This window comes from Polyodon spathula, chromosome 3 (assembly GCF_017654505.1).
Source record: "Polyodon spathula isolate WHYD16114869_AA chromosome 3, ASM1765450v1, whole genome shotgun sequence".
Lineage (NCBI taxonomy): Eukaryota > Metazoa > Chordata > Actinopteri > Acipenseriformes > Polyodontidae > Polyodon > Polyodon spathula.
Genome location: NC_054536.1, coordinates 14,051,789 through 14,123,877, shown reverse-complemented (window position 1 = coordinate 14,123,877; position 72,089 = coordinate 14,051,789). Strand labels below are relative to the sequence as shown.

Here is a 72,089-nt window from a genome sequence, read left to right as displayed (position 1 = left end):
GCGTCCGGAAGGGGGGAGCCAGTGCGTCCAGCATTCAGAAGGGGGGAGTCGGTGCATCCACAGCCCAAGAGGAGGGAGTTGGTAAGTCCATAGCCCAAGAAAGGGAAGTCGGTGTGTCCACAGCCCAAAAGCGGGAAGTCTGAACGTCCACAACCTACGTATCCATCAGCAGAGGGAAAATACCTGCTGGTTCCGCCTCCACCACTGTGGGAGGACTGTTTACCACTCCTACCTCCACCAGCAAAGGGAGAATGCCTGCTGGTTCTGCCTCCACCACAGTGGGAGGGCTGCTTGCCGCTCCTACCTCCACCAGCAGAGGGAGAGTACCTGCTGGTTTTGCCTCCACCACCAGGGAATGATTACTTGCCGCTCCCGCCGCAACCAGCAGAGATAGAGTGCCTGCTCGTCCCACCACCACCCGAGGGAAAGGAGGAGGAGCTGCCTCTCCATTCACGACAGGAAGGATAATAACAAAATGCTGGTGGTCCACAGCCACCCTTGCATCGGTTGCTGAGTGGAGGCTGGGGAAAAACTGCCTGGTCGCAACGGCTACAAAGAGGGCCACCCCCAACAGAACCATTAGTCCTGGCTCCATCATTGGGAGCTCCCGTTGCTGCCTTCTTGGCCAGGGGCTCCCCTCCCATTGTCGGCTCCGCTGGGTCTGCTGCTGCCGTCGCCTGGGGTCACCAGCTCTGCCTCACCCAGGGACGCCAGCACGTCACCACCCAAAGGATGCCTGCCCTGCATGGCCCAAGCATGCCTGCCTTGCACCGCCCAGGGATGCCATGCCTGCTCCGCTCAGGGATGCCAAGTCTGGATCACCTGGGGCTGCCTGCTGCTCTGCATCGCCGGGGGCTGCTTGCTGTACCGCTTCACCTGGGAGAGCTGTCTCTTTTGCTTCTCCTAGGGTTGCTGCCAGTCCCGCTTCGCCTGGGGTCTCTGTTGGTCCCACTTCGACTGGGGTCGCTGCCAATCTCACTTCGCCTGGGTTTACTGCCAGTCCTGCATTGCAGTGGGAGACACTGTGGCTGCAGCCCCACAAAGGGGAGCTGCCAGCCATGAAGAGGGGGGGGGGGGGGGGGGGGTGAAGGACCTCCCACCATGGCCACCCCTATGGACACCTTGCTTCCCCTCTTCTGGGAAAAAAAAAATAATGACGTTGAAGAATTCCTGATTCAGTCAAAACTATGGTTACATTCTAGCCCTCCAAGGGCTGTGGAGGGAAAGGTCACTTGAGTCTGAAGACTTTAATGAAGTGACAAGACAAATGATTGATGACAGCTTGTCTTCAAGCAGAACTTTTTAATGATCAAACACTACTGGTACTTTCATTTTATTCATAATAACCAATTATCTGTGGGGACAGCATGGTATCTTACAAATGTAATTATTTGACAGTAGACTAATTATTGTTCACATTACCTACAGGCAATAGATTTCAATAAGCTCTTTCAACAACTTAGAATTTGTTGAAATACATTACTTAACTGTTAATCTTTGAAGAGAGCAGTTTTCCTATTAAAAAAGCTTTACAAATGTTACTAAATTTTATTGATGTAACATAGGTTCCATTCTCAAAACCACATTTAACAAGTTCATACATTTTTAGGTTTACAGTATACTAATTATTAGACTGTTTTAAAAAAACTGTATTTGAGGGATTTGAGTAAGATATGTGTTTTACCATTCCCTTGTTATCCCATTTCTGAGAGACCCACCTCTTTCTGGGTTACCTGAGTGAATCCTCTGTGTAATTTTCTATTTAGGTCCTAAAAAAAAATAAAAAATCCAGCCACCAAAGTGCTTCTTGAACTTTTTTTCAATAGACTGAAGGAGAACCACACTTGGGTTAGTTTTTTATTCTACTAACTATATAAGTTCTTAGAATCATGTGTATTATAAACATTTACTTTTCAAAGGCAAAAAAAAAAAAAAACGATAATGTCAATTCTACACATATGCTAGTCAAAGCAACAATCAAAGCACTTGTTGGAACATGAGGAGAAGAGTCCATTGACTCATGGTTGGACAATGTCGATGCTGTATTGTGGGTTGGCATATCTAGGGATGTCGGCACTGCCACATTTATTACTACATTCACTTCTTCACCATCCACACTTAGTGTACCCCTGTCATCTTGTGGGCCGATCAGATTTGTGGTTGTGCTGGAAAATAATACACAGTACTACTATGACTACCACCACTGCTCTACTACAATGACTACTACTAAATAATAATAATAATAATAATAATAATAATAATAATAATAATAATAATAATAATAATAATAATAATAATAATAATATTTTTCCTTCAATGAATTTTATAAATAGTATTTAAGATACACTTACTTCCTTGTCTCCAATGTAGGCAGCAAAAACTGTTGTTTTATGTAGGCATCCTTGATGTTTTTCCACCTTTTCTTGCACACATCCTCTGCAAAAAAAGAATCAGTGAAGATGAGCTTTATTGCTCTTTTTTAACAAATTGCACACACACACACACACACACACACACACACACACACACACACACACACACACACACACACACACACAGATATATGTGTGTGTCTGTGTGTGTGTGTATATAAATACAGAAATAAAGAATGAAAGAAAAAGAAACAATGTGTATACAAACATGTTACTGTTCTTTGATTTCAGGTATCTGTCAACAGTTAATTTATTTCCGACAATAGCCTTCTGTTATAGAGTGGGAAAGTCAACAGTGAAAAAGATTGTTGAGGAGATTGTAAGGTCATATACAATAAATTGTCTGTGAAGGTGATGCCTGTACCCACACAGGAGAAATCGAAGGCTATTGCTAACAACTTCATTAATTTGTGGCAGTTCCCTAATTGTGTTGGTGTCAGAGATGGCAAACATGTCATAATTCAAGCACGGCTAAGGTTTGTATTTCAATTACAAAGGCACATTCTCGATTGTACTACTTGCAGTAGCCAATGCCAGATACTGCTTTACAGTAGCTGACATCAGAGGATATGGAAAGAACAGTGATGGTGGGATATTCTGTGCCTCTGCTCTTGGAAATGCACTTGAAATGAAGAGACTAAATATGCCACCAGATACACCACTGCCAGGGTCTGAAAATACTATGCCTCATGTCCTAGCTGGTGATGAGGTGTTTCCTCTTAAACACTACCTAACGAGGCCATATCCAAGTAGACAAACACAGAACTGACTGGAGAAAAGGATCTTTAATTACAGGCTGTCCCACGCAAGACAGGTAGTTGAAAACACATGTGGTATACTAGCGGTAAGGTGGTGTGTATACCAGAGGAGGTTGCAGCTAAAATCAGAAAATGTCACAAAAGTTATGCGGGCATCCTGTGTATTGCATAATTTTGTCCAGCAGGCTATTGAGCCTTGTGTAGAGCCAACAGATGAGGAAAGGAACTCAAATGAGAGTGTCAACATGAGGTGACCCAGCAGCACAGGTACAAATGCTTCCCGTCTTGCATGTGCCATCAGAGAAATTCAAGAAGTACTTTTTGACGCCTGCTGCTGGGTCAGTTCCCTGTTCCCTGTTCCCTTGACCTTGTGGAATTTTCTATTGTTTGCAGGTATGTGCTTCAATAGCAATAAAACATGTGCTGTTTTAATTGTATTTCTGAAATGAGGCTTAAATTAATAAATCATATAATGCAAGCGATAAGTACCTGACACCCCTACAGCCTGTGCAACTATAGCCCAGATGTTGTTTCACGCTGTGTCCTGGTAGTACCTGTTCTTTGGATCAAACAACTCTGTGTGATGCTTAACCCTCCTATTATGTTCAGAATTTAGATACATCTGTTTTGGGTCATATTGACTGAGAAAATTAGGGTCTGCCTTATTATAAACAATTCATCTTAATATAAGATAAATAAATAAATAAAAATTATCTTAAGGGAATCCAAAAGTTTCACCTCAGTTACAATAAAGATATATAAAAAAGTAATCAGCAACTGAAACATTACATGTATATCCCTTGTTTTTATAGACATCAGTTATATCAAGTAGACATTGTTATAGTGCTTGCCATGACATTGACTATGTAAGTATTTAACCAATCAATTGTGGAAAGCCTTCAATACACAGTGTATTTATGTTTCTAATTTAGTAGTCCCTGCTTTCACTGTGCATGTGATGATGTCACAAAGATGCCTGCAGTGAGTGACATCAGACCAGAACCAGGAACCAGGAAATAATCAACAGAGGTGGAGTATGGTGTAGCTAAGCGATTGGTCTCGCTCAGCATTTAATAATGAACAGACAGACCAAAAATAAAAGGTTGTAAGACAAACAAAACACAGGACACGGCACTTGAGGCCAAAATAAATAGACAAATAAAACGGTAAATAAACAGCGGACGAACAGACAAACAAAACATGATGAGTCCGAACAAACACAGAAGTATCAAATAGCAATTATGTGCTTGAATTTAAGTTACTTTTCTGTTTTACTTTCTCCTCTCAAAACCTGTTCTCCACTCTCCAAACACACAACCCAGAGTGAGTGAAAACATGCTGCTTTTATGCAGCTGTACCAAGATCGATTGCTAATCAATCATTCAATTGGAGTCACGGTACAACTGCATGTGAACTAATAAAGTGCAATTCCCTGTGCTTGCTTATTATTACATTTTACCTGCATGTGAAGTGCTGTGCAATCCTTGTGCCTAAATACAAATATACATTTTAAACAAACTTGTGTTCCACAGACCCATTTATATCCAATGTACCAATGACTATACACAAACATTAACACACAACAAGCAACATACAGCACAAAAAACACACAGATCTTAAATACCCTGACCCCCTTTGTTCACCAAAAATATTATTAATTATGAGTGTAACAGGGAAGCAAAACCAGTCAAATGGTGTGCACAGCTACAGCGGGGGCAACTACGATCAGGCTAAGCCACCACCATGCTGTGAAGTAATTCGGCTGTGCCAGCTCTATAAAGAAAGAGCAACTAATGTTTTTATTGATAAGATAAAATATGCTTTTCACATTTACAAAAATAAAATATATCAAATTGATCCTTTTTTCAGGGCTTTGTAAAAACAGAAGCATATTAGTTATCAGTTACACAAATTAGACACAGTAGTTAACATGACAGCATCACAGGTTATAAAGCACTGAAGGGCACCTAAGCAGAATAAAACAATCCAGAGTTAATTGCATTGGTGAATTGGAGATGTGGTTGAGGACTCAGTCAACAAAATGTATTCAAATCAAAATAACTTGGTGCTCCAACTAAACAAAACAAAACCTAACGAGTCCTACAGAGCATCGGCACGTATTTCTTGGACTAAACAATCAAAAAAGGGAAATTGAATTTCATTTTACAAGCTAAATGATCAGATTGGAGCCATTCTAGATCTCCCCCTATCCCTCTCACTACAGGCAGAATGTAACAGCAGCGGCAACACATGAGCTACAATTGCTACAAGTGGATATACACCACTGCTAGTATACGCTACAGTTCATAAACTTCACACACAAAGTAGCAGTTTCTCAAAAACCCCTCCTAGGGCTCTCACTTCCCAGACCGGCATCCATTCTCACATGAACTGATCATTATTCTGAATGTCCCAGCCCTTCCCTCATTTTTCTTAATGAAGATTTATAAAGTATTCAGTTACGGAAAATTTGACTATTTTATCTCTTACACACGTGCTTTTAAAAAAAAAAAAAAAAAAAAAAAAACATATTAATATAAAATAATCAAAGTGTAATAAAAAAGACATGTCTATAAATTATAAATGCAAAATAATGCTTATCCCTGTTAAATCAGGACTGTCATCTCAAGGATACAAAACAGTTACATAGCCATTTAGCAAGTTTAGTCAGGCCTCACTTCAATTTCATGTCCTACAAATACACAAGTGACATTTACAAAGCCTCTTTTCTTTCCTGCTGGCTTTATTAATATATCAAATATTTATAAACTACAATTCTAGTGCTTCTAGGAAATGTGCATACAATAAAGCAGCGTGATTCAGTGACAAAAAGATTACTGTGGAAATTTTCATGATAGGAACATGCCTTAATGTTCAAACTGTTTTTTGTTTTTTTTTAATCTCTCCACATCCCATGCAGTGGAGTTGTTTCTCTATTTCTCAGACTACATAATTGTGTTAGCCATTCATAATGGCCCTGTGGCAAAGTGGCTGCTGATTGTGAACAGGTGTATAGCAGGTGCAGTGCTGATGCAGTAATCCAAAGAACAAACAGACAACAAAGTACAGGTGAAATGGATTGTTTTATTAGTTTTTTTAATTTTTTAAATTATTTTTTCTGATGACCAGTCAGTAAATAATAAAGCTTTGCAATACATAACAGTGTGTATGGTGCAGTGAAAAACGGGGTTGCAGTCCTGTAAATAATGAGCATGGTACGTTTAACACACACAATTAGACACATACGTTCACAAAGTCCAAAGTGAGTGCTCTCAGTGCTTGTGGTGCAGTACAATTAGTGCTAGCAATGTTAATCGTGACTGTAGTGCTGTGTTGATCCGGTTTTGTGCTGGCCCTTGGCGACAGCTCCGGATCCGTGTTAGCTGTCTAGTGATTCACAAATTTCAGACAGTTACTAACAGACAAAACAAACACTCACAAATACTTTTCTCTTCTGGGAACTCTCTCGGTCCTTCCAGTTCCTCTCAATTTGAACCAAGCGAAGGAAAAGATTAGTGTTTCTCCGGACCCTTTTATGCTATCCTGCATGACCCCTAGGTAAACGATTGCAGCTGCGTCTATTGCTTGCAGCTGCTACCTCATTTACCTTCCAGGTCAATACATTCCTGCAACAGAGCCTCGCTTTCTTCCAGGCTGACCGACTTCCCGACCTTTCGCTATGTTAAGGCAGATTTAGATGGAGCCAGAGATGGGCTGCTTTTGGGAGAGATGAAAAATACAGAGATCTGAGACCGCTGCAGAACCCGAGAGGATGAAGAATGTGTGCTCCAAGGCATCTGCAAAACCTATTGATTGATTGGGAGCAGGTCGCCAGATGAGGAAACCATAATCTAAGAACACTAATAAGTCGCAGGAATGGATGCCTGATGCAGGGAAGCTGGACGTTATTGTGATGGTAGATACTGAGCATCTCAAAAACAGCTCTGTAAGGTTGCTTCATGACCAGGTCCAGAAAGAGGGGAAGAGTTGAAATTGGAGAATGTCAGTTGCTACAAAAGGTTGAGGATGAGGGGGCCTCCTGAGAATCCCTCAGAGTGACAACAAACTGCAGGAATGTATAGAAAAGCTGGAGCGTGCGAGCTTCACAATGATAGCAAACCAGCTTAGAGACTGTATAAAATTTGTGGTGCTATACTGCCATCTAACGGTTATGATTGGAATTAACCATTGGCTTGAGTGAAGCCAGGCAGAATATATTTGGTTATTGTGATTAAAATCCTTGTCAGTGTAGAACAACAATTGCATATTCTTTTAGATTTTAATATCTTTGTTACATGTTTTAGGACAGTAAGTCATGTATATAAATAAGTTACCACAGTATTTAGATGTCATAATTCAAAGAGTTGAACGATATTCTCTTGCAGATTGTGAAAGCACAGCAGCAGCAAGCCAGAAGACTGCAGTACTTACCACTCCCCGCAGTCACTCAATGAGGGCGTTGCCATGGTATCCATGGACTGAGAGGAGCTGGTGGAAAAATTGCAGAACAGCAGTGTCGTTGAAAACCCCCTAAATATTTAGGGCGTAGAAACACCCTAAATATATTTATGTACACAAAATGCACAATGACATACTGTTCCAGTCTTGTGGGTTATATTATATCATTAAAGTTTAGTTTACAAAACAAGATCTGTATGCTATAGGCTCTGTATTCATAGAGCAGATCCTAACTTTAATGGAGCACACCATTTAATTATCACATTCCTGTTTAGTCTGTCCTGTTATCAGTCGCATTAATGCCGCTGGAAATCCATCTCATTCTAGAGGTTCCTGGTGCTGAAGCTAGTACCAAGGTTTTTCTATATTATTGAAGGAAATATATTCTCAACTTCAAGCAGTCAATCGTACATTCTAATGTAAAAGTTTAAGCTAGTGTCTTATCAGCAGCAGGCAAACATATTGTCTACTTAAAAGTTTTATATTTAAAGATAACATACCAGTTCTGGCAATATAATTCTAAACAATTAAATTTATTATTCCTTGCTCCAAAACAAACATACTTTCAACATCAGCAAACTCCCCAAACCGTCAACTGATATCATTTTGCATTTGTATTCACAGAGAGATTAAAATGATTGATGTCCATTTGGCTTGGTTTAGTCAGCTTAGACATTTTTGTTTGTTTGTATTTTTTAGTGATCAAAAATTATACTACCATAGCCAGATTTCTGGATCCATGAACTGAGTGGGATTACTAATTATTTTGAAATGTACTCCAAAAAAATATTTGTACATGATTTTTATTACCTGAAAGTAGCTGTTATTTAGTTAATGCTAATATTGGACTCGGCTTTCACCATGATAAAATGGCCAAAGTGTGGCCTCCCTAGTGCCTCGGCATGTGAACCATCTGGAATGGGCTGGGTGGGACACTTCGCAGGGGTCATCAGATGGGCCCCTGCTGTCTTCTGTGTTTTGTCGACTATCTCACTACACCTAGGGAAGGCTTGACACTGGTGTTGGTGTTGACATTCCTTAGCCATCCACTCCTTTTTATTGATGTTAACTTCATCCATCACCTCTCTTTTGAGGTCCCCAATTGACCGCTTTCTTCCCCAACCAGAGCCAGTTCCTACTTCTCTCTGCCTCCCCAGATACAGCCTTTAGTATACACTGAAATTCCAGTCCACTGAATCCAATGGCATATTTGACTAAAAATAATGGGACCCGCTCATTGTGGTTTGTCTAATCTAGTTCTGTGCATATTTTTATGGCCAAGGATAAACCTTGAATTTGGGTCTTTATCACCTTTCACCAAACTCATCTTGGCTCCATATATGATAATATAGTGTGATCATGCAAACTTTTGAAATTTCCAATCACTGTTACTGTGACGGGGCTGCGTTCGGTGTGTTAAATAATACCGGGACTCAGAAATAAATATCTCAGCCTAAACGGACATGGACTGTGAAAAAAACAAAAACAAACACAATGACTATAAAATAAATGAATACCATTGTTGAAGCATGGACTGCATTATCTCACTCTGCAATGCTGCACTGTACGTTGTTGTTAAAAAAAAAAAAAAAAGTTTGTTTAATCTTAAAAAAATGTGGGCTAGTGTGATTTAATTTCTTAGCAAGCTGAGACATTTTTCCATTTGTTATGTGATCAATATTAGTGTATCAAAGATTTAAATAAATGTATACTTGCACAGACTATTCTGCCTTTAGTTGCATTAGAGATTTTTGCATGTTATAAAAATTAAATTAAATGTTTTTTTAGTAAAACTAAAATAAGGAAAAGAGTAAAGTACTTACCATTCGTCCGAGTGTTGGATATCAACAGTACCATTTTGTGTGTGGAGACTAATATAACCTCAGGTTATCGCCAAAATGAGGCAATGCGAGCACTGAGTGAATACTTACCATATTTTTGAAAATAGCAGGACCCGTGGGTGCATCCAACTATAGGAGGGGAAGTATAAATTAAATACACTAACCAAATTCTAATTCTAGATATGATTTGGTGCCATCATTTTCATAGTCCTGGAAGTTTAAGGTTTAGACTACTTTTTGATATTAATAATACACTATATATATAGTAATAACTTATGAATGGGTTTAAGGAACCTTGATTGAGACCCAGGGGAGGAGTTATTAATGGGTGGCTCTATAAAAAGAGTCTGAGAATAGGAAGGGGGAGGTGGTCACAGTTACAGTTTATCATGCTGAAGGTAACAATGGCAGTTTCAACCTGATCAAAGGGGGGGGGGGGGGGGTGTATGTTTATTTTCTTTATTTAAATTTTTTCTTTGTTTAAAGAAAACTGTATTTTTGTTGGTTGGTTGATTTTGTCTGTGATACACTGGACTGCTGCCCAAAATACATTATTGAAAAAAAATGAAAATTGAAATCCAACTCCTTGTCCTGTCTGCCTATCTGCCTACTGCACTACACCACAAAGAGCATTTAGTATAGTAACTGGAGCAAGTAAATAAGAGTGCGATGATAAATTATGATTCTGTCTTAATTAAGATGTGTTCAGCAGGAAATGATGAGATGCTGAACACAAAGCAAAAGACAAACTTAACTCAAGAAACAAACAGTATATGATCTATGATGTAAGGATGGACGTGATGAGTGCTCTAAGTTGTGTAGACTTGGAGCAGTTTCTGTTTAGTGTTAGTATCAGTTAGTAACAACTGCCAGGCTGTACTGAGAGAAGCACCCTTTATATATTTCTAAACATCAGACAACTTTATTAGCATTTTATTATAATGCTAGTAAAGTAAAAGCTACCATAGTGCAATGTTACATCATCTTATTCATAGCTCAATTAAATGTATAGTCAGGTTTTTTTTTTTTTTTTTTTTTTTTATTTACTGTTAACTGATTACTGTATTGGGAGGTAATTGTTAATGATATGAAAAATGAATAATGATAATAAAAAGAGTTTTGTAACAGCATGCATGCATGCAAAATCTTTATTTCCCCCATTCAGTGCACTGAATGCTCATTTTTGAAGGGCATCTTGTTCATTTTTTGTCCTGTCACAGCAATTCTTCCCTTCGTTATTTACTATTGCTCTCTTGCTGGGTGTGTGTGGACTCACAATTTCTGTGACGCATCAGGTTTGTTCCAGTGATTATCTTTGCTGAATGAGTATTCCCAGGTTTAGCCTTGCAGTCAATGGAGTGGAATACCATCTGCACAGTAATCATGCTTATCTACCTGTTAATAAGCAGTGTTGAAGTGTCATGCAAACAGGAAATTATTTAAACTGAAAATGGATTCACTACACTTAGAATAACCATACCATATTGCATTGCATTGGGAAATGGATTAATATCAATCTACATGCAAGCATGGTTTGGCTCAGGTGTTGTAATACGTGCAGAATACGTTCAATGAGCAGGGAATTAATTTCAAAACACTGACAGGGTTTACATGGAAAAATAAAAATAAGTCACACCTTTTTCTCATGCTATTTTGGTAGTCATGAACAGACATAAAGGTTAAACCGGAACACGCAACCGACAATATATCGTCTAAATTTATTTGACACAAAGGCGCTTCTAAAATCCAACACAAATATATATATTATATATATATATATATATATATAATATATATATAATATATATCTTATATATATATATATATAATGTCAGTCTCAGTCTTAAACCCCACGTGTAGACACGTGCAAACACGCTTTAGTTTACTACCTCCTACCGTAGGACTGGCATCATAGTCATTATTTGTGGGTCAAGGGACGACAAGAACCTGTTCTTGGCTCCACATCCTCCATATATATATATATATATATATATATATATATATATATATATATATCATAAATCGGTCAATTATATAAGTCAGAAATCGGTCAATTAATTGATAAAAAGTCTTTCAGCAAATTATTTTGCTCATATGGCGAAATGGAAAACAGCTTTTTCTGGTCTTTGAATAAAGCGATAATAAAATTGCGAAGTGTGCATTGAGCAAATACACAGTTCCCAAACAGATTTTGAAGATGAAAGGCTTAATTTATTGCAAGTGCAACAAGTTAAACAAAGTGCTTCTGTGTGCGTAAGTTTAATTCTAAATTCTACAACAGCAAGCCTTGCAAAAACAACAAGGCAGTGATTTGTATGTATCACAATCTAAATTTTATAATTTCTTTATATGCACCTTATCTGATTGAACTACCATAAAAACTGTTGTATAAGTTGATTTTTTATGCATTTTTTGTGGGGCCCTTAAAAGGGGGAGCGATAAAACAACCAGTGACTGGAGACAAACTTAAAATGGTGAAAGACAAACAAGCTGATAGAGGAGGAAAGTGTTTATGGCCAGATGTAGAAAAGATTTTGTTTGAATGGAGTACTTTGAATGACATTAACCCTTTGCAGTCCATTTATTCAGCACTTGTCAGGCACGTCAGGTCCAGTTTATTGTCACACGTGCCGTTTATTTTACTTGCGCTGTTTAATTTTTTTTTTTTCAGAGTAAAACAGGTTTAAAAGGCATTGAATCGCGAAAGGACACTCAGTACTGTATCTCCAGCCAAGCCCAACCCCTTGTTCACTGTATTTTTCACATACCTATTTATAGACATGCATACAGATAAATTCTGATCGCTCGTTTTATCACCAAACTCCTCAATAATGCGATCCAAGTCATTATTTTATTACTATAACATCTCAAAAAGCTCTGCAAATGTCTGTGATATTCTTTGAGTGAAGGATGCAGAAGCAGTTACCTCCAATGTTTATGTCCGTGTTATCTATGTGTTGCATGGGGTTATCAGATACGCCCTTTTTTTCAGTTTCATTCGGCCCCTATCGATCTCACTTGGCCATTCAAAGATCTTCTCTGCTTTTTCTGGAGAAAAAATGACTAGAGACCTGTGCTTTACGTCCTTTTGTTGTTGTCGGACAGGGTCCATCATCGGACTAGAATGGAAAATTGTAATGACTGACCTGGTCCGACATAGGACCGCAAAGGGTTAATACATACTGTAACTTGTTCTTCATGTCAGTGCACTGCAGTGGTACACTTGTAAAGTATGTGTATGGTTATGATTAACAAAACAAAATGAAAGTATTTGTACAGCTGGAAATTGAATGCAATTGTACTGCACCTTATGCAACACTAAAATGTTTTGTTTACTGCTTATTAGATGGTGCACTGTTTATTTTATTTTATTTATTTATTTGTTTTTTTTAATTGATGCAGGCAGCAGTGTTTAATACTTTTCTTTTAAATCTGAATGAATACACACATTTGTAAAAGCCAATGCAACAGGAACTATGTCTAAGTATATTTAAAAAAAAAAAAAAAAAAAAAAAAAAAAAGTTCAGTAAAGCAAAGAAGATATGTTCTTGAACTTGTTCAGGTATTTGATAGGCAAAAACCCCAAAGCATTATGAAATTTGAAGCTAAGACATAGGACAAATTGGTCCTTGCCCTGTTCACAGTTAGCACATTTACTTTTTTAATTAGAAAGAAAGTATCCATTAGTGTTATGGAAGACTTGCACTGTAACCAAAATAACATTTCAGCAGTGTACTCAGTCATACAATTTAATTTGCAAGACTTACGAAGGAAAAAGAAACATGAGAAAAAAACATTACTGTGCATTGTGTTGAAAAAAAAACAAACACTTGAGAATTTTACCTGGTGAAGTTGACATTGGATATAATTGAAGCTGGCAGCATTTTCCAGGAAAAGTGACCTCTGAAACAACTTGACAGGCATATACAAGAATGAAAAATTAGCAGTCAAAAGACCTAAGAGTGTTTTTTGAGTGTTCTAGAAAAACAATTCCAAATAAAGACATTTTTGAGAAAAATTGCATATTTTGTTATTCAATGTATTATCTTATTCAGTGTATTTTTAACTTGAAATTAATCAGTATCAAAAAATTTGTGCATATATAACTGAGATAGAAAGACTTTTTTTGTTGTTTTTACGAGGTAGAATTAATTATTTCTTAATGTGACAGTATAGACCTGTGGAAATAATCAAGTGCTGATTTTAAAATGACTATTTGTTCTGTGTTCATTTACATGTAATAGCCAAATAACTGTTTAGCAGATATTAACATGATTAATATGAATCACTAACAAGACTAGCAGTCTAAAAGCGTACACCAATGAAGGCATTTTATACCGGTACCATATATGTTTTCTTTTTTTTTTTTTGTTTTGGTTTTTTTACAATTATAACCAAAATAAATGAAAACATTAACACTAAGGGCATCAATCACTAAACGGTGGTATTTTCACTTTTTTTTACTGTGTTTGTGTTAACATGCTAAAATATCCAATTAGCATATACCACCAGCAGTTAACACAATACACTTTGCTTTGTGTTAAGAGTTTACCACATGGCAAATTGCAGTCTGCTTTCAGGCTGGGGGATAGTATAAAACAGCCAGCAGTCCACTTTGTTCTTTACCTGTCCATGGCCCATCAGGATACTGCAGCCCTGCAATCGGGTGTTAAAAAAGTACTGGCACTGGCTTAAAATCAATAATGGTAGCAACATTATATTAATTTAATTAAATACCAACCAAGTCAAAAATGCATACATCAGTGCACATATCTTACTATAGCATTTTAAGTTTAAAAACAATTAAATCAGTCACTTGGATTATAATAATACTCTCACCATTGTTTGCACTTGGTATTTATTTTTTCCTTCCCATAAGAAATCCAGTTATTTATAATCCAGTGATATGATATGAAGAACTGCTAAACCTTTTAGCATTCACTTGCATATTAAAAGTGACCCATAATTTATAGTGTATGTAATGGATTAAGTACCATCCCATTAAATGAACTGTATTGTTTAAAGTGAAATAGCTTGTACACCTATGCGAGGAAAAGAAAATGTAAAACTTACCTGTTGGATGGTTTAAAGGTGTAGATCGGATTTGGTAAAAGAAAAAAAAAAACATTAATAACAAAACTGCTCTTTGATGCGCATTGGCGTAAATGCTATTTCAATGGAGAGGTGCACATCTCCAGTAAAATGTGTTTCCTAATTACCCAGGGCCGGTTGCAATAACCACACAGGCTAGACTTCCCTCCCAAGTCGGGACTTGAAATCCACCTCCAAGTCAGACTTCAAGTCTGACTAGAAAAAAGTCAGTCATTTCGAATCACTTACAATTCTAAACTGAACAACGATGTCTAGCCTTACATTTAAACTACATATGCACAGAGCCCTCTGAAGAAAAAGAATATTTACAGACTGAACCAATTTTTTTTATATATGTATAATGATCTTGAATTATATTCCTGCTTAAGTTTTCCCCTAGAAAGTTTTTTTTTTTTTTTTTTTTTTGTAATCATTATTTAATTAAAGTCCACCTCCTTGGTACCTCTCAAAATCAGACATTACCACCTGCCATTTGTCTGGCTCTGCGTTCTTATGCTTGTGGCAGTTTTCTAGCAGCAGTTGGGGATTTGACGGGGGTACATAATCTATGGTTTCAGGATCCATCCATGCAGTGTCATTGGCCCTAGCAAGGAAGATAACTCATTTTGTCACCTTCCCAAGAAGGCCAGCTGAACAGCAAGCTGCATATAGAGGCTAGTTTGAAATCGCACGTTTCCCCAATGTACTCGGAGCAGTGGATGGGACACTAATCCCAGTCCAAGCTCTGACTGTTCACGAGTACGCCTTTCAGAACAGAAAGGGGTTTCATTCATTAAATGTGCAGGCACATACTGTTTTAAAATACATTTTATCATATTTTGATAACTGTGAACAGTTTGTTCTTATTTTGACTGTTTCCATAGTAATCCTGCATTTAATTATATCAAGCTTTAAAAAAAAAAATTAATAGATATTACCACGAAAGATATATATATTTTTTTTACATGTGATATGCAATTCAAAATTGATAATTAATGATTGTGCAGTTGAAGTGGCGATGCCAGGATTTTCCAAAATAGTCATCTCTGCGGTTGTGATAAAGTCGGTTGTGGTAAATTTCAGTGACCATTATTACTCTTCCATATGCCTAGGCTTTAATTCTGCATATAGAATGTAAAGGCCAACACATGAAACTGTGGCTTTAACCCTTCTCTGCTGCGCCTCAGTTGCAGCGCGGTCGTTACTATACGCCAGGGATGATTTTCCTTTGGTGCACTTGGTGTGGAATTTACTTTTAAGTCAGGCTTAAGTTGGAAGTAGTAAAGACAAGCAGTTGCGACAGCGTAATTTACACCTGCTTTATGCACTCGCGCGCCTGGATCGTGGGCCTTTACTGGGAGACAGTGGATACCCCCTTAGGTCTTTCCTCATGACTGGGGTTGCAGTATATTGAAGGGGAAAGTATACTGATGCACTAAAGAAACACATCACTCAGGTATAATGGATTTAATCAAATATTTTAAACATAGATATCAAATAAAATCACAGAAAATGTGAACAAAAATACAGATCAAAGAATCATAAGTTTTCAGTATGAAACGTGACACACTGTTAAAATGAAAACATTACAAAGTTAGTATTGGTATGACCTCCTTGAACATTAACACGATCCTGGTAGCGTTGACGCATAGACCTGATCAGCCTCTGGATAGACTGCTGTTGGATGTTCCGCTGCAGCCAGCTGGCGAAGGTTGGCTGGTCAGTTGTCTCCTGTGGATGGCACTGGCGATTTGGTCCCACAGATGTTCTATTGGACCACAAAATGGCCACAGCAAGACCTCGATACTGTTTTCTTGAAGTCTTGCAATTGTAATCCTAGCACTGTGTGGTATTGCATTGTCCTGCTGGAAAATTGACCAAATTGGTTTAAAAGAATAGAAAAACTGTTGCTTTAAGGACTTTGTCAATGTATCACTGAGAAGTAAGGTTGCCCTCCATCTGCACAAATGGCATTCTTCCCCACATCATTACACTTCTAACAACCCACCAGTTGTCTTGAACAATGAACAGTCACCACAACGTCTCCACACACGTTGTCTTCCAACAGGTCTGTCAAGGGCAAAACGGCATTCATCAGTGAATAAAACACTCCACCATTCTCTCTGCCGCCACCTCAGATGTTCTCTGGCCTACAGAAGATGGCGATTTAATCTCTCAGCTGTCAACATGTTACCCCTGACCAGCCTCCGAGCTTGCAAATCATTTTCATGCAGTCGGCGAGCTACAGTCATTTTGCTGATGCTCAGGTTATTTCTTCTTGAATTTCTTGTGCTGTAGCCACTGCAGTCTGAAAATGATTACGCAGATGGATCAGTCGAATGTGACGGTCCTGGGCCAGTCCCTCACAGAGCCAGTTTCCTGGTTTCTCTGAACAAATCTGCTGATTGTTGAAGCAGAACATTTCATTCTCAGGACAACTTCTCTCAAATACAGGCTGCCTTCAATCATGCCATTAGCAACCAGGTGGGACATGCCTTGGTGTTAATTAAAATCATGTCTTTTCGAATGGCTATTTATACAGATTCTTAATCAACTAATTTTGGCAATTTTAACTCAACTCAAATACCAAACACTGAGCACTGACATTTTTATGAAATCACATGACTTGAGCTCAGTATTTTGTTATCCCAAGGAACAATGCTACTCAAACAATCAACAAACCTATCTGCTCACTATTTAAAATGCAAATAACATTATGTATGTGCCCAGTTTCGCCAGATTTCATTGTGCGTCAGTATATATCAGCATTTATACTAACTTTCCAAGTACTGTGAAAAACAACAGTTAAAATCTACAGTGAAATAAAGCTGCAGCAATTGTATTACAAGATTAAAAAGTACTCCCTTTGATTTAGTGTTAACTGCAGACACCTACTGCATTCTAGTTAGTATTTTTCATTTCTTTCTACAAGAGTTTGATGATCCATTGCAGATCTTTCTAACTGCTGACCTGTCCATTTTTAAAAATGTTGTATTACTCGATCCGGCTCTAATCATACTGGAACATTCGATATTAGCATTGGGAAAATGGAGGCTGTTTTTTTTTTTTTTTTTATTTCACACTGCTTCTAAGCAAAACAAGATTAATACTATACAATTAAGGTTGTTATTGGTCCAAGTGTGTCACTATTTTGTGAACACCTTCAAGTAATTATGTGTGTGTGTGTGTGTGTGTGTGTGTGTGTGAGAGCTCTCAACACCATAGTAAGTATCAACCTTTTGTAAAACATATTATATATATATATATATATATATATATATATATATATATATATATATATTAATGTGTTATTACTTTGTAAAAAAAACATTGTTTTTTTTAATCTGGCATTCTACAACAAGAATGTTTTTCATGCTTCATATATTTTGTTCAAGATTCTATAGCCGTAATACTTTATTAAAACAATTCAAAGTTATATGTTTTTTTTTTTTTTTTTTTATTATTATTATTATTTAATTCATGTTGAACGAGAAGCACATTTTACACTTTTTTTTTTTTTTTTTTTTTTTTACAGCCTTAAATGCTGAATGAAGACCCAACCGCAAAGGGAGATATTACAGAAAAAAAGAAAAAAAGAAAACAAGCATTTTAGAAAAAGTTAAAAATCTTTTTTTTGTTGTTTAAAAAATTGGATCAAACCAATGATGATGACTTACATTATCATTTTATTCAGAAATAATATTGGGAAGAGGAATCAACTTGTTTTTGACATAAATGGCCATAAATTGGAATGTTTCACTTTGCATAATGCTAATGACTGCATCAAGACTGTTCTTCAATCATTGCAAATATGACATGAGGAAAGAATCTCTCATCTCAAAATGACTGTGGACATGTCTTTGCAGTTTTATTATCATGGAAAGCAGATCAGATTGGGGTGATTGCTTTAGATATTAAACCTCAGAGAGTCAATCTATCACAATCTGTCTTAACAAAGACCTCCTTTTTGCACACTCCCACTACATTCTAGCAACCCTGAATATCCATCCTCCCCACTGCATCTCACCTTCTCATTCTCAGTTCAGCAGCTTTATCACCAGCATTTCTCTGGGTGAGTTTTTTTTTTATTATTATTATTTATTTTATTTATTAATCCGTAGGAGCCAATCAAAAAGAGAGCCCCCTCTGCTTCAGCTCTCTGCCTTCCAGAGCTAAAAGTGATGCAGAGAGAGCCAGCTGGAGTTAGATACAATTGTAACCAGTCTTGGAATTTAAGTGCAGCTGGATGAGCACCACTGAACAAGACACTGTCACAAGCGAATATGAATTTAAAAGTGCAATAAAAATTCACTGAAGGTAAGATACTTTAAATATGATGAAGGGTTAAATACTTTTATTATGTGCTTTAACAGCTACTAATATATATATATATATATATATATATATATATATATATATATATATATATAGATAGATATATAGATAGATAGATATATATAGATATAGATATATATAGATATAGATAGATAGATAGATTGATGTGTAAATGTAGTTTAGTTAGGTATGCAGAATGTGTGGAAACCAATAACTGCTTAAGTATGAATGCACAATCTGCTCACTGTTGGGTTTTTTTTTTCAATGCAGTAAAATCTGAACAGAAATAAATATTTTTCATATGAGTAGATACCTTTTTTTTTCTTTCTCACTGTAGTTCTTATGTGGTTAATAATACACAGCAATGAACTTCACAATGAAATCCACATTTTATGTTGAGTTAGTGCAGCAAATCCAAATTGGGTTTTAAGAACAAGAAGCCCGTAAGATCACAGAAGGTAGCAGCATGTTTCAGTGCTGGCTCAAACTAATTGAGCAGTTTGTTGAAAATGCAGTGTCCCGACGTACTGCAAGCACAGAGACATACGTGACACAGGTACCTTTGTGTCAAACTGTTGTTTTGGGGTTTTTTGTGGGGCTATTTCTAAATGAGGGAATTAACCCTAAAAGACTGCTTGTGTTGCCTGTGCTTTCTCCTCTTTATACTACAACATATAGGTCATCCCACATAAAGCTTATTAGTTCTTCATGCCAAAAATCACTAGTTCCAGCTATTAATGTGTGAGGAATTGGTCTTCAAACTGAGTTATATTTTACAGTATGTTAATAGTTGATTTGCAGATTCAGTTATATTAAGAAGGGGGAAAAAGTTTCAGACATCAATGAATTGGAAACTAAACTGCAAACTATTAGTTTATAGGGTTACATTTCTATTGCGACTTTAATGGCAAACCATACCAAAGGAGACATATTTCATGTAACAAAAATGTACTGTATTTTGAAATCAATGCATGTATTTTATTGTATATTGTAATTAGTATACTGAGCTTGTTTCCCTAGATCCTGAGACTCCAGGTGGTTTAAAATGACCAAGTCAAAATATGTATTGCTTGTAGATACATAGATTTATAGGAATACATAGATGACCAGGATTTCTAACAAAATCAGAAGCATGCTCCTAAAACATCTGAAAATGAACCTTGTTAATATCTTTGTGTTAATATTGTATGTGTCAAATTATCAACTGAAGTTAAAAAAAAAAAAAAAAAAAAAAATTGTATTTAAAAAAAGAATCGAATAATTGTATCAATTATTGAATTAAACAGGGTGCATGATTTTAGATCACCTCTAAAAGACATTGACCCTCATAATAGTGCTTCTCTGTAACATCAGCTAAGCATTGCAATAGACTGTATAATTAGTTGCAGTGTGGGACTGATTATCAAACAGATGTGTGCTGAGCTCATAGGAACTGATTGTCCTCATACAACAATCTTTGAAAATCAATCTTTTTTATATATATATATTTTGCAGTACTTTATACAAAACTCACATGTTATTAATTGGGTATTGTTTACAGATCATCCTGTCTGCTGAACATTATTAAAGGAAACAGGGTCAATGAGAGCAAATATTTAGAAAATTAAACAGATGTAAATGTTACAGAAATTGAGAGATATTTACTCCTTGGTTCAGACATCAAATATTAAGTATCTGGTCAATATCAAAGTGAAGATTACACAAATCTTTTATATTTAAGTCTACCTGTAACTACAATGATGCTGAAAAAGACCAATGCCAACATTGCAGACAGGTCTTGAGTGCCATCTAGTGGCAGTTTTTGGCTGGCTGGCATGCTTCAAATAGGGATTTAGCACAAATGAATTCCTGAGAAGCATAATGAATAAATAGTAGCTTACCAGATGATGTTAAATTATGTTTTAGTTCAGATTTGAATGAATGCAATAAATACAGATCATCATATTAGATTTTTATATTTTTATAAAATCAGATAACAAATAGTAGTTCCTACAAGTACTTGCAAAGGGCTATTTCTGACCATATTGACTCATAAACATAATAATGGTACATTATAACATCTGTCTGTTGCTATAATGTAAACACCATAGTAATATTTCAACATTATTGAAAAATAAATATTATGAAATCCAGTTCTTTGGATACAGATTTGGGCTTAAATGGACCTTATTTATTACCCATCCATGCTGTAAAAAGTAAAAAAATACTAACACTACGGTATAAATAAAATAAAAAAAGAAAATAAATTAGTGATGACTAATGTTAGTTTCCAAAAGATGCACAAATATTTTCGATCATTTAATGGAAGGAAGAATGTGATATGATTCAGAATGGATTTCAGTTCAAGCAACTACATAGTATCTCAAATTAGTGCTAGCCATGACTTGATGATTTATTTTGATTCGTGATTCAGTATTTTAATGCTTCACTTAGGGGAATTTTTCATTTTTACTTGGTTATTAGTTTGGGACTCAGAGAAAATTTCCTGTTTTTGGCAATGATTTTCAGAAAGATGTCTACTGATAGCATTGAACTGCGAAGCAGTCAAGACTAAGACAGTCAATATAAAATAATCAACTAGATACTAAATGATTTTTACTCCCAATCATCATTACCACATAATAAAGTTACTAAACTGCTCATACAATTAATTTGTAGACATACACGTAGTTTTGGGATGTTTCGTACCATCTTTCTTATTACAATTACCTTCTTTAGAATGTAGATTTCATGACAATATAAGTATTTTGTACCCAAAAAGTCACAATACCATTGTATAGCAGCAATGATAGGAGGTCAGCCCTGAAGTCTTTTTTTATAAAAACAAACAAAAAAAAGAAGTGTGGTGATCGAAACACATTAAAAAAAGAAACCTGGAATCCAATAACTTTACAATAAAAGTTGGCCAGAGGCTAATTTTACACATTAGCTTCAAAGCGTTAAGTTGCAGAAACAGTGCATTATCAGATTACTCCTACCAGTTGCTATGAACCTCTGCTTGGTTCCCAATGCTCATGACCTTTTCTTCTGGTAATGATGATGCATGAGGAATTAATTAGTCAGTCATACATTGTAAATCTTATGACCCATTTCAGAAAACCATGCCATTTTTTTTTGTTGTTTGTCATCTAAAATAACTTTTTTAAGTAACTGAAAAGATAAACTAATCAGCAAATCCACTTTTCCTATTGCATCTGCACTTTGAAGATTCCATTTTAGATACGCTTTCAGCATCATTGGTGCTAAAACCAGTTCCTGAGTTTCAAAACAATGCTTCATGAGATGCATACCACAACCCTGATTCACAAGAAGAAACTGACAGTTTAGATTTTTTTCAGTGATCAGTTCTCTGGAGCCCTACTTAAAGATTGCCAACTCTGAATTATTCATATCACTGAAGAGGCAAACCGCAAATCAGCAGCCCCCAAGTTAAAATAAAATGGCTGTGTTTTTGATTACATTTTACATTACTCTAAAACATGAACTGTTTGGTGCTCAAAACTGGATGAAAAATATAGACAAAAGGAAGTGCACACCCTTAAGTGTGTTTTCTCACTGATAAAATGGCTTGTACAATATTTAGAAATAAAATAAGACACTTTTTTTAGTCGAAATCAGAAAAACAATAGTTCCTTAAAAGTGTGTAGTTAATAACTATAATAGTTTAAGGGTTATTGTAACATATTGTAAATTTTATTTAAATATTGTTGTGTGTGTGGGTGATCACTGAACAACCCTGAGGCAGACACAGAGCATTGGGTGTTGACATGCCACACAGGTGCACAAATTTAATCAACACAAGTGCTGACTAGGGTACCAGAAATGGCAGCCCTAGTGTCACGTTTAATAAAGAAAACAAAAAAAATCTAAAAATAAAAGTTTCCTCCACAAATGGCGAGCACTAGTCCCACTAAAAATAAAGTCCCGCTCCAGGAAACTACTACTGTACGTAAACCTGCTCTACACTGTTTGGGATCAACCTCCCCTAAACTAACCAACTTCTGGGCTCCCGAAATCCCGGCCTTCTCACGGCAACTCCTGCCTCTTCATGCAGCCTTGGCTGGACAATGCCTTCACGAGCACCACCTTGCAGGGTTCGTAGTAGTTAATCCGGCGGAGCGGACGCTTTCCTGGGTTGTGGTCATGTGCAGGGGTAGATGTTCCCGGGGTGAGTGCTGGCTCCATAATTTCAACTCCCAGGTTGATATGAGTCTGCAACACAACACGAAAACAAAACACAGCAATCTTTGACCATGCAGTAGCCTCGAGCTGTGGCGCAGACGCTTTTTGATCTCCATGCAGAATCCCCAGGCATGCCACCAGCCAATCAGGACCTCCCGATCAGCTCGGCACCAGGCAAGCCTACCTGCTCAATTATTTCCTTAATGACTTCTCCTATTGCATGTCCTAGATGCTTCCATAAAGGCATACATGCACCCAAGAACCAGTGACAGGGTCTCACAATTGTATTTTTTTTTTTTTTTTAAAGTATTTAGTTATTCACAAATTGTTATGAATATGTATTTTCTTAAGTATGTTGGTAGTACTAATGCAAAGTTAATTTGTATTATTATTATTTAAATATTTTGTTTACTAATTGTTTATATTTAACTGTATATTGCCTATTACAGTGCTGCAGGTAGTGGATTTTGGAAAGGCAGTTTTTGTTTGGCACAGCAAGGGTCTCTGTTGTTGGAGTTTACATATTTTCTCTTGCTGTCGTTGGTGTTGCCGGGCCACCGCTCAGGTCAAGTCATACAGTAGCGGAAGAGTCCTATAAATGTAGGGAGCAGAAGGTGACTGATTCGTTTTTCATCAATGGGCAGGAACTAGTCTGCTACAACTTTATTTTGAAACATAAACTGAGCTGATATTAATTGTGGAAGTGGATAGTTGTCTGTTTCTGGACAGAGATTAGGAATTGCACCTGTAGCCTGTGATGAACAAGTTTTAATTTTGCGTACATTATTGGACGTTTTAGTGTCCGCTGTGTTATAGGTGAGAGTGTTAGGGATGTCAACAGTTTTTGTCATTAAGGTCTTTAATTTCAATGGATTTGAAGTCTATAGAGATCTGTGAACATTGACATAATATTGGTTTCCTTGTGTATTTATTTATTTATGTATTTATTGTTTTCTTCCAGTTTGTTTAACTCCTTTGCTCATTGAAGAATGCCTACTTACAGTTTTTATTTTCTTTCATATAGGACTTTTCTTTGTTCCAGATGCCACCGATACAGTATATCACATTGGTAACACTTTATAGTAAAGTGCTTCTTATTCATGTTTTACAAGAGTTTTATAAATATATAATACATGTTTAATAACTATGTTATAGAGTGTTAATAAATCATTATAGATGGTTTATAACCATGCACTAGGCATATATGGAATTACAGTTTATAAAGGGGACAGTTTTTAGCCACTTATTGTACTTTGGGCTCTTTAAACATAATTGTGTATATGGCTATTGCATGGTTAGAAACCATCAATAATGCTTTATTAACACTCTATAACAATGGTATACATCATTAATAAGCAGCACCTTAATATAAAGTGTTACCATAACATTTTAGTGTTTTATCTTTGCATTATTTTATTCAGCAAAATATTATACAGATACTAAACGTATGTCAACAGGGTATGTACACTGCAAGGAGGAACACATTGTATACTTCCCTGACTAAATTTACAAAATGTAGTCTCCAAATGTGTTAAGTATAAAGAACTCTCTTATTCTGAAGGTATTATCATTTTACAAGCAAGTTTCAGTTTTAAGTGACTGTGTAACAGATGACCAGGCTGAACACATTAATCAAGGCCACACGATCAGAATGATTTCAACTCATTACACAGGGCTAAGATTCAAAGTCAAATTAGAATGCAGAATCTAAGTGACAGTTGATTTTGCACTGGCTCAGTCATCGAAGTTGAATAATTTTGCAGACAATGACATACTGAAGAAACAGTATGAGGTATCCTAAAATGTACAGTATACCATACAGAAATCAATGTCTTGCATGCTATATGTAGGTCACTAGCTACATTTATGTGCAATGATATAAACAGATTAGTATATATCAATATTGTAGCTTGCCAAAGGATATATTTGCAGTGGTTTAACTTTGCTACCACCCAAAATTGGGAGCTAGTTCTTGAGATGCTTTGCTGTTTGTATAATATGAGAAGGGCTAAAATGGAATGTAATGCCCTTTTGATGTTGGGGCTGCTCTTTAAATTTGCTGACACATTTGTTATTAACCACTTCACTGCTAGCCCTAATTGCATCCTCAGTGAAACAGTAAAAATGCTATATAATGAATTCCAAAATCAGTAAGAATTTCAATAAAGTGTAAAATGTTAGTATCATAATGTTTAATGGCAAGTTATTTTATTTTGTGAGCTAGAGGAGGATGTGAGCAATCCAGGTACAGCTAACATGTGTGTTTCACACTATATACATATATATATATATATATATATATATATATATATATATATATATATATATATATATATATATATATATATACATATATTTTTTTTTTTTTTTAAAAAAGTAGAAATGATTTGTACACAACAGTTTTACAAAAATGTCAGAACCAGGGTCACTCCATTCGCCTCTGTATTGACAAGGGCTTTTTACAATGCTGTCTAAGATCAGTGGGCAATTAATACATACTTTGTATGCTGCGTAAGTTGTTATGAATTAAGTTGTGTTAATGCAATTAATCATTTGAGAGACTGAAGCCTTTAGATTGTAACTGTGTATATTGTATGTATACAACAGCTTAACAGGAGATCATTAATGTCTAATAGTATGCTGAATTTGCTGACTTAAAGGATGTAAGGTGTATTACTATTTACATTTTGGTTTTGTGCTTGTTTTACATGTTTTGCGTTTGTACCATTTTGGGGTTCTTGTGATCAAGGGTTGCTCATTTCAATCAATGTCTTGTTTTTCACAGCATCACTAAATCATGTCTCTCCAGTACAGCTTCTAGGACCTAAGTGACACTGTACAGGCAGGGTGACATAGGCCAACTGGCTTCATACTTTTTAGTGCTGCTTTGATAATGTGTTTTTGTGTCAGGTTTAAAATACGCACACACACACACACACACACACACACACACACACACACACACACATTCCTAAAGACCCCATGATTATCTGCATATTCAAATATAAAACACTTTGAAATATATTACCCCCAGTAATTATAGAAGTACGATATGTATACAAAGTTATTGAAGAAATGTTCCACATCACAGTTCACATAGCTATAACATATATTGTTTATTTTTCTCTCTCTCGCACGTGCTCCTTTACTTGCTATTTGATGTTTCCCTTTTCCAATGGAATCGGATGCATCTGTGTTTCAAATATAATTTTTGGTACTGGTATTGTCCCACCTTGACTACAGCAACTCGGCCGGTCTTCCTTCCTCTGCTACCCGTCTGCTCCAGCTCTAACCTAAGCTCTGCTGCTCGTTTCTCTCACTGCACTGGCTCCATAACACTCCTTGAATTTGATCTTAGTGTACTTTCATAACTTCTCTTGTCTGTATTATGATATTCTGTAATGTGATATTTTATAATGTGATAACTTGTAATGTGATACTTCATAATGCAATACTTATACTGTGATATTTTGTAAGAAGTGTAAGTGGCCCTGGATAAGGGTGCAGGCTAAGAAATAAATAAAGAAATAAATAATAATAATAATAATAATAATAATAATAATAATAATAATAATAAAAACAGTAGGAGGAGTACCTGTTTATTTAGAAATGCAGTCACACCTCTGTGCCTTCATAGAAATAGTTCAAAGTTAAGCCACCCGCTGGCATTAATGCAGACGAAAAAGGACAGGCCAAAAAAATTCACCAAATTCACAATAAAGGACAAAGGTACTTCCAATTGTTCTGTTGGATTTTATTAATATAATAATTAGTTCTTCTGATCTATAATAATGATTCAATTTTGATATATGTATGTTTTTTTATTCAAATTGATATGTGACACATAGTACAAAAAAAGTATGGTAAACAGTAACTCAGCATTCATCAAAATATATTCTACTACCACATGAGATAAATAAGAATAAATAACAATATATCAGTATACCAAACATAAATAGACCATCACTCAGTGTAAGGGTCCTGTCCTTTTTTTACCTAGTTAATATTACTCTTAGTCTAAATTGTAGGTCCAATCTATATATAAAATTGAGGCAACTTATAAACATAATTGCAGAACACAAGTAATATTTTTCACTTCTGGATGAACCCCATGCCAAATTAGAATGCTGCTTTTGGTCGTAAGAAATCTCTACTTCTGACTTATATAGGCTCTGTCTCAACTTGCTGTGATACTGCTGGGTGTGGTTACCTTCAGGGACTGGCATCATTGTTCATTTCCACAGCCTTTCTGGCTTCTCTGAAAGTTACACATACCTAACTCTCTTCCCCCAAATGTAAACACTTTCTCAGCACACAGGACCACACCCAAACTGGTTATACAAAGCAAAGGATTTACAAATTAGCAATTGTAACAATGTGTTTTCATACACAAGTTACACAAAGTAAATGTTATATTGAAAATAAAGCTTGTTGCAACACTTAACACACACACGCAAATATTATACAAAGTAAATGTTATGTAGAAAATTAAGCTTATTGCAAAACTTAAAACACACACACACAAATAATATGCAAAGTAAATGTTATATTGAAAATAAAGCTTACTGCAACTGTTTTTATGGGCAATGGTCTTTATTTTTTTATTTTTTATTTTTTTGGAGTTAACCCTCCTCCCTCAGCCAATGCAATCATCCATGCCACAGCTTCATGCGATACTTGGCATTGTGAGAGTAGTATTTGTGTATTAAAATACTTCCCCAAAATGTTTCATTGAGCCAAAAAGGCATGGCCTATCCACCTCCAGATATACCACCCTATAAATGTACATTTACAGAAGTTTCTGAAAAATACAATATGATTGTATGGTTACATCCCAGTTCTAGAAAAATAATGTTTCACTGGGTGCCAATGCTGTAATGCGGCTATTTAGTATAAATAAGGATATGTTAACTAGCTTACTGATTTTAAAAGGCATGATGCTTGGAAAAAGAAAAATGCTGTCTGCGATGACTGCTGTTTGCTATAAGTAAAGGCATGGCCTTTTCTTATAAAAATACAAATTTGAAAATGATGTTCTGTATGTGTGATTGACAGTGTATCCAGTCTGTTATCATTTGTGGTTTCTAAATTGTATATTTGATCTTTTCAGAGCTCAGCAGAGGATCAATGAAAGGACTAAAATGGCAGTGCCGGTAATACAGCATTTTAACACACAGGAAATGCAAAACTACTTTCGTTATTAGACTATATTGTGGACTTAAAAAAACAGGATACAATGATATTAAAACACTGCTTATTACTACTGCTGTTGGCCTCCTGCCCAGTGCTAAGTTTTATGAAAACTCTGTCAGACAGGACTAATGGAGATACACATGTCAAGGTCACTGTTATATCAGAGAGTGATGGGAAGGTACTCCATCGCTTCAAACGTGGTTGGATGTGGAATCATTTCTTTCTTCTGGAGGAGTACACAGGCTCTGATTATCAGTATGTTGGCAAGGTAAGTTTTATTATATTGTATATTGAGGTTTTGTCTACTGTATATTACATTGCTGAGGGAGTATGTAATAAGATGTTAATTATAATTCAATTTCTACTGGAGCAGAATTCTTGATGGATAAAAAAAAGCCTGTCGAACGTGAGATTGTGACCAGTGCAAAATATTTGAAATATTAAAATAAGAGATTAGGTGGAATTGGACCCTGTGAGTTTAAGAGGTATTGATATTTTTAATAAATATAAAGATTTTTTGATCAAGAAAGTTTTAAGACTTTAAAAATATAGAAAGACCTATAGCTGGAGTGGTCCAAGGGGTAAAGTCATATTTAGTACAATTCGAGACTTGAGAGTACATAAAGGAGGAACAGGACATTGTCAATTCTGAAAACTGTATTTACATAGTTGAAATAAGTTTTTAGCAGGCATTTTCTAGGCAGTATTGTACTAATCAACCAGATGAAACCCAGCTGATTTCAATTCACACACACAGTGCCTATAGAAAGGCTACACCCCCTTGAACTTTTTTCACATTTTGCTGTGTCATTTTGTTGAGTTTCATGCATTTAAATAAGGATTTTTCTTCCACTTATCTACACACCATACTCCACACTGCTAAGGGGAAAGCAGTTTTTATTGAGAAAAAAAAAAAAATATATATATATATATATATATATATATATATATATATATATATATATATATATATATATTCTATACTTCCTGTTTTGACTTTTGAGGGGCTCTGACTGGGCCACTCAAGGACATTTACCTTTTTGTTCCTTAGCCACTCCAGTGTAGCTTTGGCTGTGCTTTGGATCGTTGTCATGCTGAAAGGTGAACTTCCTTCCCAGTTTCAGCTTTCTTGCAGAGGGCAGCAGGTTTTCCTCAAGGAATGCTCTGTACTTTGCTCCATTCATTTTCCCTTCTATCCTGACATGTTCCCCAGTCCCTGCTAATGAGAAACATCCCCATAACATGATGCTGCCACCACCAAACTTCATAGTAGGGATGGTGTTCTTTGGGTGATGCGCTGTGTTAGGTTTGCGCCAAACATAACGCTTTGCATTTAGGCCAAAAAGTTATATTTTAGTTTTGTCACAGCACAACACTTTTTGCCACATGGCTAAAGAATGTTTTTTTGCACACTTAAACAGGCCAGATTTGTGGAGTATTTGGGATATTGTTGTCACATGCACACTTTGACCAGTCTTGGCCATAAAAGCCAGTGGCTCTTGCAAAGTTGCCATTTGCCTCTTGGTAGCATCTTTGATCAGTATTCTTGCTCGGTCATCCAGTTTGGAGGGACAGCCTGATCTCGGGAGGGTCTTGGTGGTGCCATACACCTTCCACTTCTTAATAATCATCTTGACCATGATCTAAGGGATATTCAATGCCTTTGATATTTTTTTTAATACCCATCCCCTGATCTGTGTCTGTCAACAACTTTGTCCCAGAGTTCTTTTGAAATGCCTTGGTGCTCATGGTTGATCATTGCTTTGAAATGCACTAACCAGCAGAGGGAACCTACAGGAACTGCTGAATTTATTCTGAAATGTTAATCACTACAATTTAACAGGTGGAGGCCACTTAACTTGGTGTGTGATTTTGAAGGTGATTGGTTACACCTGAGCTAATTTAGGATTGCTATTGCAAGGGGGGTGGACACTTATCCAACCAAGCCATTTCAGTTTTTATATTTAATACATTTTCTACAAATTTCTAGAATATTTTTTTCACTTGGAATTTGTGGGGTAGGATGTGTAGATAAATCTTTTTTATATATATAAAATTGTAAAATTAAGGCCGATATTCCGTTTGTTTTCCACTTTTAATCTCTTTCGCCCAACATCTAAAGATATATCCTGTAAAATCTTTTTTCGGGAAGTCGACCTGTCTTTCTCATATATTATAATATGTATATATATATATATATATATATATATATATATATATATATATATATATATATATATATATATATATATATATGTGTGTGTGTGTGTAATGAGAGCTTTACTTTTGGCTTGTCAGTCATTTGTTGGACTGGTACAAGATACAGAGGTGCATTTGTCAGGTATATTCCAATAACAAATGTACTAAAAGCATACTCTGCATACCTAATTTACTGCTGCCTTCTTTCTGATTGCTCTACAGTGCACCAAACCACTGTCACAACATCCAAATGCCCTGTTCTAATGCAAACTAGCAGCTAATCAGAAAAAGTCAGTTTTTCTCAAATGCACAACATAACAGTACACTGCAAGTAAGAAGACAGCAGGACCTTTTAAAGATTTGCAATATGCAATATGCAAGGAGATGTAGCAAAAGCTTTAACACCTTTGGGAAATAATGTTTTATGTTTACACAGCACATTTTGTTATTACACTACAGCACTAACAAGCAAATCGTACCATACACTGTTGTATTCGCAGATAGGTTTATTCAGTGAATTACTGCAAAGGATCATGAGTATTTGTTCAAGCACATTTCATTGTATTTTGTACTTATAACTGAGAGAATATATTTTAATTTAAATTTAGATAGCTCTAATTTTAATGATCACTGATGTTAATGTTATTATAATCATGCAATTGGCCTGTTGGTGAAGTTAAACTTACAGGGCGACAGTTAAATCAGATGGCAGTTAAACAAAAAAAGTTATGTTTTTTTGGTTTTTTTATGTATTTATTTATTTATTTATATGGGGTGCACTTATATATACAATATCCACCACTTGCACCATCCAGTGTTATTGCTGGCAGCTGCTTATATTGGGCAAATAGCGATTGCCATTTTCCATTCCCACTGATTTCAATAACAAAGGCATAGTTTATACCATGTTAATCATTCTGGATATTTCAGACAAACTCAACTGTTTGGATCTAATTACATGCCATTCACACAGATTTAAATAACAAAGGCTCTTGTTTATACTGTAGTAAACGCTCTTACTGATCCACCAATCAGCTGTTTTCACGTTGTTCCCTTGCCATTCACATAGATTTCAATAACAAAGGCACCTGTTTATATTGTAGAAAATGTTCTGACAGATTGTGTTTTGTGTTTAATCGATCACTTTGTTATTGATTGTAAACTGATGGGTTGAAAAATTGTCCTGGCGCCTAGACAATTTTCTGATCCCCTTTACATTTCTGGGCTAAAGAACAGACGTCTTATCGTTCTCCCTGCAAACACAAGCTGCATAATCCAGCCCTTGGATCAGGGCATAATTTACTCTATGAAGTAGCATTACGTTAGGTCAATGAGAGAGAGAGTTCTTGAAGAACTGGACTCTAATGCAGAACTGAGTGCTGTTCAGTGCATAAAAAAAAATATCTATGTTAGATGCTGTGTGCCTGATGAAGCATGCTTGGAACTATTGGTCAACAAACAATCCACTGTTGCTTCAAGAAAGCTGGGTTTTCTGTAGTTGAGAAGGAGTGTGCTGATGGAAATACAACAGAAACTGACACTGGCAACACCAGACAGGGTGTCAGAGGAAGAGTTCTCTCAGCTGTGTCACCTTGGCGACCACGACGCTCTGCCTGAAATGGACACCAATGACATAACAGGTAGCCAGCGCAATGCGAGACATCATGGAAAATGTTGAGAATGATGAGGAGGACCTGAATGGCCAAAGGAACAGCCGTTGGTAACGCCGGCTGATGTGCATGTTGTGCTTTTAATAGTGCAGTATGCTATGGAGCAGCATCTGCACACCGAGCTGGAATGAGACATGTAAGGAAAGACCTTCCAGATGTGTATCACAGAGTTCTTCACTGGAAGCAATTTGTAGAAATGTACCTGTACTGTACTGTACTGTATACGTTATTTTTTTGCACTTTGTGGCCGGATGGCTGGGTGGGTGATGTCACATACCAGAAAACACAGGCACACACAAGAACTCCTGGGTGAGTCGCCAATGCGCTCTTATTTTATTAAATCAAATAAAACTTTAAAATATAAACAAAATGGCTCATGTTGGTGATTTATACATCGAGGAGACCATTGCATCTTTTATGTTTCTTCCCCATTTAAAATAAAATCTGGGCGTGGAAGTAGCAAACGACTTTAACTGGAGATCATATTCCAATATTTTTCAATGTTTCAGTATAATTTTTTTAACATCATTAGCCATATGGTTATGTTCAGTAAGGAAAGTGACTCTATTCTCTGTGGATTCATTAGTTTTTGAGTTTTGTGTATTCCACTTTATTTTTTCTGTTCTGTTAAACACTGTTTCAACTATATTTCTTTTGTAGTCTCTAGACAGAAAATGATTCCTTATGTCCTTAGCTTTAGTTTCATAGTCTAATGTATCGCTATATATTCTCTTAAGATGTATAGATTGACCATATGGTATATTTTTGATCATATGTTTAGGATAATTACTATCTACATGAAGAATCGTGTTTCTGTCTGTAGGTTTATGAAAGATTGAGGTTTTAAATTTACAATCAGAGTTTATAGAAATACAGAAGTCTAAGAAGTGTACCTCAGTTTGACTATATTGCATGAACCTGCAGGAGGAGCTTGGGAGCCCCGTCGGATCAGCCTGTCAATCATGGCAGTGGCACAGAGAGGCTGAGTAAGGGGGTGTTTTCTTTTCCTCTCTAGTTGTCGAGAGGCGGGCTTTGCAGAGTCGCTCTACCTATAAGAACTACGCTCTGTTATTCATTCAGGCTGGCATTTACAGGGGAAACCCAGTGATGCTGGGTTCGGAAGCAAGGTGAATAAACCAAGACAAGAATGCCAGCAGCTGGAGCGAGAGAATGAGATAAGCAAGAACAACTGAGGAAGATGGCCGCTATTAAATAAAATAAAAATAATTGTTACATACCTGAGGGGACGTGTGTAGTTAGCTGTGGGAACCATGGCAAACCCAGTGTATAGTGAGGGAATAACAGGTGTGATAGTTCCTGCAACTCTCAAGCTTCGTTGCCCCTTTAAAAATGTAGACCCAGACACGGAAATTGAATTCTGCAGCGCTTACGCGCACTTTTTAATAAACACAAAACACAAATAAACAAACCTAACTCTGGAACTGTGGCCAGTGGTGCAGACTCCTGGGCTCCAGGTCTAGTCCAGGGAGGTCCAGCCATACTGGCAGGGTGTCCACGAGCAAGGGGCAAGGGGCAAGGGACCGTATCTGAAAGCACCGGACTGGGTCGTTGGGGTGCTGGTCGGGGCTGTAGTGGAGGTGGGCTCAGACGCTCAGAAGCTGGAGACAGCGGGGCTTCTCCCTCAGGCGCTGGAGACAGCGGGGCTTCTCCGTCAGGCGCTGGAGACAGCGGGGCTATTCCCTCAGGCGCTGGAGACAGCGAGGCTTCTCTCACCGGCTTCCACTTGTGGAACAGCAGCTCCAGCTCATTCAGCTCCCACTCCGGCAGCCCTACCTCCCGTCTCCACCTCTCAGTTTGCTCGCGTTGAGCAGCGGTATTCTTGTTCATCCTTTTAATCAACTCTTTTAAATCCTCCATTTCTGGGTCTTTCGGGGCGCCCACCTTTCTGACACCATATGTGATAGTTCCTGCAACTCTCAAGGTTCATTGCCCCTTTAAAAAAGTAGACCCAGACACGGAAATGGAATTTTGCAGCGCTTACGCGCACTGTTTAATAAACACAAAACACAAATAAACAAACAAAACCGAAACAAAGCTTAACTCCATTTTGGAGCTCTGACAATACATTAACAGGTCCCTGACTAACATGCAGGATGGCTAAACCGTTTACCTGACATAAAACAGCACCAAACAAACCACACCAGTTTAACACAGCACTTGCTTTATTTTGACTGCTCGGAAGCAGAGCACACTTTCTGCCTCCTTCTACTCAGAAATACAAGATTTAAACAAAAACAAAATCATGAACACAAAATACAATTCTAATAAGTAGGTAAGGCTGGGCAGTGGCCTTCACTGATCCTACTTTACTTTCTGTTTCATTTTGATTCTTTCTCCTCTCTCTCGCTTTGTTCTCTCCTCTTAACTCCCCACCCAAAGTGCAGAGAGCTGCAGGTTTATATACAGGTGACCATCTCCCGATTAGCAACACAATAATCACTTAATTAATTTGGGAGATGGTCACCTTCTGCACAGTTTTTATTTATTTTTTTATTCCTGGCAGAGGACGAGCTGCGTACCTCACCTCTACCAGAACACGTTTAAAATAAAAACAAAACAATAACAAACAAACGCATGGCTATGGCATCATATTTAAATACAATAAATACAAAACCAATACCGTGGCTTTCGTCTTTTTATCTATATTATATATATATATATATATATATATATATATATATATATATATATATATATATATATATATATACAAAACAATACAAAATGTGACACGGGCGGAGGGGGAAACCCCGTTCTAAAAATAAATAAGTTGATAAATGTACAGGGCTCATCGACATGTTACACTCCCTTTTTATAACAATCTCCAATTTTGTTCAGAAAGTTCTTCTTGAAAATTGATTCGTAACCAAATCGACTATGATGTCTCTGTTGTCTGATGACTTTTTTTTATAATTAGTAAAAAGTTATTTCAAATATTACTTTGAAGTTCTCTATATAATTCTCAATAACGGTCTATAATAAGCAATATATCGCAAAATGCAGCTATTCTAACACCGTTTACCCTAGCATATTTATGTCCAACCTCTGCTCACTAATGATTGGACAGCTGCAAAACTAGTGCAGATCTTTGACTTTTCCATTGGTTAAACTTACTCAAGACCTTCAGTCGAGGCAGAGAATACCTTCAACTGTTTATGATTGGACTACTGTGGAGAAAATGCAGGTCTTCTATTGGTTGATTGTTAATTTAATATATAAAAAAAAAACTGCATGATTAAATTAGGTAATTCACACTCTTTTAGTAGTACACTGTATCTGTTAAAAATCTTTCTTCGCCATCAGCCGGGGGGCTATAGGTAGTTGACAAACTACCTGGGCAGATACCGAAATGACAGTATGTTTTAAATTACCGTTAATGTCCAACGCATCAGTCATTGCCTCTAAGGTAACTTACCATTGCAACGGTTAGTGAGCTGAAGATGAGAAAATATTAGAATTACATAACTTCCATGATGTAAATAACAAATGATTACAAAGGATTGACAAAATAACTAGCAGGTTTTCTGCTAAAGGGAAATGTCATATGCTGTTTTACACAGAGCATTTAGTTGGCATGTTTACATTAAAACATACAGTGAAACTTTAAATAAACGCCCCAGCATTTATTTACAATATTTGCCAGTAGCCCTGACGCCTATTGGAGACCGTCAACTATTTGAGACTGAGCGTTTATTATGTAAGATCACTAACATGCAAATACTTCAGATACAATCATGAAAAAGCTACCTGCACACAAATTTATAGAAATTACATAAGTAAATTACAACATTCCAGCAATGTCATTAAAGATTGTGTCAATGGGTAATAACAGTTTGTATTGTAATAATAACAAAAACAGTAAAATCCACTAAAGACAGCCCTGTAAATATCAGCACACAAGTGTGTATTAAGGCTTGGAGTACAATAAAAAAAATAAAATAAAAAAAACAAAAAAAAAACAAACAAACATGGTTGTAAAATTAATAAAAGCAATAAGTTTCATCTTTATGAACTATATTATATTTATTGTTCACTCTCAAAACGTGTACATTGGTAAGCAAGGATAATCGATGAAAAATTAACCAGCAACGAATCTTCATTGTAAAACAACCGCATGAAATATTGTGTTAATACGAAGAATAAGTTCATAATGTTGGCCCACAACACACTCACAAATGCTTCAAACTGTTTAAAGAGTAACAATAAAATCAATACAAGCACCAGTTTTATTACAAAATCAAAGCAAAAGTGACTAATTTGTTTTTATAACATGCACATTGATAAATAAGAACACTGGAAAAGGAGCAAAATCGGAATATTCATTGCAAGACTCAATGCACGAAATACTGTTAATGCAAAAAAGAAATATGTACAAAAGCACTAAAAGGCAATCCTGTTAATATTTGTATTTTATTTACTTTCAGCACATTCAAAAAAGCTTCGCAACTGGTTTTAAAATGAATAACGTCACAAAAAAACAACAACAACAAAAAAAACAATGCATTACGTGTACCTTAAAATAAGTTTAATTCAGTTTTCTTATCATTCATTCTGAGCCTTAGGGACCCGGTGTCTATTTACCATATTTCCCAGAAGCCCCGGTGCTTATTAGAGACCCAGTGAGTATTGGAGACCAACGATTATTTGAAGTTTTACAGTAATTAAAACATCTGACATACAGTGCCTTGTCAACATGCCATCATAAATCATGTCTTTGCAAACATAAAACTATTTCATTTGATTTTCTGCTTCTGTGGTTCAGCACACAAGTGCCCCCAGCTTGAAACACAAAAAGTATGACCTCCCCCTTCAGCATATTTCAAAGTTGTTCCTCCGCAGGTTAAATATTATCTCAAAGAATATTATTTAACATATAGGCCACTCATAATTTGACCTCAAAGTTATGTGGAGAGATACCATGTGTTCCACCTGCAGAATATATAACTAAAGGTGAAGACATTCTTTTTTTTTTTTGCTTTTTTTTTTAGCACAATACATTTTTTGGGACCTAGACTTTTTTTCTTAAATATTGAAAATATTCTAAGACATCATAAATTATCAGTGTGTGAGGCTATGCAGTACTAAAAATATTTGAACGAAATAATAGTGTAAACAGAATTAATATAACCAATAATCATATGTTTTCAATATTTAACTATTTCTAATTGGTCTTTGTTACCTAGCCAGCATCAAGTACTCAAGGTTTAAACTAGCACAGAATGATAAAAGGCTTTTTTCCCAGGCTCTTTAAATTACATACTAGACTTTTTGATAAACATCATGGTGTAATTCCAGAGGGTGGGGAATTCTCACCAACTCAATTTACTAACCCTGTAAAGGTTTAATTGACTTTATTCAGAAATGGATTAAAGCAGACAGACGGCTCAATTTGTTATTATGTTATGATGCCTCATACATGGCCCTTTATTGTAAAATGACAATGCAAAATAAGTACAACTAAGTGGTATGCAAAATATAAGAAAACATGTAGATGATATTCTATTAAAAATAAATTGTATGCAGAAGAGCTTCCAGCAAGAACAGTCATACTGGTGTTTCATTAATTTATAATGTATGTTAATGCAAGCATGAAATCGAGATAAAAACACAGGAGCTAACTGAGAAATACATACTTTTAGTGAAATATTAGTGATTTTTGTCATAGAAGTAAAGTGATATGCAAGGATTATGTGAAACTGGTGACCTCCAGATCAAGGTTAAATAAGCTACTGTCACAGAATCCTATGCAATTCTCAGAGAGTAGCTCACGCAAATATGAAACCACAAGTAGGAAACAAAGATAACTCTGCAAGTGAAGATAGTTCTGACATTTACAAAATGGTTCTATAAAAAATGTCAGAAAATATAATTCATGGCACAAATGCTGTTTTTATCATATAATGTACAATTAAATCTACTGTCAAGTTATACACCATATACGGAGTTGCAGTAGTCGAGTCGAGATGAGACAAATGCATGACAAAGTATCTCCACAACCAGGAGGCAATTGAAGGAATGGACTTTGGAGATGTTTCGAAGATGGTAGAAGGAAGATTTGACCATAGACGAGATGTGGGCATCAAAGGAGAGGTTGCTGTCAAGAAGTACACAAAGGCTTTGAACTGTGCTTTGAGGGTCAAGTTTTAAGTAGAGCTGGGTGTCATCAGCATATGAGTGAAACATGAGGCTGTGTTGGCAGATGAGGTGACCCAAGGGAAGCATGCAGATATTGAAGAGAAGAGGCCCAAGAACAGATCCTTGGGGAACACCACAAGTGATTGGGTTTGGGACAACACTGGATCCAGTATAGAAAACAGACGTGTGCATGTGTCCACATAGGTAAGATGACATCCAGGAGAGAGAGGTTCCAGAGATCCCAGCATACTTCTGAAGTATGGTCAAGAAGAATGCCATGATCTGCGGTGTCAAAACAATCTGTTAGGTCAAGGAGGACAAGCACAGATGGAACACCAGCATCAGCAGTAAGCAGGAGATCATTCACAATCCGGAGCAGAACAGTATCAATACTGTGATGTGACCAGGAAGACAGACTGTAGAGATTCAAGCAGATTGTTATCAATGAGAATTTTCATCAGCTGACTGACTACAGCCCTTTCAAGAGTTTTGGAGAAAAAAGGGAGATTGGAGATGGGGTAGAAATTAGATAAGTCAGCCGAGTCGAGGGAGGGTTTTGAGTACCGACGTAACTTGGGCAAGCTTAAGGGCAGCAGGAATCAAGGTGCTGCTGCTCACCTTAACAGGGAGAGAGAGAGAGAGAGAGAGAGAGAGAGAGAGAGAAAGAATAATAGATGGGCTTCAGGGAGTTACAGGAAAATAATTCCATCTTGGGTTTATGTGACACAATAAACTACGAGAATTGGACAAATTGTTGTGCACCTATTGCTTACCTGAACATTAGGTAAATCCGAACACTTTGCTGCCGCTTTAGACAGCTCTTCTTCCTTCTTTCTTTTTAAAAGTTTTTGAGTTGGCATTGGGACAGTAAACAGGTGTGATTGAAAATTCCTGGAAGCGTGATCATATTGAGTTCAGTCTAACAGCGTCCCTCCCTGTTTGCCCATCGTTAACCAATGATACAATATGTCTTTCTCGTGGCTTAGTGGTGGGAGGTGCACAGTAAAAGGAATGGCAACAATAATACATTATGATAATGAGTCAATGATAAAAAAGTGGTAACTTCGGGATTTGCCCAGAAGCTCTTGGCATGTCTATCTATCTATCTATCTATCTATCTATCTATCTATCTATCTATCTATCTATCTATCTATTTTTTTTTATATACGTTTTTGAGCAAAGATCTAACTGTTTAACATGCCTTTGTCTAGGGAAAGTGTGTTTGAGAGGCATTTATAGGCTTTTGATGCCATTGTAACCACATATTTATTTTTATTTGAATGTAATGTATTTGTGATATCATTCACTATATAACTATGTAACAATCTGCTGTTCCTTTCTAGTTAAATCTTTAGGCATCATGTTATCTAGTGTATTTATCAATTTATTTTCTTTTATTCTACTATACTGTACATTATCTTTTTACATTTTTTTCTAAAACCACAAACTTTAGGTCATCCATGGTGTGTCTGTTCCTTGTAAAGTTCTGAACTATTGGTTCATTGATTCTTTTTTCTTATATTTGATAGGTGGCTCTGTATTCTTTTATATAATGATGTACCTGTCTCTCCTACATATTAAATGTTATTACATTTTATGCAAAATATACCATATACAAGGTTGCTACCCTTGCATGACAGATTTTTTTTTTTTTATTTTACAAATTCACTTTTATCTTTACCAATATATGTGAACACTTTACATGTGCTTTTACAGGTTTCAATGTCACTTAATGTATCTATGATTCCTTTATGTTTACTGTGGAGTAAAATGTCAGCTAAATTTTCATCCCTTCTAAAAGTTACAGTTTTTTTTTTTTCATTTTTTCTGAATTATGAAGTTTTCACAGAACAACATAAATCCATGAAAGAGTTTAATAGCAAAATATAAAGCTCAAGACCTTTCATGCAAACATATACCACACTTTTTTTTTGTTTTGTTTTTGTATTTAGGACTTCTCAGTTTTCGGCATTGAAAAAAAAAACAATTCAGGACCATGAAACAGGTAAACATTGGTTAAAACAACTCTCCTACCCATGTTCCACAATATAAACTAATACAAATCAGTATACATAAACAACTTGAACAGTAAAGTAATATTAACAGTACTAACATCAATAAAATAAATCGCAGCTTGTGGCACTAGTAAAGTACATTTACTCACCTGAAACAATCTAAGGCAAAATGAAGGAATCATGGGAAAATAAATGCATTCATTAACATGAACTTTGTACATCCTACTTAAACATAAAAACTCCCTTTTCACCAACACAGTTTTAAAATGAATAAAGTCTGCTTTGATTATAGTAAAAACAGACATATTTTTTCAAGCTGGTCGCAGACAGTGAGGATCGTTCTTGGCGTTGCAGAAAATGTAAGTGTGTGTAGCAACAACACACCAGATGTGAACTGATGCGGGGAGCCTTCTTGTGCACATGCTTTCATATCAGGGAATGCTGGAAAATGGAGTTCACAATGCCCAGCCAAGGAAAAAAAAAAAAAAATCTGTCAGAAAAAATCATGGCAAATGATACAGAAGATATTCTGTATAACTCCATTCCAAGGGTTAATCATCTATTACTTTATTTTTTAAGGGTTTTTGAAGGGTGTGTTTGTAAATTTGAATGAATAACTCAAACATCACTTTCTTTTTTACACTGATGACAGCTGCAGGTCTATCAGCAACACAACTGAACACAACTGCTTTAAAAGCCAGGATCATTATATACATGGTATATATTGTATTTACAATAACTTCACCTAATGAAATGTAACTTACAATACAATGTTGCTAGTGATATTTGTTTTCATTCCCAATTTAGCTGCATTCTGATCAAGATAGAGGAGATGGAAGTGTAAAATATGTCCTTTCTGGAGACGGGGCCGGTTCCTTGTTTCTTATTGATGAGAATTCAGGTGACATTCATGCTACAAAGCGACTGGATAGAGAAGAAAAGGCTTACTACACACTCCGTGCTCAAGCAGTAAACAAGAGGACAGGCAGACCACTGGAACCAGAATCTGAGTTTGTGATTAAAATCCATGACATGTACTGTTACTTGGTTTTACAATGTTTCTTTATAAGCCAATTCGGTTAAAATGTCTGACTTTACAGACTACACCCATTCAGAGATATAATATATATATATATATATATATATATATATATATATATATATAGATATATATATATATAATAGATATCTATATATATATATAATATATAACTATATATATCATATATATATATCCTCCAGATATTTGTGTAAAAATATCTGCAAAAATGTATTTTGTGACAGGTCTTAAGCAGTCTTTTCTTTAAAGCTTAGGGGACGTGCTGAGTGTTGTAATTGGTTCTCACATTCCTTTTATCTATGTATTGTATTGGCTGGCCACATGCCACTGCAGTATATGCGGCTGTGCACACTTGGTTGCTAAATCATAATGTTTTTTGAACATTTGCATGCATTTATGATCAAATAGATGTGGTCATATTTATGTGTGGGATCCAGACATACACCAACAATCTACAAAACAATTGAGAAGTCATTAACATGCAGAAATCTGCAAAACTAGGGATAAAGGTACATTTGACTCAATATATTTTATTCATTTTAGTACTGCTTTTTTTCTCTTCTGTAACTTGCGTCTTGCCATGGGTAGAAACTTATTTTATAACTTACTTATATAACTGCATGTTCATTATGTTTGTATAAAAGGTTGTGTTAAAATGGGTACAATATCAGGTGATGGAGTAAGTTGTAGTGGGGAGCTTTTGTGTGAAGACAGATTATTTTATTTATTTGAAAAAAATTGTTTTCAAGTCTAAGAAAGGAAATAACTGCTACTTTGGTGACACTTGCCAACTCAATGTTTCCTTCCATCCTGGATAATAACTAAATGGCCACCATTACTTTTTCTTAGAAGAAGGCTGGGGGAAGCACACTTGTCCTGTGACAATTTCAGCAGGCATTAAAATACAAGAGGGTTCTGGTTGAGATACCTACCATATTCCTACAAATTTATGACACACTTTTTAATCATTTTATGATCCTCAAAAATATCCTGCATCTTAAATTCGAGTACAGTATAGTGATGCATATATAAAAATCACCAAGAAAAGACGTGACAATCCAAGTACACAAAGGGACAGTGCCTGATGCCATGGATGGTTGTGTCTTGCTTGCTGTTGCCAGGATGTGGAATGTTGTGAGTGGTGGTATGTGTGCGACAGTGATGCCATTTTAAGTATTACACAGTGCGCAGCACGATTAACGAGCTTCGTGGTTAATCTACAAGAAGACTGTTTCATGTCACTTGTATGATACAACAACGAAATTGAGGTTGTATCTTTGTAAATGGATATTTATTTAATGTTTTATTTTTTCCTCAAATTAAGGGTGGTAAATTTGAGCTGCGTCTTAAATTCGAGGGCATCTTAAATTCAAAGGAATACGGTACTGCACAAAGTATGACATCAAGAAAATCAAACTCAATGTAGAGCTTTTCTGGTAATGCCACATATATTTAAGTGCTGTACAGTAGATACTGTACACTTAGTTATCACACTGTTTCACTCTCTTAGTTATCACACGGTTTCATTCTCTTCAGATGTGTCACTTGGTTATACATGCATATTCATTAGAAAAGTGTCATTAAAAACATAGTTATGGTTTCGGGCTGGAAGCCACACAATTCAGGACATTCCTTACCAAAAAAATGACAATTAAATTAACTTCAACGTTGTAGCTTGAAGTCACAAAAGTCAGGAAATGCCATACCACCCATAACTCAGCTGCATCCAGGTTAGACTTTTAGCATAGATACTGAGAAGTGATGGGCAGAGGACTATTCAATGATAAGGGGAAACACCAAACCTTTATTTGTTCTCACCACCAATTAGGCTCAAAGACAGACAGGCTTGCTAACTTCGAGATTGAGGTGAACTGTTTGCTGTTCCAGCGCATTTATAAGCATGGATGTCCAGTGTCCCGACCAGGAGCCACGGACTCCTCTGCCTGCCCAGACTGCTCCCCAACCTAAGTTGGATGCACCTGTCATCACTACCTGACTGCTGTGGATCGTCCCTATCCTTACACCTTCGAGCAGGTGAGAGGTTTGCCTCCAAAAGCATAGGATTTCCCAACATACGACAGTGCTTGTTACGCTTGGGGTGTAGCACATATGAAGTAATCCCAGCTGCAGGGCTGATGAGGAATTCCGTCAAGCCCTGCATCTCCATTTCACTACACTCGGTGCTGAGGCTGGGTGGTTCCAAGAGGACCACACTGGGAAGGGCTGAAGGCACTGATATTACATCCTGGTCTTCCTCGGCCACAGCCAGGTCTGGTTCATAGGCATTCGGGGTGACCACCGGCAAAGCTAGAGTCAGTTTCCGGGTAGGTGTTAACGGCAGAGCTGGGACCAGAGCAGGGGGTTGGGCCTGCTGCCTGTCCTTTAGATTGGAGATGTCCTGTGCCTGTTTTGACTATCTCGCCCACTTAGTGCTCCTCGCAGGAGATCTAGATCGGCTGCAAACCTGAGGGTCTGGAGCCTAAGCGCAGGGAATACTGTGTGAGGGAATCTGGGACAACTGAAGGATGTAGAAGACCGGGGCTCCCAGCACCGCAGATAGTTCAGTTGAGCTAGCTGGGGAAGCCGCACCGGTAAACCTGGCGAGTCTGCTACATAGCACCCAAGGCTGGAACGCTGCACAGATCTTGCAAAAGGAGCCATCTCCCAAGGCAGAGGAGGCATGCTTCATGCCAAGGCACCAGACACAAAGGGAGTGCCTGTCCTCTGGGGGAAGCTTCCTGCCACATGATGTGAAGGCATGGAATTTCTGCATGTTCGCCATCATGATCACACTACGTGCACGCTGTATCAGTACCAAGGCACAAAGGAGTAGAATGTCTAAGCACTGAGGATGTCCAGAAATGGATGCGCTGTGGCTTTAAGGTCCTGAGGGCGCTAAAGCACCAATCTCCGGGTATGTCTGACACTGAGGCGTCGAGGCATCCAGGGCACCGATGCTCCAATATCCCAAGGTGGCGAAGGACCGAGGCTGACTAAAGGTACCAGAGGCCTGAAGCGCTGATGCCCGGGGGCACCTCTGGAGCGTCGAGGCGCCGAAGCAGCAAGGGCACCAAGGCTCTGAGGCACCGAGGTGGCGAAGCACCGATGGCTTCCAAACACTGGCGCACATAGGTGCCGAGGGTGCAGGAGCACTGAGGTCACTGAGGGCAGTAAGGCTCTCAGGCACCGAGGGGCATGACGGCACCAAGGCTATGAGGTTTTTTTTTAACTGCAAGCGCAGTAAGAGAAAGACACACACTCACACAACAGCCGAGCTGTGGGGGTAGGGCAGTTACCATGCCACGTTGGTAGACTGAAGAGTTTTTGTTATTTATTTATTATTTTAAGCCAGCCCCTGAGCAGGTGGGCTGTAAAAAAATGATGTTGACTCAACAGCGGGACACGGCAGAGCTGAGTCCTGATGGAGGAAATCACGTGTCTGTTTTTTTTTAGGTGCAAGTAGCAGAAGAAAATAACATGTAACAGCAGAAGCTGTAGTTAGAAAGCAGTCTGCAGTGCAAGCAATGCAGAATGGTGAAAAGACAGAAGACAACAAAGCGCAGTTGTGCAACGATAATAGTTCAGTTCAGAAACTGAGTTTCTGATTCCGGTGAAGGGGCAAGCCAACTTCCAGCAATATTTTTCAAAAATAAAGCAGGGGAATTTCAGAAAACCCGAGTGAGAGCTCTTTCATACAGACTCAATCACAGCAGCTGCTTTGGGTGAGTACCTTACCACAGTGAGAAGCAAAAGAGGAAGTTTACTCTGCAGAGTGACTATTTGTTCCCATGGAAGGCAGGACTGAGGATGTCACTCCCCAGAATACCTGACTTGTGGCAGGCATATCCCAAAAGTATTGTTGGTGGTCATCTTTGAATTGAAAGGGAACTGCTGATTGGCTGCTTTTGGTAAATACAGACCAGGCCACTTAAAAAAAAAAAAAAAAAAAAAGGAAACTAACATTTTGAATTTATGAGATTAGTCTAACAATATCAGAATGTACAAATAATGTATAATTAGGAAATTAGCTGAACATCTAAAATGCCTGTAGTTCCTAACAACCTGTAATTGTGGCAACATTCACTCCCTATAACTGTAGCAATTGATGCACCAATGCATTTAAATAACAACAACAAATAGGCTCGGAAAATCCAGTGCCATAAAAAATGAATGGAAGTCCTCACCAAGAGGCCTGCAGCCCAAAATGAACTGCAGGAGATCGGTCGCAGGGAGCTGATATCCCCTGTCAACCTGTGCCTTCAGTATTTAATTATGTACTAAAAAAAACACATCTCGATCAATAAAATGAGCCCCCCTATTTATTTTCAATTTGAATATTACTGCCAAACATTATATACTTGCCATCCAGACAGATGTTTTTTTTTTTTTTTTCATTGCCTAATCAAATCATTATGAGTGAAAATGGTGAATGCAGTTAACCTTAGCTCAAGTTAATAACAAAGAACAACTTTGTCTTTTATGTTAAATAAGCCATCGGATAGTAGTTTGCACTCACTGGAAACATGATAATTACTACAAAATAACTTAGTTAGAAGTACTTCTGAGCTGTAAGAATGAAACAGTAAACATTGCAATTAACAAAATGTGACTGTGGTGGCTCTTAACACAAAGTGTTCTGAGATGAGTACTACCTTTTAATTGAAATCTGTTCATCTTTGACAGGACTTTTCTCTATTCAGATTTAATGATGTCATTTCTTATATGGCTGTATTGAGTGGGGGTGGAGGAATTTTCTTAAGCGTTTTGACCAAGATATTAATTTAATTAAAGGAAGGGAGTTTATAGCAACCATTAAGTATTTTATTTTAAATCACAGTTTAACTATAACAAGTTAAGATATTGTTGAAAAGCTGTTAATTAATTTTACGTATACTGCCCATCAGTGTTTTTGTGGCTGTCTTCATAAATATGTGTGAAAATGGCTGTTGGGTGTAGCAGGCAGGGAGAGAGAGAGACAAGACCCAAGCAGATGCATTGAATAGGGATGGAAGTCAGCACTGGGAGACTGGGAGGTCCATGGCCTTAAATTAGCGTCACGATGTTGGCTGCAGAGAGACAATATCCCCCGGTGAGCGGGCAGCATTCTCACACAGACCCTTGTGTTATGGGCGCATCTTTCTGAGTGACCTGATGGAAAACCACCACCTCTCAAATACTTAAATGTATACATGTGACAAAATAAAACAAAAAAACAAAAAAAACACAATACAAATAAAAATAAGTTAAAAACTAGAAATCCAATCAAATCCTAAACACCACAGGAAATTAAGTCAGCAGAGACATTTTTAATCTGTATTGTACACGGGAAATGTTAATATGTTGAACCCCTCCTATCTTTTAAAATACTAATCCTATCAAAAAAAGTTTAAAGATTTAAAGAGATAATATCAGAAATTGTTTATGTTCTAAACAACCATTGCCATGATATTAATGATTGAAATGGTTTTACATGAGAAGAGTTGTATCACTATAATACAAAGCTGTCAATCATTGTTGGCAGCATACTGATTTATCTGAAATGTCTATGTCAGGATTCCATATAGAAATATGACCTCCTTTGCATGGCGTTCATAGTGGATAATTAAAATACCCTGACCTTTACCCCATAGTGATGAGGTCAACTTAGGATCCTAACACCCCAAATTGATGGGGGTGTATTTCAGTTTCAGATCCGAACACATGTACCTAGCGTCCAAATCAAAAAGTGATGGACACAGTGATAATTTCCTCTTAATATTATTTCACATTTTTGTTTTGATAGGTACTTTTGTTGTACAGGTTACAGCAAGTGATGCTGATGATGCTAGCTATGGGAATAGTGCTAAACTTGTGTACAGTATTCTCCAGGGACAGCCATACTTTTCTGTTGAACCTGCAACAGGTCAGTGATTTCATTTTATTTAAGCAGTGTTTTCTTTGAAGTTAATATTGCAAAACCAAGTACATGAATTAGTTTTCTCAGTAGCAAAACTATTCAATTCTGATTTATAATGGAGTATGAGTTTTTCACTTACAAGATTATTGTTATTTGATTGAAACAGATCTAAATACTGCCACTTTCATTAAATAGGGCCCTTTGTGTGTCCAGGCTATGAAAATCAAACATCTAACAGCATTTTCTTTTCATCTGTGTACAATGCCAGGGAGGATCAGATTTGATTGATGTTAGCTTTGATTGTATTTAGATACAGCACCATTTAAATCAACAGAATACACCCCACAGTTTTTTTTTTTTTTTTTTTTTTTTTATTCATTTGTCCTTTGAATTACACTGTTGTCTTTCCCTTAACCAAATTACTGTTTTTCAAGATGAGTATGGGGATAAATATGAAGTTCTTCAGTCTATCAAAGCACTGACAACACAATACCAAAATAGTGCTTGTCAAGGTTTCATTTAAATGATTTTACAGCATCTAAAACAAACAAAGCAGAAATAAGTTAAAATGTATACATCTAGCGTAATATTAGTCAGCCATTTAATTACTGCAAATTATAAAATTAAGAATACTAACATTAAACCAACTAACACCATCATGTCTGGAAGAAATCTGCAGGATAACTATTTGAACTGTTGATTGAGAAACAGAAATGTTGTCACTTTGGATACAGAAGAATCTGCCAATGGAACGCATGTCATTACATCAGATCTGCTACCTTGCCTATTGTGGCCATTATCTGCCAGTTTTGGGATTGACACATAGGTTATATGTACATGTTTTTAAGCATAACATAAACAATTGCTACTTATACAAATTATGATGATCAAAAAGTAAATCACAGTTTGAGTGATGTTGTTTCTCTGATAAATATATCAGTCAGCTTTCCATTTCATTTTTGACAGTACAAGGCAATGTTTCAGATAATTAACGCAATCTCAACTTTCATTTGCATTCAGGTATTATTAGAACAGCTTTACCAAACATGAACAGAGAGAACAAGGAAAAATATCAAGTGGTCATCCAGGCCAAGGACATGGCTGGACAGATGGGTGGATTATCAGGGACTGCGACAGTGAACATCACCCTCACTGATGTGAATGACAACCCACCCAGATTCATTCAGAGTAAGAGTAAATATATGTTTTTGATGAAAGCCTAGCAACTGGACAACTACAGCCTTGTTTAGATTTTAAACATTATTGTAAAGGTTTTAGTGTAACGCACATACAATTCAATTTAAATGTTACTCTTCAATAAAAAAAAAAAAAACTGCACTGCCATCCCAATTGGGTTCCGTGTTAGCCAGCATTTATATACACATTAATAGGAAAGTTGTGCACAATCCATGCAAAATACTTTAATACAACTATAAAACAGTAACATTAAAACACACTCTGGTCACTTTAAGGAACATTCACTGGACATGATCGAGGGCTGTGTAGAGGAAGAGACCTCAAATTGATAATAGAAGATATGTGCTTATAACTTAGAGTAAGGAGACTGGCTTGCGAGGAGAGTCGTCCTCACGAAGGTGAGGCCGAACCGTTCGGTCCCCAAGGCTGGGAAGCAACCAATACTTCCTCCAAGGGGGATCTAGAGGTGAGAATGGGAAGATAATAGTGATAGTTACATTTGGCCAGGGGTCCCCCTTGACTCGCAGAGAACCTTCCTCACGAAGGACTAATCAAGCAGCGGCTGGGCTTCTAAGGTTGGGAAGTGAGCTTCGCTTTACCCCAAGAGGGAGGCTCAGAAGGGTGCAGTTGCAGAGTTGGAGAGGGGATGAGAGGGGTGGAAAGCAGATGTTATTGGTAGGAGGGAAGTAGGGGGAGGAGCCCGTGTTCATGCCCCCCGAATAACAAAGACATTTACAAAAAGAGATTAATGGAATTTACCATTTTAGCCCAGTCCACTTCCAGTAACCTCATCTGAGTATGATCTGACCTTATTACAAAACAAAACACAACAATCTCATATTGTGTTAAATCTGTTACACAGTATAGGCATTATACAAATAACTTCACTGAATTCTTACATACCAACAGGTACCTATCAACTTAGCACATCAGAATCTGCTGATATAGGATCATCAATTGGCAGGATTAAAGCGAATGATGCTGATATTGGTAAAAATGCTGACATTCAGTATAGTATCATTGGTGGGGATGGAATGGATGTGTTTAATATTGTGACTGACAGAGCCACAGGAGAAGGTGTTATAACCATAAAAAAGGTAAATATGACGTCTGTCTGCATGTATTGTATGTTCGTACAGTTTTTCTCACCTGCCCCCCCCCCCCTTCCTTTGGATCAGAAGTATTTCGTATTTAATGAATGGCTTAATAAAATAATTAACCTTCAATACTTAATTCAAATATTCATTAAATTTCAGAAGATTTAAATTTATGACGCATACATGGTTGTCAGATTGTGTGATGTATTTTTTGTACCTGTGATGATTCAGAAAGATATTGTTATTGTTAACAATATCTATTGCCGTAACCTGTCTCCTTAATGTATCAGCGCGCCAAATAACATAACCTGTTTATATTGTGTCCATAAACCATTATAATGCTCAGAAACACTTGTTCCTGTGTTTGCCTGCTTGACCTGTAATGTCCTCTTTGAAATTGTTGTTGGATTTGATAAATACCTCAGTGCCCCTTTACAATACAGTATACTATTTATTGTTGAGTTCTGTTTAGTTCATGATTGTTTTATGTATGTTTTACATTGTAAACACATATATATATATATCTATATATATATATTATATATATATATATATATATATATATATAGTATTTCGATCAGTGCAAATCACTAAAACATGTTTAATTATTTTTTTTGTGGCTAGCATTTGGATTTTGAAAACAAAAGGATACACACATTAAAAGTTGAGGCTGCTAACACTCACCTTGACCATCGATTCCTTCACCTCGGTCCATTTAAAGACACGGCAACAGTAAGGATCACAGTTCAGGATGTGGATGAGCCCCCAGTTTTTAGCAGACCCTCCTATGTCATAGAAATACATGAAGATAACAATTCTGGTAGTATCATGGGAGCAGTTACAGCCTGGGACCCTGATGCTGCTAACAACCCAGTGAGGTAAGAATACCATGTTCAATCACTGAGTTTGCCAAATGTTACTAAAAAACAATGATGTAATACCAGAGGCATTAAAGACACTTTCCTACCTAATTAGCGTACAATTATCCTCACCAAGAAGTCCCTTATTATTTGACTGTGTGGACACTTTTGTTTTACAGATTTATTTTTAACATGACTCAAGTGAAGCTATTTGCCACAATACAAGTATGATGGCAGTTCATGTTTTTTTCTTTTTTTCCTCCATTGACTTCCTGTGTTACGTGTTATAGGGCCCCACGTCGTTTCCTATGCCCTGCATAGGTTGTTATGCTAATTAGAGATCTGATTGTTTAAAAAGCTTTTGGTAATTACACCTGCTTTAGTGAATTGCATTCTCAAGTGACTTAAAAAAACAATTCTGTTTAATATATTAGAATATGCTTTTTAGTATTTAAAGTAAAAACATTTAATCAGTTTAATGGTGTAAGTGAACATTCTGGGAAAGAAAGGGCAGCAGCTGTATATGATTTTGTTGAAAATGCAATGTTAAATAATGGGAATCATGAAAAATAATGATATATAGTAGTCTCCACATATAGGAACACCTCCTAAGAGAACACTTCATGGCACCGATAGCGATTTGTTCTCAAAAGATACAGTACTGTTTTGTAAAAAAAAGACTTGTCATCGCGAGAGTGTCTTGAGGGAAATCTTTCCATAACCTCTGTTATATCATTGAATTGTTTTGTATTCTGATTTACATGAGTGCACCTCATTGCTACAAAATGGCATGTAAACAAATGGCAAAATGCAGCACTGTTTCTCTTGCTGCACAAAGCTGTTGTTCGTGTCTTGAAAAAACCTGAATTAGACACAAGTCGACAAGCAATTTGGTCTTTTCCGTTCTGGTGAGGTGCTTCACTATTCTGTTAAATAATGTTAAACACACAAACAACAAAACACACCCGCCAGCTAATTTCATAGTACATAGGGGCCATATTGAGTAAATGTCGATTAATAATAAAAAAAGATAAATAAATTTAAAAAATCTAATTTGCACTTACTTATTTCTGATCAAAACAAAACATAAAAGTTTAAATTCAAAATAAAAGTTTATTTACTCAAAATTCACTTAACAAGTTTCGAATGATACTGTATTTTGAGTCATGGGGCTCAAAGCATGCCTTAATAGGACACTCTTAATAGAGTCATGCAGAGCACAAGTTGTGTCGAATATGTTGAGCTATACTGAAATGTACCTGCACAAGACTACTGTGTATTATAATATTTTGACATTATTATAATATATATATATGATATATATATATATATATATATATATATATATATATATATATATATATATATATATATATATAAGAAGGCACAAGAGAGGGTTGTGCTGGATAGTGTCTCTTCTTCGTGCATTGTTAGTTACAAGATAATACTAATTCTCTTCAACCAGCCGAGAAGTGGCAACCCATGACCTCCACTGCCTTATTGCGTTTGTGGAATGGATTTATAAACATCTTATTAAAAAAAAGAAAATGAGAAATGTACAGGTATATAGTTTCTAAAGCCATTTTTAACATTTTCAGGTTTAACCAAGCCCTGTTAACTAATATTCAGGTAACACATTTGCATTTTTTTTTTACTGTTTTTCTTTCAGTAAATGCATTTTTTTTTTTTAAATAAAGACTAAAAATAACTTTAAAACCTTGCTTATATATGTTTCAGTTCACTTGTCTGACTAAATAACTAGCTAGCTTAGCTTAGTTGCAGAAGAAGTCATTGAAGTGCAAGAAGAGGGTTAGCTTTCATCCAATCGTGTTTATTTATTTGGCGATGGCATGGAGTGTTTCTCTGACAAGATGTTGCTCCAGCGCTTTCTATTTTCTAGCGAGGGTGCCTAAGTAACTGGTCTCAGATCTGTGACCACTGACAGATGTAATTACGCTAGCTTGCAATCCAGCTTTGGACAGTTTCTGTAATTTCTGAGGTTCCTGCCTTCCTGCATACTCTGGGTAACATTGTTGCTAGGTAATTCACTCCCATTGGCTCTAGCATATACCAAACAGTGCAACAGCTCACGGTACTTTGTTCTGCTTTGTTGGGATGAAGATAAAAGGCAGGCAGATTTTCCAGGAAATTACTTCTTCAGTGAAGCTATAGGCACAAGCAGTTTTCAGGCTCTTCAAACATGATATTCTTTGTTCTGTCAATAGGGATTGTTGAGATTGTTTATACTTTCATTAAAGGTCATGGCAGTGTTCTTAATGGTTTTCATCTGTTTTTATAGTAAAGGAATCCGCTCTTAGTTGTTTGTTTCCTTCTTTTTCTCTGGAAACTAACTGGACATCGAGCCAAACTTTGATAACAAGACCTGTAGCTGTGTTAATGTTTAGGGCATCAGAATGTCCAATTATTTGTCTCTTTCCATTATTGCAGGTGATGTTGTGTTTTATTTTGGCCGCCTTGTTTTTTTTTTTTTTTTTAACACATTGTCTGAAGTTGTGAATTCTGTTTCACTCATTCAATTTCAAGTGGAGGATCATTTACATGCCTGTTTATTCCAGCATGGAGCCCAACACAGCTGCTTATTCCATATCTCACACCTTTACAATTTCTGACTGTGAAATCTTTAAGGATATTATGTTAACTGTTCTTTTGTAATTCATTTTAAGTTGAATGGTATTTTTCAGAAAGTTTTTAATGGTTTTAACTGCCCAGTTTGTTTGTTTGCGTGTTATAAATTTCATGTTACATTTTTTGTATCTAAGCATGACGGGTTAGCTTTTTCTTTTGTGAACTAATGCAATTCCTTTTGTAACCATTCCTCAATTTTTATGTGCGCAAACAGTTATGTCTACCTGTATCTTCCATGACAGCAAGGTATTTTGACAGGTGGTGTATTTGATGTTGCATGGCACATTGATAACAGAGATTTGCTGTTGTTCCTAATCGTGACATTGCGCTGGATATTGGTACGGCTTGGAATGCTGGTTGACCAAGCTTTAATTTTATTTAAGAATATTGTTTTATCTCATCTTCCCACACTGGAAATTTTAACAGCAAGCCAAAGCAGTACATTCTCTACCCATAATGCACTATTTTAATTTGTGTAGGATCTTTATCTTTCCAAGGTATTTATTTCAATTAGGAATGTTGGTAACCATGGTTTTGTTGACTGTTGAATATGATGAAGTGATTTTGCTAAATGAGACGTTTTCCAATGGCATAGCACGTCTGTTTTTTTAAGCATAAAGGTTGATTTCACCCATTCTCTGCTTGAATGGCAAACATAAAGAAAAAAAAAACAAACTGTACGTTGTTTCCAAAATAAATGTCAATATTAATCATATGGTACGGACAAGTACAAAAACTTCACATAACTGTGACAAAAACGCAAAGAAATCTCATTCAACTTGTCTTATAGATGAGGCACACACCCAAAAAAAAAAAAAAAAAAAAAACTTTAAATGATTGTATTCAGACTAAAATTGGTATCACACCTATAAACTTCATACAAAGCAGACCTATATGATGTTGGCTTTTGTAATAGCTTGGATTTTGTTATAGATTTTACAAATCATTGTAAAACAACATATGGTATATGGGCAAAATAGCAGTAACACCTTAGTTGCTATTGTTTATAAGTGGTAATAACAATAGCAAAAACAAAACAATGGCAAAAGTGTTTAAAAACTGTATTGCGAAAACAAAGCAACCCCATACAACTGGTGAGACAGACATATAAAGACAGACAGACAGACACATAGGCATAGAAAGACAAACAGACCTGAAAAGACAGACAAACTATATCCATTATAAGCGATTATAAACAATAGTGCAAAAAAAAACAATGACAAAAGTGTATATTAATACTCTTATTTCTGATCATATTCTATAATTGTTAATAGCATAATTAAATCACTTATATCGTATCCCTAAACTAAAGTGTTAGCAAAATAGTCAGGGTCAATAACCTACCGAAGCTAGTGGTATGGTCCCTCCCCGGAACAAAACAGATAACGTGAAGGCACAGGATGAAATGAAACAAGACAAACAAACGAGACAAAACAAAAGTCCTGCCGACCTGCACTGACCGGGTCGCTACAATATACTGTAGGCAACCTTGTTAAGTTTATTACTAAGGAAGCAGATAATAGAGTGATGAAAACATAATTCAACAGATTCATTTTTTTCTGTTATTTTAGGTATTCTGTAGATCGACATACAGATATGGACCGAATTTTCACTATTGACTCTACGAATGGCTCAATTTCCATATTAAAACACCTTGATCGAGAAACATTGTCATGGCACAATATTTCAGTTATTGCCACTGAAATAAGTAAGTTCACTCTAAATATGTTATGTTATATAGACAGAGCAAGAATATTAGATAAGGTGGTGTATAATTAGGATTCGTTATTTTCTGAGTTCACAAAAAATACTGGTACTGTGACTCTCCATTCATCTTTATATATATTTTTGAGCTGACTCATATCATTAAAATATGTTAATTGTGCAATTAACAATTTATGTATGACTTCGACAGTAAACAAACTGGGAGTCGGTGGATATATTTACAATGACTTTTTGGACCCAATTTGTACTTATTTTATTTATTTATTTATTTTAAATTGAGATGTCGCTAACCACAATTGGACTATATTTTTTTACAGATTTTTAAAATGTGCATTTAATGTGTGGTACTTTTTCTAAGACAAATTGCAGAATCACACTGTGGCTCATTAAGGACTGTGGGATATGATGTGTCGAGATCACAAGATAACTTATCATGATCTCCACATTCTAAACTCAGTGTATGTCAGTATAATATTTACACACACATGTTGATTGCATTTGCAGGTTCTACTTACCTTTTAGTTTGGAACTGTGAAAAAAACAAAAAACAAACACATATATATATATATATATATATATATATATCTATATATATATATATTGAATAATAATATATATATATATGATTATACGATATATAGCTTAGCACGATCGAATGTCGAGCAGTCGAATGTCTGTTACCACTTATGTTATAGGCAACTGTGCAGTTAAGGACATAGCTATTGCTATCTGCTGTTATATGATTTTATATTTATTCCTTATTGATGAATAAATGTTTTAACATTTCTATTTTAGGTAATCGCAAGCAGACCAGTCGTGTTCCAGTTTTCATTAAGGTTTTGGATGTAAATGACAATGCTCCAGAATTTGCAATGTTTTATGAGACATTTGTTTGTGAAAATGTAAAAGCCGGACAGGTAAATTACTTGTAGCTTTGAATATTTTATTTTGGAATAACTTGTATTTGAAGAAGTAATTGTTTACCAGTGAATTATTATTATTAAGTCAAGTGAACTACGATGATTACTAGGGGGGTGCTGATACTCGTACTTGGAATTGCTTTTAAGAAATATTTATCAGCAGGTATTCTGTAAATCCATTCATTAACATGTTGGCTGTTCTTTGCTTACATTAACAATTGAGTATCAATTAATGGCAATTAACTTATGCTTTTAGTGTTTTATATGATTCATATGACTGAAATTTCCAACTAGTGCTTCATTTAGAAAAACAAAATCTGTAATCATACATTATTTGTTAAGACTGCAAGTGAAAGCGCATTTTAGAAATATCTGCTTTAATTTAGTTTATGTTATTAACAATGTAATTTACACTGAACAGCCAGGTGATTCTTTATTTAATTTATTTAATTAATTTTTATTTCTTATGAACAAAGCATCAAGTGATGGTACATTTAACTCTTATTCATTTAAGAAACTTCATATCTATTGATGCGAATTGTCTAACTGTTTGTCATTAGTTTAGGTTGTATTTGTAATAAGTGTGGAATACATAATCAACATATGTCCATTTCATATGTATTCAAATGTATGACTAATGTATTTCCTAAGCAATTGTGTAGTTCATAATGGAAATCAAAATATAGTTTTACCAAAAAGTGTCCCGTGACAGTAACAGCACATCACTTTGTTCTCATTTTTTAAACCATAGTTGATCCAGACCATAAGTGCAGTGGATACAGATGAACCACTTGTTGGGCACAAATTCTTCTTCAGTTTAAATACTTTGAATCCAAACTTTACAATCAATGACAATGAAGGTAAATATATGTATCTATCAATCAATACAAAAGGAAAGTGTATTCTTCCAAAGAGATGACAATTGTTAAATGGTTTGTGTATTGTTACGGAAACATAAATATACCAGTACTAAGTTAAAAAACACAATAAACATGGCTATCATTTTAGAAAATTTGAATTACTGCACAAGACTGATGATTCTATTTACAGATAACACCGCCAGCATTTTGACAAAAAGAGGTGGATTCAGTCGACATGAAACGAATACCTACCTTTTGTCAGTTGTAATATCTGACAATGACTATCCTATTCAGAGCAGTACAAGCACACTGACTATCAGGGTATGTGCCTGTGACAGCAGAGGCAACATGCAGTCTTGTAACGCTGAAGCTCTGATCTTTCCTGCTGGTCTCAGCACTGGAGCTCTTATTGCCATTCTCCTCTGTATAATTATTCTTCTCAGTAAGTATTTTTTTTTTTGTTTGTTTCCTATTGAAACTAACAGTGTATATCCTAATATTATACAAATTCAGGATAAAACAATAGCATAGAAGCAGTATACAGATTTTAAAAAAAAGTTAGTGATACATAAATGTTAATAAAGCATGCAGGCTATTCCTTTCATGGATTAAAGATAAATGTATGATTGTATTTGAAATATGTTTTGTACAGTTATAGTGGTGCTGTTTGCTGCCCTAAGGAGGCAGAAGAAAAAGGAGCCTCTGATCATTTCCAAAGAGGACGTCAGAGACAACATTGTCAGCTACAATGATGAAGGAGGAGGAGAAGAGGACACACAGGCCTTTGATATTGGAACACTAAGGAATCCAAAAGTAAAGGACGCAAACAAGTTGCGGAGGGATATAATACCAGAAATGCTGTTCCCCTTTCGCAGGACATCACCTATTAAGGATAATGGAGATGTTAGAGATTTCATTAACCACAGGTTAGAAGAAAATGATACTGATCCAACTGCACCACCTTATGACTCGCTTGCAACATATGCTTATGAAGGAAATGGATCCTTAGCAGAGTCTTTAAGCTCAGTAGAGTCAGCAGCAACAGATGGTGACCAAGAGTATGATTACCTTAGTAACTGGGGACCACAGTTTAAAAAACTAGCGGATATGTATATTGGAAAAGACAGTGACAAAGACTATTAGTTTAAATGTGAAAATAACAAAGTGAAGTGTTATTTGAAAACTGTTAGAAAAAATATTGTTTATATTGTTCAACAAGAAACCCATTTTTCACTTTCTCATTTTTTTTAAACTAATGGTTTATTTGAATGGTTTAGGACTTTTGTGAACATGCTGTGGAAAATGTGTTTTGTATCTAAAAGAAGAAAGGTAGTCGTATTATATACTGGTTTTTAAGAAAAAAAATACACCATTCTTTTAATCAAATCCGGAATAAAAACATGTATAAAAAATAAAAAATGACAAACTTATTTCATCCATCCTTTTTTGTTTTATTATACAGTATAAAGAAAATGTTATTGTAAAAGATTGGTAAGGTTTAGTAGTCAAACTGTGGTTTAAATTAATCCCTTGATGTATACAATGTTGGAGACTGTGTAACCTACAGATAAAAAGTGTAACATGCATTATACAGTACATGTTGTTTGAATGCTGAGTCACATTGTTTTTTTATATTTATATTTTTTATATTTATTTTTAATAAAACGATTTGTAAATAAATAAGTAGAATAATGGATGGTCCAGAATATATTATCACACAATAATATATGTCTTGAGTTTTTTAGGTTTTTCTGCAAAAATATAAGCTATTTACTATGTGGCAGGCCTGCTGCAAGCCCCCAAAAATATCCACAATATACTTGATTAATAATCTAGTTTCTGATATTATTATTACTATAGCCTGTTACTATATTTTCTATATGACTATACTAATTATGCCCTTATGCTTGAATTCAATCAATTAACCGGCAGAATGCAACAAAGGCAGTCAGACAAAATAAACTAATTTCATGTCTCCAATACATGCAAACTACATTGCTTAAAACAAAATCAGAAGCATCTGATTTACTGTAAAGCAGCTTCTATATATTTGCACTCCAGACTCCAAACGGTCGTTTACAACAATCCTTTCAGTCCAGGTGCTTATTTTAACTAATTTTGGAACTGGATAGTAAGCATGACCTTCCTCAAATTACAATGAAGTTGTTTTTGGGTGAGGTTGCCCTTGTCCTTGGATCTGTTCTGCAGCTTTGCCCGGTTAACTGCTTATTCCAGGTTCACTGTTTGGAACCTGAGCTAATATTTTATTTACTTTCAGTACTTTTGCATCATTAGTTTTACTTGTATCTGCAAGTACAGCACACATTTAAATTATGTCTATACATTCATCTAACAGGTGCGACAGACTCAACCATTTTTTTTTATTATTCAAAAACTTCCTGCTACAGCTTTTCACTTCATATGATGCTTTTTTTTTTTTTTTAACAAAAGTTTAGGGTATCGGCATTATCTGAATGCATATATGTTTATGTACAGTGTAACATATAATAAACTGATAAAAAGTGTACATTTTCAAGTTCACTATGAGTAATTACATTTATTTAGAACATGTAGGGTCCATTTTGGATGTCATCATTTTTATGTCTGCTTTTTGTTTTAAATTTGAGTATAGTATAGTGACTACAGGAATACACAAACAGCAACATGACTGACTGCCGAGAAAGACGAACAAAGACGTCACTGCCTGCATACACAAGCAGCAACGTAGCTTACTGCCGAGAAAAGACAAACCAAAACATTACTGTCCGTTCTTCATCCATGACATACAAGCAGCCATTTTCAAAGAAGCGTCATTAGCTTCAGTCAGCATCAAATTCCCACCCAGCTTTAGAATCCACACGGGACATCTCAGACCCCAGCACCAGTATATCGTTTTTGGACATTTCCATCACATCTGAGAATTTCACTATCAACACCACCATTCACTACAAACCTACCAACTCTCATTCATATCTACTATATGACTCCTCAAACCCAAAGGCTTGCCGTGACTCAGTTCCCTATTCCCAACATTTAAGACTCAGACATATTTGCAGTGATGATCAAGACCTTTTTATTAAAAGTGAGGAAATGTGTGGATTTTTTGCAAATTGTGGTTTTCCAGATGAATTCACCAACAGTGCTAAATCCCACATTTTGTTTTGCATACCACTAAAAACACACAGTGAACAGAATTCTTGTCCTCACTTACCATCCCACCAACAGAGAAGTATAGAAAATCGTGCAAAGAAATTTTACAATTCTACATTAAGACCCATCTACAGCACCTATATTTAAAAATCCTCTATTAGTGCCTCTATAGAAGAAACAAGAATCTAAAATAATACGTGGTCCACAGTGAAATTTGCCCTTCTGCACAACCTTTAAAAGGAACAGTCCCATGCAACAGATCATGATGTATGACATGCAAATATATTGACTCCCAGACTGATTTCAGAGGCCTAAATCATCAATCCACATCCACCAGCCCTTTACATATACTTATAAAGGAAAGCCCTTTACATATACTTCTAATATGTAAAGACTGCATCTTTCCAAAACCAGGAAGAAGCATCTCTATCTCCATGACAAAACAGTCAAATTATGTGCAAAAAACTCTTAGATTTGATTGCAGTGAAACATCTTACATTTACAAAAGAACATAAGAACATAAGAAAGGTTACAAACGAGAGGAGGCTATTCAGCCCATCTTGGTGGCAAAAGTGCCTCCTATTTTCTGTTCTGAATGCCTCTTTGTCTAATCTCCATTTGTGACCCCTGGTCCTTGTTTCTTTTTTCAGGCTGAAAAAGTCCCTTGGGTCGACACTGTCAATACCTTTTAGAATTTTGAATGCTTGAATTAGGTCGCCATGCAATCTTCTTTGTTCAAGACTGAACAGATTCAATTCTTTCAGCCTGTCTGCATATGACATGCCTTTTAAGCCCGGAATAATTCTGGTCAAATAAAATAATTTGTATCTTAGTGTCATGGTGAGAAATCCTGTTTGCGTTGATAAAATGGTAATTGTTCTTGACAAACCCTGTTTTAAAGGATACCTCTGGTAGACCCCACACACATCAACCTGGCATGATCTATGAGTTATGTATACAATTCTTAACCCTTAACAATCCTGTGTCGGATTAGGTCCAGCATTACAATTTTCCCTTTCCCGTCCAATGTTGGACCCTGTCCAACACCTTCAAAAAGACGTAAAGCTTGTTTTTTCTCTGGAAAAAGCCAAGAAAACCTTTCAATGGCCAAGTGAGACAAAAAAAAAGAAATGACTACCTCACAGCTACACTATAGAGATAACTATAGAGATAAAACAGACATAACAAAGGAGGTAGCTGCTTCTGTATCCAGCACTCAAAGAATATCACTGACATTTGCAGAGCTTTTTGGAGATGTTATAGTAATAAAATAATGACTTGAGTCACATTATTGAGGATAAAACGAGTGATCAGGAGAGGATTTATCAGTATGCACGTTTATAAAGAGGTATGTAAAAAATACAGTGAATAAGGGGTGGGGCTTGGTTGTAGATACAATGCCTTTTAAACCTGTTTTACTCTGAAAAATATATATTTTAAACAGCATATGTGAAAATAAATTGGACCTGACACGCCTGATAAGCGGTAAATAAATGGACAGCAAAGGGTTAAACACTAATCTTGTTATCCTGTTTTCAGAAAAAAAAAAGTGTACATATCAGTAGAATAATAATTCAAATGTTCAAGTTACATAACTCAAAAAATCCTGAGGATTAACTGGCTTGAATTAAGAATTCCATCTCGATTTCGTTTGTGAGATTAATTGTAAAGTTACATGTGCCAAAGAGATGGCTTGGTACGGTATCATACAATTTGTACAACAGTAGAAGTAGTCTCTACATAAGCCTCATGCAGGAATTTCAATATTTACTTGTTTTTTTCCTTGAAATCCATTCTAAATGTTTTTGCTCATTTATTTGTAACCTTCACATGTCCATAGCTATTGCCAAATGAGAGAAAAGGTTTATTTTGTGAGTATTTTATTTGAGGCATTTTCGAGTTGAAATTCCTGACATTAATATTTCAGTGGATGCATAACTATTTCTTATATGTGTAATATCTTTGTGTTGGCAGTAATTTTGGACTCAAGGTCAGAGAAAGTATTGAATGTGTCATTGAAAAATAAATAGCAGCTCTTGTTTTATATGTTTCTTCACATTGACAAGCGGGTCTTTTTAAACAATTACGCAATGCTAACAACGTAATACACAGTATGCTGAGCATAAGTAATGTATTTAAAACTAGTGACAAGGTTTTGCAATTTTAAAATTCAGCAACTAAATATTCAAAATGATACTCATTGGACAGCAACATCTCCTGTTTCAAATAAACAATATATCCACAGCCACGTTGGCCACCACGGGGACTTCTTTAGGTGTCCATATGATTTACATACAAACAATAGCAGCTGCAAAGTATTACTGCAGTCTATTGAGAAACAGATGTTAAGGGATGTGCCATCAGTCCTAATGTATTAAAATAGACAATCTGCAACACGTTACTGAATGCAAGACACTATTAACAACATTTTAAATTATTGAATTAATCAATCAATTCAATACTATCAGCCAGCTTCCAGCTTTAGTGGGTTTCTGTCAGACAGATATCTATCTGTGAATCATATTTAAAATCAATCCACGCGTATACCAGCTTTTTCACTTTTCAGTAAACTGACAACATGACAAACTACCTAAACTCTGAGTCTATTCATGCAAATTTTGATTTATTTGGGGACGTATCAACACTGGATTATATACATTTACCATCCTCATCTACACCTGATTCGGCAGCTGCTGTTGAAAATCTGCTACAAAACCTTAGTATAACAGTCTAGAAAGTATTTCAATGTACCAGATCTAAATCTAAAATTGCAAAGAAATTCACAAAAAACAAAACAGCAAACCAAATTGTCAGTGTTTATTTTTAAGAATTGGTTTGCTGAAAATTATTTTGATACTGAATTTGAAATTGCTAGTGTGACTCTACTATACAAATGACTTAACCCTTTGCAGTTCTATGTCGGACCAGGTCCGACATTACAATTTTCCCTTTCCAGTCCAATGTCGGACCCTGTCCAACATCATCAAAAAGACATAAAGCCTGTGTCTCTAGTCGTTTCTGAAAAAACCTTTCAATAGCCGAGTGAGACCTATAGGAGCCGAATGAAACTGAAACAAAAAAAGGGCGTATCTCATAGCTCCATGCATTACAGAAATAACACTTATATAATAATGGAGGTAGCTACTTCTGCATCCAAACGCCTTCAAAATCAATAATAATGAAAATGGCTTCAGATATACTACCCTGACCTATAACTTAAAAAAAAAAAAAAAAAAAAAAAAACATCAAATGCTCAGCAAAGACATCTGGTCCACAGTTCTTCCATCAGCTGTTCTGAATTCTCCTTTATCTAATCTCCATTTGTGACCCCTCGTCTTTGTTTCTTTTTTCAGGTCAAATAAGCCCCTTGGGTCGACATTGTCAATACCTTTTAGAATTTTGAAAGCTTGAATCAGGTTGCCACGTAGTCTTCTTTGTTCAACTCTGAACAAATTCAATTATTTTAGTTACTTCAGGCTCCATCTTATGCAGACTGTTCAGTAATTGCTCCATTAATTTATCTGGTAATGACTAGATGTCCAATGTCCTATAAATAGAGAAGTTTAAAACCCTAACAAATAAATAATAATAAACACAAAAAACAATTATTATAAGTTCAAGGTAAATCTAAGTTTTAAAGTGTTGTTTTGAAGAAAATACTGCGACAAATTATTTTCTAATAGCAATAGTTCTCTCTCGGTGAAGGCTCTGCCATGTGATAGTTGACCTTGAATGTCATTAGCGCCCCTTCCTTCGGCAAAGGAAGCATAACTCCAGTCGCGGTCAACTACCGGAAGAGCTTTCATCGACGGTATCTGATATTTACTCGAAACATCATTTTGTAAACATAATAATACCAAGGAAGTATCAAACATGGTATTCCCGTGGGATGATTATGTACTAAATTGTTAGTCTGGACAGTCAGGACTATCAGGGCACTTTAAGGTTACTGACTAGCATGGTGACTCGATGAAGAATACTGTACAAAAATCCCAAACTGCTGAAGAAACCACTCCCTCTGATGAATGATTTAATATAATATTAGGCATTTACTTTCACCCCAGGTTCAATGAATGATAGTTTAGTCTTCCCATGGAGGTTGACAAGCTGCAAATCGATTGTGCCTTTGAAGCACCCTATAACAAAAGTTCCCTGCTGTTCAGTCAGTTTCAATACTGTATTTTGGTAGCAGAAGTAAGATTTCAGAATATGTTAAGATTAACAGCTTCATATGCTTTGTCAATACAAAAATCCTGTTGTTAGTATATCACACTTTACATACAGTTTAAAGATGAAAAGCTTCTTTAAATATGTGCTCTACAAACCAATATTACCTTGATCTTGGCAGTGTGGCTGTCAGTTTGATATATGAGGAACCGAAGGAAAGCATGCAGAATACAGAAGAGATGAAGTTGAAGGTATGGCTTAGATGTGAGATGAAGGCTTTTATTAATGATGTTCTGAAGAAAAGGAAAACAGCCAAGGTGACTACAAAGGGAGACGGTTTTCATCTGGGATTATCTACATATAGGTAACATCGTTCTATCTAAATGAGGGTGTTTAGATACCATTGGCCAAATTCACAAAACCACAGAAAGGGAGGACTGGGTTTTATAATCATGTACTATAAAGCACAGTCTTTTATACAACCTCCTTTACTAGGGTGGCATTAACTATGAGGATACTGATTCAGTGAATCCATTGAATCTGCTCCTGGTTCCAATAGGGGGGTGACGACTGTCAATCTCAAGTTCAGAAATCGTGAACCAATCCAGGGGGAAGGAGGGACCATTAGCATATCAGACTTTCGCAACATGTCTAAACTGATCAGCATTTTCGGAGCTAATTACTAATTACTGGTACTATTTCATAAATAGCATCTGAATCTCAAAGGTTTCGGAATATGTACTTGTACTCGGAAACCAATACTCTGACCTTGACAATATTGACTGTGTTAAAGCAAAAGCAGATTTCTAACTCAAAAGGCTAGATAAATAAATCCAACTTTAAGCACAAATATTCCTAAGTGCCTCAAACCTACAATTTGTACATGAAAGATAGTCAGCATAATTCTAAAATGCAATTTTATGTACAAAAAAATAATTAGTTCATATCGGCAACTCTGGAGTAATTATATAGACTACTTAAAGTGTATAAGCTTAATTTGATTTGCAGATCAAATGCAAAACAGATTGCTGACTGTATACAATTTAAAGCCACCTTTCTTAAGTCTAAATGTTTATAAGACAAAGGATCTCCTAACTTACCTTTTCCTATCATCTCTTGAACCTTTGCAACATAGTATAATTATAGTCGTCATGGATTTCCTCCTAGTGGCCCATGAATTAATGCTGACATCAGCATAATAGACAAATGTATCTCTTTACAGAGCTTGCTCTTTGGTTGATGGGTAAGATGCTTGTCTTTGAACCTTATGGTTTGCCGTTTGAGTGCAGCCAATGCTTTTTTTATTCAGTTCATTGAGCTGAGATACCAATTCATTGCATAGAACTTAAAAGAGAATTAGTCATTAATATAGTTCATAAGATAACATAACGTAGCACTATGCATCTATTGATTAAGTGTTTAAAATATTGGATGCATGTATATTTAGTACCAATTCTAAAATATCTAATTAATACATTTGTATTATATACAGTAACTACCTGTGTAACTAATCTGTTTTTCTTTTTTTTAGAAAGCACCTCATTTAGTTCCTTGCAATGGCAATTTTCCTTTTTTTCTAATAGAAACTGCCGCTGATATATTACTGGTATTTTAAAGTCTATTTTACTGATTAGAAATATTTAACAAATAAAAAATTGTAATTCACTGCCACTGAATAATCTATAATACTAAACAGTGCACAATAAGATTGCACTAATTTCCATTATGCATCATTGTTAACATTCTAAATTAAAATGGTAAAGAAAAGCTTAACAAGTTCTTCTTATTAGCAGAAGATGTCTGTTTGAGTAACTGTTCTCCAACACACCTGAGACCATTCATGCAAGTTAGCACGCATAAATACAAACACACAGAAATCCTTAATGTGAATAATGAAGTTCATGAAACAGGTTTTCATTGCAGGTCTATAATATATTTATGAACAGTTCTACTCTATATGCAAATACATTTTTCTAAAATACTGGACAGCATTCTAGACATTCTTTCTCTCTCTATTTATCTCAGTAGGCATTATTACATTTCCTCATTGAGTTACAAAACAAGAACTATATTGCAAATGTATATAAAGCATATGAAAAAAAAAAAAAACATTTCAGATTTGCTGAGAAGCATCCATTAACAGCCAATAATGGACAGATTTTAGCTCTAATATGTTAGACCCAACATTGAATTATCCATAAAGTGCCTGTATAACCTAGGTGAATACTAGGTTACACAAAATTATGTAGGTTAATACTTTTTCCGTACACAGGTTATTTTGTTGAGTAATAAAACTTACAATTACAAAAGTTTCATTTTCACAAAACCGAGAACCGCAAGGCCGTGGACAACTATACCAACAAAGAAAAACACATAAATGCCAAAATAAATCAACACAATTAACCAGAACCAGATCAAATCAAATTCAAAAGCAACCACTCAGTCCAAGTCAATAGTGAGGCACAAAAACGGTTATGTTTAGATATAGTTCCTAAACTTACATCATAGAGAGAGCACAGGGAATAAGTAAAGCAAATTTAATTAAAGCTCAACAAATGAATATATTCCCAAAAGAGTTTAACGCCACTGGCTTCAGTAAGGACATATTTCTGAATAAAATGACATACAGCACAGCACATTAAATGATATAATTGTTTACAATAAAGAAAATGAGAACACTCATATCATAATATCTCGCACATTAGTTTTAAAATAAAAACCAGTATTAAAAACAAAGTTAAATCATAGCAGTATGGGAAAACTAAAATAAAAAATTTCAAATGTGCTCACCAACAGCAGCCCTCCAGGTACGCTCGTTCATTCCCCCAGCACAAACAAACACAGCAAATCAATCCTTAAAATGGGACTTTCTAAGAAAAGTGTTAAAATAGGTGGAATTCCCAAACACTTTCGACAGTTATATTTCCTACAAATACAATGTACTTATGCCATTAGGTTGTTATTATTAAGTCTAATTTGTGAAAAATGAAGCCTCTAAAAAATTAAAAAATTAAAAAATAAAAATACCTGCCTTCTGGTTCAGCGTAAACAACCAGGGCATTATGGATGAAAGAGCAAACACAGTCACAGATAGGAGTAACTTTCTAGCAGTTTATTAACTAACAGGTTTTTGTGTTAAATATTTTGCTGTGTTATGTATAATCAGACACAAATTGACCTTTGCAGTATGACACTGAAACCGTATACTCAGTTTGACTCTGGACTGCAGAATTTGGTGTAGGTAATACATTTTAACAAGCAATTCTACTGAATGGGTCATTTCTACACAATAAATCACTCATGGTAAAAAAGTCAGTAAATACTATATGGTAGTACGACCACTTCTTCTTGTTGGCTGAATAAGTTCAGAGAGGTCATTTTCGACAGGAAAAGCAGGAAAAACACAGCAATGATAATCTGGTTTCCTGCTATCAAATGATTTTTCATCTTGACAGTAACTGAAAATATGAGTTCAAGAACTGTGTGATAAATGCAACAAAAACACATCACATATGGTTGTTTATCAAACGTCTGATTCTGTATGATAAGACAAATGATCATTTAGAGATATCTTAAAATGCAATTTAAGTTATTTTTAAATGCAATGTAAGATATCTTAAAATATCTTGAGACATCTCAAATTGAATTACAGATATTTTTAAAACATTTCAAGACATTCAAATATATTTTAAGATATCTGTAAATCAATATAGGTATCAAAAAATGAAATGAAAATATCTCAAATTGATTTACAAATATCTTTAAAATGCGTTGTAGGTATCTATAAACCATGTGAATGTTGCAAGCATGGAATGCCAAATTGTCATTTAGTGATATCTTAAAATAGACAGGAAGTTATTTCAAGATATCTAAATTACTTCCTGTTCATTTAGAGATATCATTTGACTTGCCCTATTTTCACATAAAGTCATTTTGCGATATCTTGAAATGACCCTGTTTATTTAAAGATATCTCGTAATTGTCAGGAAGTCCATTAAAAAAATGTTCACATGAAATCATTTAGAGATATCTTAAAATGATTTTGAGAATATTTAAATAGACAGGGCGTATTTCAAAATATATTTAAATGACTTCCTTTTCATTTCAAGATTTCTGAAAATGAATTACAGCTATCAACATTATTTTAAGACATCTTAAACTCACATTAAGATATCTTAATACTATTTAAAATATCTTAAAATGATTTAGAGATGACTTGTTTATCCATTTATTTTATGTTATCTGGAAAACATTTCCATGAACAACGAAAACATCTAATACATGTAAGAAATACATTTTGTGATATTCTGCACTTTAGAAATACATTTATTTAGAAATATATGCAGCATATACTGTAACATCCCATGTACAATAATCTCTATTTTACAGTATATATTCATTTTTTCCATTTACATTTTTTCCCTCCTATGTTTATTATACAGACATATATGTCAAACGTAGATATAATGTAATTACGAGGAGACACTTTTAATTTTTTCATTTTTGTTTTGTATATTTTATGATCTTAAAAAAAATTTATAGGTTTAAAATGTAACTTTTACATAGCACTCAGATATATATTATATATATATATATATATATATATATATATATATATATATATAATATTACATAGGCAATTACAGTCATTCATCAAGAGTTCTCGTAAGCATACAATGGTAATTTTTATTACCATTTTGAGTCATTCAGGAGTTCTCGTAAGTACAATGTAAATTTTTATTACCAGTTTTATCTACATGTTGTGACACTAGGGGTGTATCTGAGTTTAAGTACAAATGCATATTTGTAATGAATATGGCAAATTTCAGCGCAATACACAAGTAATTTTGCTATTAATTGCTATTCGTAAAAATGAAAGAATTTACGTAAAAAATACATTGAATTAGCTCCTGGCTCCAAGAGGGCAGTGATGCCTGTCAATCAGAAGTCTGGATATAGAGAGGTATTTCAAGGTGTAAAGAGGAGGGGCCTGTGTAATACTATCTGTAACAGTGGCGCTAAGCATAATTCTGTCTTTTTTAACAGTGTTTATGTATGTGGGGTGCATTGTAGCGTGTAATCAATATGTGTCGTTGTCGGAGAGTTAAATAATGTATGGTCACTTTCTAAGTGAAAATCAGTACCAGAAAGGGATCTTAATTACTCTTCCAGATTTAGCCCTTTATTAACCCTTTGTGGTCCATTTATTCAGTGCCTGTCAGGCACATCAGGTCCAATTTATTTTCACATCTGCTGTTTATTTTACAAGCGCTATTTAATTTTTCCAAATAAAACTGGTTTAAAGGGCATTGTATACTGATAAATCATCTCCTGATCACCAAACCAAGCTCTGCAAATGTCTGTGATATTCTTTGAGTGCTGGATGCAGAAGCATCTACCTCCTTTGTTTATGTCTGCTTATCTCTGTATGGTGTAGCTGCTAGGGCTATTGCTCACACACTCTGTTTTTTTTTTTGTTGTTTTTTTCGTTTTCATTCAGCTCCTATTGGTCTCATTCGGCCTTTGAATGGTTTTCTCGGCTTTTTCTGTAGAAAAAAACGACTAGAGACCTGTGCTTTACCTCTTTTCGATGATGTCATACAGGGTCTGACAAAAGACTGGAAAGGGAAAATCATAATGTCAGACCTGGTCTGACACTGGACCGTAAGAGTTAAACTGAAAGAGTGGTTTTGCAAGTGTAGCGACTATCAAGAAGATATATTACTTTGAAAGATCTGACCTCTCAAACATGGCCCATAACTTAAATAATCAAGAGCTGACATTTTGGGATTCCTCCATAAACACTTCCAGATACAGTGTTAGTCAAAGCCAACTATTCGTAATCCAAAAAAAATAACATTCAATGATTGCTTGTGTTAAAAAACAAACAATCATCACTTCCTGTCTTAAAAAAAGTCCTGTTTTTAGCTGCAAGGTATTTATCTTCCAAAAGTCCCCGGCAGCCATGCTGTTATTTTAAGGAATTTTTCTGTTTTTTTCTGCCACCTGGTGTCAGGAATAATGAAATGCTGCGATGCGACACAGTTGCATCAGGAAGCATGCTGTAAATGCAATGCAGGGGAAAGAACATGCAGATCCTGCTGCAATTCTAAATGATTGAACATTGACATTGTTTTAATTACAATTAATTCAAACTGCTTATATGTATTACTTACTGTTTGGAAGAATTTTGCTTTTAAAACATAAGCACAGAAAACCAAAAATATTGTTCCCAATCTTTAAAAAGACACTGTGATGTTGGCCTGCCTTCTTTTCATCTTCTTGCAGAAAAACTGGTGCGATGTTAATACAGTGAATCATTTCATGCCAGTGGCACTACCTTGAGATATGAACTAACTGATCAAGGTGAATTTTAATATTTTAAATGACCGTCAGGCAATCTTAACATTTTAAAGACTCAGTGACATATTACGAGGTCTGAATTTAAAACTGAAAACAAATTAAATATCAGTACATATATAAAATATGTTTTTTTTGTCTTTTGAAATCCCCTTTTACCAGGGGTCAGCACCATATCAAGTGGTGATGGACATTTAAAAAAAAAAATATATATATTCTCCATGAACAAACAAAATGGAAGTTATACAGAATTACATACGTGCATGTGTGTGTTAGACTATTCACTGTCAGACATGACATGCATTACAGTTCTGAACATAGCTGCCATCAAACAAACTAGTGTGCCTCAGGGTAAATTGCTTGATTATCTCATGAGCATTCAGATACATGTGGCAGCCGGTATGGTGAGAAAGGGGAGGGAGATTGAGGCATCCTACGTAGATAGTGTTTAAATGTTGTTAATCTTTTTTTTTTTTTTTTTTTTTTTTGAAGCCCGTCTGTATTCGGTGGCTGTCTTGATAAAGATTAAAGATGTCAGAGAGCGCAGGGGGAGCTGCACGCAGAGAGGAGAGAGAGAGAGAGAGAGAGAGAGAGAGAGAGCAGTGTTATTAAACAGCACCCATTAGATGGCTGTTTTGTCAGGAAATTAATGTTAACCCTAACCAGGGTACATTTGTGACATGCCAAGGTACCAAACAATAGCTTTCTCTAAACCAGGGTGGACTTCTGTTGGATGCTCTTGCATTCGCCACGGGACACCTAATTCTCACCATAGCCAGTTATCTAACGGGTAATGACTGATGTGTCGGACATTGTTGGTTAAATAACAATTCTGGAATTTTCTAATATGGATACTTGTTAGGTTAGAGGGGAGTTTATAAACCTGAACTGTCTAATTATGGGGCCAGTTGGCAACCCTAACTGCCATTGAAAGGTTTTCTCATCTTTTTCCAGAGAAAACGACGAGACCTGTGCTTTATGTCTTTTTGATGATGTCGGACAGGGTCTGACTTCGGACTGGAAAGGGAAAATTTTAATGTTGGACCTTGTCCGACATAGGACCGCAAAGGGGTAAGGTTTAACATAAATGTTATATTACAGTACATGACTGAGTGCTACAGCTTCTTTGTTTATGGTGAATTAGTTATATTTTATCAGTTATTTAGGCTTAATTTGTATTCATAAATGCAACTTTTACCAATATGTATACATGTTTAAAAATATTTCTTCATTGTCACTCAAATGGTCTCAATTTGTTTCATTTTTACAACCGGCTGCACATATGAGTACCTGCAGCTTTTTGTTGAGAATTTCACTCCTGGTCCTCTGAATTGGAAATTAAACTCACCAAATGTTGCCCAAACTGTTAATTTGGGCCACAATCTCACATTGTACTTGCTATTCTTCCAACTTCATAGTGTGGCCTTTCTGCAAAATGTTTCTAGTTGGCTCAACAAAGAGGAAATTTATACCATTTGATGAGTCAATAAAGATTTTTCTTTCTTCTCAGAACCATCCACACCTCATGTGGGGCCTCCCTGCTTTTTGCTTGACATTTTCCTTTATCTTCCACTTAACCTGTTCTTGGACCTCTTTATTCTCTTACTAAGTATTGGCTAGGGTTTACTTCATCAACTTCTTTTAGCATTTATTTTCTTATGAAATATATTATGTTCTGTCTCATGAAAAGTTAAGCAAATAATAAAATAGCATTTTGCTGTGTTTGGCATCTACATTGGCACACTCTCCTGAGTATTTATGTGACAGTGAGCAATTCATCTCATACCTAAGATGATTATCTTGCACAGTTCTCATATATGC

The 72,089-nt window shown here is 35.8% G+C and overlaps 1 protein-coding gene across 1 annotated transcript; it reads left to right on the top strand.

The window, feature by feature from the left end:
- The first annotated feature begins 28,384 nt into the window (after nt 1-28,384).
- Nucleotides 28,385-57,977, top strand: LOC121312744 (cadherin-10-like). The gene is made up of 11 exons (XM_041244472.1): nt 28,385-28,558; nt 41,138-41,364; nt 47,117-47,292; nt 48,307-48,474; nt 49,393-49,580; nt 50,205-50,458; nt 54,658-54,794; nt 55,607-55,728; nt 56,483-56,591; nt 56,782-57,033; nt 57,244-57,977. Exons 1-11 carry the CDS (start codon nt 28,394-28,396, stop codon nt 57,732-57,734), a joined length of 2,289 nt encoding a protein of 762 aa, XP_041100406.1. The 5' UTR covers nt 28,385-28,393; the 3' UTR covers nt 57,735-57,977.
- The last annotated feature ends 14,112 nt before the right edge of the window (nt 57,978-72,089 follow it).

Bases quoted from the DNA above. Each gene is read 5' to 3' on its own strand.
- LOC121312744 (XM_041244472.1), top strand. From the start codon at position 28,394: ATGAAAACTCTGTCAGACAGGACTAATGGAGATACACATGTCAAGGTC. The intron at 50,459-54,657 runs GTAAGAATACCA...CTGTTATTTTAG, and splicing joins GCTGCTAACAACCCAGTGAG to GTATTCTGTAGATCGACATA. The intron at 54,795-55,606 runs GTAAGTTCACTC...TTTCTATTTTAG, and splicing joins AGTTATTGCCACTGAAATAA to GTAATCGCAAGCAGACCAGT.